The sequence below is a fragment of the Gossypium hirsutum genome, chromosome D05 (genome assembly GCF_007990345.1).
Source record: "Gossypium hirsutum isolate 1008001.06 chromosome D05, Gossypium_hirsutum_v2.1, whole genome shotgun sequence".
Classification (NCBI taxonomy): Eukaryota; Viridiplantae; Streptophyta; class Magnoliopsida; order Malvales; family Malvaceae; genus Gossypium; species Gossypium hirsutum.
The window spans coordinates 22,860,169-22,932,257 of record NC_053441.1 but is presented as its reverse complement, the minus strand read 5'-3'; the positions used below and the strand labels follow the sequence as shown (position 1 = coordinate 22,932,257).

General features: G+C 30.8%; 6 protein-coding genes and 1 long non-coding RNA gene across 19 annotated transcripts; 5 read left to right on the top strand and 2 right to left on the bottom strand.

The window, feature by feature from the left end:
• The first annotated feature begins 4,181 nt into the window (after positions 1-4,181).
• Positions 4,182-6,102, top strand: LOC107944599 (dof zinc finger protein DOF1.2). The gene has a single exon (XM_016878411.2). It carries the CDS (start codon positions 4,787-4,789, stop codon positions 5,684-5,686), a length of 900 nt encoding a protein of 299 aa, XP_016733900.1. The 5' UTR covers positions 4,182-4,786; the 3' UTR covers positions 5,687-6,102.
• A 6,892-nt stretch (positions 6,103-12,994) lies between these two features.
• On the bottom strand, positions 12,995-15,754 carry LOC107914120 (uncharacterized). Its single transcript, XM_016842884.2, has 9 exons — positions 15,440-15,754; positions 15,284-15,349; positions 14,473-14,553; positions 14,300-14,353; positions 14,150-14,218; positions 13,905-13,967; positions 13,554-13,636; positions 13,390-13,455; positions 12,995-13,288 (listed from the first exon to the last, which is right to left on the bottom strand). Exons 1-9 carry the CDS (start codon positions 15,674-15,676, stop codon positions 13,246-13,248), a joined length of 762 nt encoding a protein of 253 aa, XP_016698373.2. The 5' UTR covers positions 15,677-15,754; the 3' UTR covers positions 12,995-13,245.
• A 19,017-nt stretch (positions 15,755-34,771) lies between these two features.
• On the top strand, positions 34,772-37,034 carry LOC107914992 (glycolipid transfer protein 3). Its single transcript, XM_016844075.2, has 6 exons — positions 34,772-35,091; positions 35,181-35,236; positions 35,441-35,571; positions 36,176-36,311; positions 36,578-36,721; positions 36,798-37,034. Exons 1-6 carry the CDS (start codon positions 34,920-34,922, stop codon positions 36,831-36,833), a joined length of 675 nt encoding a protein of 224 aa, XP_016699564.2. The 5' UTR covers positions 34,772-34,919; the 3' UTR covers positions 36,834-37,034.
• Positions 37,035-38,939: 1,905 nt separating this feature from the next.
• Positions 38,940-39,997, top strand: LOC107916124 (uncharacterized). The gene is made up of 2 exons (XR_001689389.2): positions 38,940-38,998; positions 39,621-39,997. It is a non-coding gene; the product is annotated as an uncharacterized lncRNA (long non-coding RNA).
• A 3,615-nt stretch (positions 39,998-43,612) lies between these two features.
• Positions 43,613-51,091, bottom strand: LOC107914122 (protein LAZ1 homolog 1). Of its 12 annotated transcripts, none has more exons than XM_041094354.1 (11): positions 50,657-51,091; positions 50,280-50,370; positions 49,296-49,407; positions 48,840-49,211; positions 48,668-48,724; positions 47,198-47,306; positions 45,942-46,126; positions 45,751-45,839; positions 45,331-45,586; positions 44,414-44,659; positions 43,613-44,236 (listed from the first exon to the last, which is right to left on the bottom strand). In XM_041094354.1, exons 4-11 carry the CDS (start codon positions 49,053-49,055, stop codon positions 43,946-43,948), a joined length of 1,449 nt encoding a protein of 482 aa, XP_040950288.1. In that variant the 5' UTR covers positions 49,056-49,211; positions 49,296-49,407; positions 50,280-50,370; positions 50,657-51,091; the 3' UTR covers positions 43,613-43,945. The 12 variants fall into 12 exon arrangements, with proteins under 12 accessions (XP_040950288.1, XP_040950286.1, XP_040950287.1 ...); XM_041094352.1 differs by having other exon boundaries at positions 48,840-49,200; positions 50,657-51,089; XM_041094353.1 differs by lacking the exon at positions 50,280-50,370.
• A 6,043-nt stretch (positions 51,092-57,134) lies between these two features.
• On the top strand, positions 57,135-60,196 carry LOC107914123 (uncharacterized). Its single transcript, XM_016842894.2, has 5 exons — positions 57,135-57,628; positions 58,268-58,344; positions 58,448-58,623; positions 59,299-59,407; positions 59,706-60,196. The coding sequence occupies exons 1-5, from the start codon at positions 57,298-57,300 to the stop codon at positions 60,012-60,014; spliced, it is 1,002 nt and encodes a 333-aa protein (XP_016698383.1). The 5' UTR covers positions 57,135-57,297; the 3' UTR covers positions 60,015-60,196.
• A 6,926-nt stretch (positions 60,197-67,122) lies between these two features.
• Positions 67,123-71,025, top strand: LOC107914124 (serine carboxypeptidase-like 42). Of its 2 annotated transcripts, none has more exons than XM_041094351.1 (11): positions 67,123-67,335; positions 67,514-67,813; positions 68,463-68,525; positions 68,681-68,773; positions 68,896-68,988; positions 69,241-69,326; positions 69,469-69,747; positions 69,871-70,004; positions 70,181-70,273; positions 70,373-70,490; positions 70,580-71,025. In XM_041094351.1, exons 2-11 carry the CDS (start codon positions 67,534-67,536, stop codon positions 70,745-70,747), a joined length of 1,407 nt encoding a protein of 468 aa, XP_040950285.1. In that variant the 5' UTR covers positions 67,123-67,335; positions 67,514-67,533; the 3' UTR covers positions 70,748-71,025. The 2 variants fall into 2 exon arrangements, with proteins under 2 accessions (XP_040950285.1, XP_040950284.1); XM_041094350.1 differs by having other exon boundaries at positions 68,463-68,570.
• Positions 71,026-72,089: the final 1,064 nt, after the last annotated feature.

Here is a 72,089-nt window from a genome sequence, read left to right as displayed (position 1 = left end):
TGGAGGTGAGCTTAAAAGAAAGAACTTGGCAAAGCTTTGAGGGATTTGTGGATATTCAAGGAGGACAGTTTTGGTTTGTGTCTCATGATGTGAATTAGGGCTCTGCTCGATAGTAAAATTAAAGAAAGTTCAAAATAAAATCTTAAAACTTTGTATATCTATTTAGTAATTTCAAAATTTTAAAAATTTAAAGTGTCCTGAAAGTTCTAAAGCAAGGTAGTCAATATCGCACCGGTGGCGCATCATTTTCCTATTGGAATTAATGTATTTCAATATCGATCTGTTTTGTTATACCGTTTCAGATTTATCAAATTTTTTGAAAAATATTCAATATATAAAAAATTCAATATATCAAGTGAATTAGATTAAATAATTTCAAATAAAATAATATTAATTGATTATATAAAATATTCATCAATAAACTTCAAAGATAAAATTTTATCATTTAACAAATCTAAAGTAAATAAAGAAAAAAAATCTTACACATTAAACAACAAAAGTATCCACAACATTATTTTTAAAAAAATCTACAATAAGATCATCCCTGCTAAATATATAAAATGAAAGTTTAATAAAAGCATACATAAAATGTTGTGTTCGTGAAGCATTTAAAAACTGTCTTTTTTTTTCGTTAGTTTGTTTGTTACATAAATTCTTTATTTTTTTATTTATTAATTTTCTACTTAAAATTTTAAATTTGCTCTTTTACCTTGGTTAAATTTTAATTTTTATTAATAAAAAATTTCAAAGTTGGTAAAAACAATAATTTTATTTATTTTTTAACATTATTCATGCAATGACCGATACACAATATCCCGACTGGTGCAACCGGAATGAGCTGGTGCAACTGGTACGGATCAAAATTTACACTGATGCAGAAAAGAAAAATGGTTGTTTTGATTTGTTACTAAAATGGTGCGCATCGACTAATGCAACCAAAATCGATACAAAACTGACTACATTGTTCTAAAGTATTGCACTAATCTAAAACGTTACACCATGGGCTTCTTGCATTCATCAGTAAAGTTTGAACTTATCCATAGTATATACAAGCACGAGTTTAGAAAAAAATTTAAATAGGTGAAAATACCTTTTATTTTCTAACATAACTTTAAAAATAATTATAATTTAATTTAGGATTATTAGTTAAAATTGTGCTAAAAAATAGAGTTGTTACTTGAATAAAGATCTAAAAATAAAATATAAAAAAATTTGTGATAATTAAAATTAAATTTTAATTTATAATTATTAGTTAAAAATTTTTAACATAAAAAATTGTGTTAATTTTATCTCTCTTAAAAAAAAGAGTTGTCTTAATTTCATTAATGTAATATAGATATATTATTTGAATAAAATTCCAATCATTTCAATTAATATAAGAGTTATATATCAATTAAAATTTAAGTTTAACTTTATAAATAACATTTAGTAGTTAGACATATTCAATCAAGTAATATCTATGAAAAAATACGGGTAAAAATTGGAGATTTTTAGAATTATATGAAAAATAACGGAGAATTAAAGCAATAGCTCCTCGAAAAGTAATGTCAAATCATATTTGAACAACAATGGTTCCGGAGAGTGATTGAAGATTATTTTTAATAGATGATTAGGCAACAAAATATTATGATATTTTTTTAAAATTTTTTTTCTATAAGTTTATATTATGTGAAGCAAACATTTAAAGTTGTTTCTTTTTCTTTTTTATCCATCTGTTATTTGTTTGGTCTATGTGAAAAGTATTTTAAGGGTTTGGTTTGAAAAGAAAGTCAAATATGTGTTTATTAATTTAGTTTCATATTTATCATGAACTATTATTATAATTGTGTATGTTGTTTTACTTTTTTTTAAAAAAAAATTAACATTATAGTTTGCTTTCTTATATAATTCGTATATTATTTAAATATTAATTAAAAATTAAATAAATAAAATCACACACTAACTCATATAATATTAGAAACTAATAAATACTAAGAAAAGAGGTGAATACAACTAGCAAGTAGCAACCAATATTTTGTTAGTTGGATTAAGCATACTACAAAATAGTTACGCAAAAATAGCAATAACTATTAAAAAAACGGAATTGTGTAATATAATATTTAATAAACAGATTTAGTCACATTCAAATAACAAAACTATACAAAATATCATAAATCAAGGTTTTATTTAGTTTATTGCAACATACTGTTTGATAATTCATTGAAAAAAATTAAATTAAATGAAAATTATTTTTTTTAGTGATTTAAATTTTTAAGCACATTTAGTAAATGATAAAAAATAATTTTAACGAAAAAGTGTGAAAAAAGACAAGTAAAGAGCGGTGACAACTATAGTAAGAACTTTTAAAATGAGAATCATGAGAACTAAAATGATCTTAGCCATTAAAATTACCTTAATTGAAAATTTGAGATTTTTTTAGGATAACATGATTGACCATTTTTTTCAATCCAATCTTAATAACCCAAATATCTTAGTTTTCATTCCAATTTTTTCTAAAAAAATACAAAGTAAAGATTATCTAATTTTTTTCACCTAAGACTTCAATTACACATGAAAAAAAGAAGAAGAAGAAGAGAAAGATTGGGTGTTGCTCGTTTTATTTTAATAAGGTAAGATAAATATAAAATCTAAGACTTAGAACCATTTATTTTGATCTAATGGCTAAGATCATTTTAATTTTCATTTTAAAAAATCTCACTACAGTTGTCACCGTAAATAGCTACTTAGAACTTATCAATTTTCTGAATTTTGTAATGGCTTAGAGATATGTACGGATTAAAGTCAAACAAAAATTTAAGGTAACAAAACTCGTTCACCATTATATCATTAACTTAGTTGATATGATGGGTAATTATCTTAAAACTAAAAAGAATATTGAAAACAATGGATATATTTTAAAATAATAAAAAAATATATATGAAATGTAAAAATAAATACTTTTAATGTGTTGATATTTAATTTATTGGACTCAAAGAAATACAATTTTAATGGAAGGAAAGGAGGACACGTAGCTAATGATGCCCCTCCACTCGACGGTCCGCTCCTTTCATCAAAGGATCACGAGTGAAGAACAGTGTATTATTTATGTTCAGATTTGATGACTTTGTTGACCCTGCCCTGCCCACATTCTCCTCCTCTATAAATGCTATTATATGTTTCCCATGTGGGATGGTTAGACTTTAATTTTTCATTTTCCAAGAAAATATTGTCATTCTATTCAAATCAATCTTGATTTAACCAAATATTTTTTTTCTTATTCGAATCGCAAAACTTCTGAAAAACTACAAAATCCTGCATGGACATAATTTTCTATTAGGCTTGCGGCGTTTATATTTGAGGCAAAGAGTTGAAATGCATATAAGTTCTTGAATAAATGTAGTTTCTTTTTGGTATATTTCTTGAAATCATGAGTTGGATTATAGTATTTATACTGCATCACATATATATTTATATTATATATAATGTGATTGGTTGAGTTGATATTAAAAGTCAATTTAACACTAATTTAATCTAAAAAATGTTTTTAAATTTTTTTTAATAAAGTGGTATTTTTGTTTTTTACATCCAAAAAATGTCTTTAATTTTTTTTAATAAAGTGATATTTTTGTAAATGTTTAAATAAATCAACTAAACTTGGGAGTAATGAGATTTATTCATAAGTATTTTACCACTTTACTTATTGTTGAAATGTTAAATATTTTTTAATATTAAAATTTTCTTCCTCCAACGTCATGAGTATGAGTCTGAATCTAATATTTTTTTAGGAAAATCATATATATTTTTAAAACCCAAAAAACAGAACAATAGAACAACTAATGGAGAGGATTACTAAACCCGAATCAGCAAACTCTCTCTATACATCCATAACCTATTATCCTACATCCTCATTAGATGTGTCTACCGGATCATTAACATTCAAAAGTACTTCTAAGAAAGAAAGAGGTAAAACATTCAAAGTTTAATATTTTTAAAAATTTTATAGTTCAGTTGAGGAATTCAAAGATAATTTATACAAAATTAGAATAGAGGATAAACTGAAATGAAAAAAAAATCTAAATTAATTATTACTGCATTCAAACTCTGGTTTTGAACCTACAGAAGAGTGCAAGATACACCATACTAGACTCTTGCCTTTGAAATTTCAGAGTTAGAGTTATAAAAATGGTAAAATGAGATTTATATATATCATCAACCAAAACAACTCACCCCACAAATAATATATACATGTTTAAGCTGAGTTACTCCTCTAATCTGCTCAAATTGGATTAAACTAATATATACATATGATTATCATTTTCCATTTTCACTACGATCTAATCAACCATGCTTGTATAATGTAACCATTTCAAATAAATGTTGATATAGTATAATAGAAGCACAACTAGAATTGTTTTGACTTATACTTCAATCACAATCTATATTGGGGGGGCAATGAAGAAAATGGCACATGACTGGAAATTATGAAAATAAAGAGTCACACACGATCCATCTACCTTTGTAATTAAAGCAGTTGGAGTGTACTACAATACAACCCTTACTCCATCACCATCACTCCCCGTTGCCTATTCCCCTTCCATCTCCTTTGATCTCTCTTCCATTTCTTGGTCCTGACGGCTCGCCAACCGCCCACGTTTCCCCCATTTGCATCCTCCACAAAATACATATATGCACACTCTATCTTAATCCCACATACCCTTTTTGACTACCATCCCCCTTTACAATTTTATTACAAAGTGATTCATCTTTGGTGGTGCTAGCTTTCGAGTGTTTTTCTGTATCTGCAAATATGTTCGCAATTAGTGAGAGTATGTTGCAGTGTGCTCCTAGGCCGATGTTGGCCATTGACAGAAACTGGAAATCCAACGCTGAACTTGCTCCCAATTGTCCACGTTGTGCCTCTGCTAACACCAAGTTCTGTTATTACAACAACTACAGCTTGTCCCAGCCGCGGTACTTTTGCAAAGGTTGCCGAAGGTATTGGACCAAAGGTGGTTCCCTTAGGAATGTGCCTGTTGGTGGTGGTTGTCGCAAGAGTCGACGAGGTAAGTCCAACAGGGTGGACAAAAACGGTGCTCAGGTTTCCACGAATTATAGCAAGAATTTAACTAGTTTCGGGACTCACCAGGAGCATATGATGGGTGCCACTACTTCCCATGGAGACACAGGGAACCAACCAGGACCTGCTACTACTACTGGGTCGGATATTGATCTAGCTGTTATCTTTGCTCAATTCTTGAACCAGAGTACAAGTTCAGATCAGCCTGAGATAATTCTTACTCAAGAATGGCCTAATGAAGGGATGGATCCTTGGAGTTGTTTAGAACAAGATACCAACAGCCAAAACGATTCATCCATGGAGTTACCAGTAGTTCATACAATTCCAGAATCTTATAATATGCTCCAAGAAATGCCTCAAGTTGAGCAACATCGAAAACATAACAGTGTTGAGGAATTGTTGGAAAGTGATGAAATCAATGCGTTCGGGTTGCAAAACTTGTTAGCTGATGAAATGGTGCAAGATGTTTTCTGGTCAAATTATGCAGCAAACACCCCAAGCTTTGAATGTCAACTGCAACAGTTGGAGTCGTTTCCAGTTGATGACCAGCTTAAGATTTCTGCAAATTTAATGGCTGAAACTTGGACTTCCTTTGATCTTTCTGGGTCTGAACTTTTTTCAAAACCTTGAAATCAATTTATAATTTCATATAGTAATTCTTATACATACTATTTTTTTATAAATGAATATTTTTATAAACCAAGTAAGCCTTGTATATTTATTATTTTTAAATAACTTTTTATCATTTGATTTATATCCAAATAAAGCCTTATTAATTTCAAATGAAAGTTTGATTTATCTCAAGGATTTATTTAGGTATAAATTAAAAGTACGATTTATTTAAATGTAATAAAAATTCAGGAGTTTTTTTTTTATAAATATCTTTCCTTTTTCGTTTACTTCATTATAAGGTAGCTTAGGTTGTCCCAATTATATATATTTTTAGAAGTATGAATAATTTCCTGAAATCTGGAAATTAAGTAATTTATTTGTATGACTCGTTTCGTTCAAAATTTTTGTAATATAATTCATTGTCTTCTTCTTTATCTCATACTTGTAGTGTATATATAGATTTTACTTAATTGGGTTGGATGGAAAGAATTTTGAAATAAAAAATAAAAAAAATAGAAGAGGAAAAAAACAGAGAGAAAGGGATAGAAAATTTATAGGTTTTTTAGTCACAATATTTGATATATCGATACTAATAAGTAGTTGGGTGTAATGGTAAAACATATTATATTATCAAGGATCTAAAAGGATATGCAAAGTACCAAAAAAATATTTGATGCATCAGTGTATAAGTCTCATTCACCATCAATAAATAATTAACGTACATTATCATTAAATTAAACAAAAAATATGGAGGACTTATAAATAAATTCTAATAATTTCATTTAAACATAATTAAATATTAAATGTTACTATAATAAATAAATATTAATAAATCTTAGATTTAAGATTTTGGATGGGCTTAGGGCATCGAATTTAGAGTCTAGGATCTCAAGTTTAAAGTTTAAGGTTTTAGTAATTATTTCTAATTGATTATTATTTAAATAAAAGTTATTAGTATTTATTTACAAGCCCTCCAATATTTTTTATTCTATTTAATGATGAGATGTCGTATTATTATTTGTTGATGGTGCATCCATATTTTTTTGAACAAAATTCTCCCATATGCTTAAAAGATAAAAATAAAATAAAAAGTTAAAATATTGTTCATTTTTCCCACCAAACGCTTTCTAAATTAATTTTCCTTCCAAGATTTTTCTTAATTAAAAAATATTTTGAAACCCAATTGTTTGAATATGGAAAATGAAAGGAAAAAGCTTATTATTGAACCAAATGCTGGAAGTCTTTTATTCCATAACTTTTTTGCTCCATTTAAACTTTCATTCTCATAAAATTGTCATTTTTTTATGCGAAAGGCTTTAATTAAAGAGAAAATTAAATGAACATGTGGTAGGGGGCCTGGTTTATAATTAACACAGAGGACCACTGATAATATCACATGCATTTATGAATTGCATGACTCCAAATTTAAAATTGCTATAACAATAATTTGGAGGACGAAAATAATCAATAACAGGTACTATGATATGAAAATGCAGGGTGGGACAGTAAGACATGAAAGTAACGTAGGAAATGAAAATGGATGGGAGGATGATGGATAGGTTGGGGGGATTACTGTTGGTAGTGAGTCCACCACCTCCTCAAATCAAGAGTGGGAATGGAATATAATTGGAAGTAGGAACCAATCTACCTGTCTGACGTCGACCCATCACATGATGTTGTCGATTGTATATCCTAAATATGATGCTGTTGAGATGGATCTACAACTTCCCTTTACTAATTTTAGGAGAATTACATTTAAAGCTTTTTCGCATTTCCAACCCTAATATTTAGGCTCTCAAAAATTATATAAAATTTAATTCTTTATTCTTTCTTTCCTCTCTCTCCTTTTCTTTTTCTCATCCTCTTCCTTCACTGTCCCACTTTGACAGCGCCACTAGTAAAAAAAGGACACCAAATAATCCACTTTTCTTTTATCTTTTAATCTAACGGTTTAGATGTTAAAACCACCAGAAAACCAAGTCAAATTTAAACATCTTCTCTCAATCTATCACCTCCATTGCTTCATCACCTTAGATATGAGATATGTGACTCTTTTTTATGTAACGACTCGAAAGTTGGTAATGTCAGAAAATTTTAATTTTGGGATTTTATTTCCTTGTATCGAGATCTTAAATATTTTTATTAAATATTTAAGGAGTTATATTGTAGATACTTGAAGTTTGAATAGTCAGTTTTATCGAATTAGTGATTAATTAAGGTATAGGGATTAAATTATAAAAATAGCAAAAGTTCAATTGTTATAGACTTTTAATTAGGAAATGAACCAAAGGACTGAAACGACAATTAGACCATGTATTGATTAATAAAAAAATATGGTTTAAATTAAGTAAAAGAAAAGAAAAGAAAAGAAACTTAAAATTTTACATTATTATTAAGTTAGTGGGGGAAGGAATGAACGTATCATCTTCTTCCCCATTCACCCAAAGCAAATAGAAAGAAAAGAAACTTAACGCCATTTAGGGTTTTGAAAGCTTTAACCTTAAAATTCAAGTAACTCCTTAGTTTTTTTTTTATAATTTTTATATTTTTGAAATCCCGAGAGCTTAATCTAGCTACTCCGTATGTTATTTTTCAAAACTGTTAAAGTTTTCAAAAGTTCTCAATGTTGATTTCTTGAAGTTTTTTGTGTTAAATTATTAGATTTTGAGCTTAGATATGAAAAATGATCAGTTTGTAAAGTTTAAATGTTAATTTTGTAACATAAGGACTAAATTGAATTATTTGTAACGTTGCGAGATTTAAAAAAATAGATAGTAGAGAATTTATAAAAGATGAGATTGAAATCAGATTAGAAAACGAAGCTCAAATTTGAAAGATATGGTTATTTCGTTTTTAGGGACTAAATTGAATCAATTGAAAAAAAATTAGAGATATCAAAAAATAAAATTGAATTGACATATGTTTATAATATGTCGATATAAGATGTGTGGAATTGATCAAATGAATAGAATAATTGTATAGATCAGAAATTGGTCCAAATTGGAAATAATCGGGGAAATGACAAAATTGTTAAATAGTTCTTAAAGTTTCAATTTGTTTGATAGTTTAACCAAGTAAATTCATATGGTATGATTATATGTGTTTGCAATATATTCTTGAATTATTAATTTTTTTGTGTGATTGTAATTTGAATTGTTTATAATTTGGTACAAAAATGTGTGATATGGATTAAATCGTAATGAGATGATAAATTGACTGATAAATTGAATATGATGAATTGCATTTTGAAATATTTAATGAATTTATATTTTATATTATACCATTACTAAATTATTATTCGTAGCAAAAAACGACGCAAGATCGTCGAAAGGGAAATGAAATGCTAAAGTTGACGACGAATGACACAAGCTTCCGGTTTGTATTTTTATGACCCGAAACCAAGTTAGTTATTATTTATTCGTGATATAATGTATTGTACAATATTGAGGTATGTTATGAATAATTATTGAGTGAAATGCTATGGTTAAAATTGATTACAGAAAGTTGTATAATTTAATTGTATTTTGCTATTAAATACGAATCTCGATGGTATATAATAGAGTATGTACTTGGTGAAGTCCTTTGTATTTTGATGGACTCTTGTAGTCCTAATTGGTGTGATGGGTTGAACAGAGATAGTGTGTAGCGAATGGGGTTAAGATATGTCTGATATGTTGTATGATATATGATATGACTCTAATATGTTAAATAATATGATTTCGATATGTTATATGTTATGAAAAATTCTGAATTGATTATTCCTCTTTGCAAACTCAAGTAAACTCTGATGTGGTCAAGTCACACACTGGGCTTCTAGTTCACTCGTTTATTTGGTTTCATTTCAAGTGATCTTCAAGCTTAGGATTGGACGACGACTCTGGAGCTCGATTTACCCATTTTGATTAAGCATGTTTTAGACTTATTTATGAACCCTGCGAACTTTTGAAACTGTTAATTCTTGTTTGGAGCTTTAACATTAACTTTGATTTTTATTTTTTAAAATTTCTATTTTCAATTGATATTCTAATTGAGATGACGTAACTAATAATAAACTATAATTTCCTAAGACCAAAATTGCTAAATGTTTTTTGCTGCAAAGTTTTTGAAACTCGATACTATGTTTTTACTATGCAAGTGATAAAGCGAGTTTGATTTGTTTTAATAGAGTTAATATTTCGTGGTTGTCGAAACCATTTTTTTTGAAAACAAAAAATTTGGTTATGGACTTTAAAAACAAACAAAAATTGGAGTCGCCACCAATCCTTTATTGAGGTGTGATCGGCTCACCTTAAAAAAATGATTTTGGTCTACGAAATTTGAGAAAACGGGTTCGGGAGTCAGTTACGCACGAGGAAAGGTTAGCACCCTCGTAACGCCCAAAAACCGGTACCAAATTGATTATATAATGTTTTGGTGTCGAAAATTAAAAAGATTTTGTTAAATTCAAATGTTGAAATCTAAAAATGATAATCAACTATTTAAGTCATGCGAAGAAATTAAGACTCAATACGTTAGAGTATAATTTCTCAAAATCCCCGAATTTTGAATATCACTTTTCAAAAAATAAATAAATAAATAAATAAAAATAAAGAAAATCTTCATTTCGAGAAAACAATATGTCATGCCCAATGCGTTAGGACATAACATATTGAATTCCCGAAAATGATTGTTGTTTATATTTTAAATAACGAGTATTCTCGGTTATTTGAAATTAACAAAGAAAATCGGAACCCAATACGTTAGGGCTCAATTTCCTCGGAAATCCCTAACTTTGAATATCGTTTTATTTGAAAAAAAAAACCTTTGAATAAAAAAAAATTTAATGCTTTAACGAAATCAAAACATATATTTTCTAAAAGGTAAGTCAAAAAATAGTTAAGGTGCAATATGAAATAAATATTTTAATTTAAATTATATGCATACAAAAGTTATGAAAATAAAATATAAAATATATATAGGTATCTAAAAAAATAAATGGAAATAAATAAAGGTAAATAAAAAAAGTAAATATATATTAATAAATTATGAAAATATGTATATATATAGGAAAAATGCAGAAAATATATTTATTATGATTTTAAATAGTGTACGTATATATATATTATAAAGAATGTATATATATTTGGACTATAAAATATACATAAAATAAACTATACAAATATTATAAAACGGAAATATATGTACGTATATATATGTATATAAAACTAAGAAAAATAATAATAAAATATGTAAGATATGTATATGAATTTAAAACACTTAAAATATATGCACATATAATATATAATATCTATGCGTATATATATATTGAAATAATAATAATAACAATAATAAAAATAGAAAGTACTTATAATAATACAGTGATAATGATACAAATAAACAATACTAATAATATATTTAAAAAAACTTAACATAACAAATTAAGGATTAAGTTGAAAATAAATAGAATTTAAAGGCTGAATTCGAAAATGGAAAATGAGAAAAGGAGCAAATTAAATCACGCGTAACAGAAGGAGGATCAAAAGAGCAAATTATCCAAATCGCTCAAGCACCGCGCAGCAACATGGATTGGACTAAAACAGCATTAAAATATATTGCCTAATTTAAAAATATAAAAAAAACTGATTTAATCACCCAAAAAAAACAAAGGACCAATAGTGCAAATGGCCCATTTTGAACCCTATAAAATCCCATTTTAGAACCCTAAAATCAATTCCCTTCTGCCATTTGAAGATTTGCGCCGCAGCCTCCTTTCTCTTCCGCTCCAAATCCTTTCCATTTCCGATCAGAAGTCGCTGAATCAGGGACTCCCTCCGACGATTCAGAACGGTAAGTCTTCCTTTTTTTATTTTTTTTAGAAATAAAAGGAAAACAAAAGAAAACCAAGACAGTAGAAGAACCGAAAGAAAAAGAACAAAATCTGTACCTTTAAAATCCTTGCTTTTTTTCTCTTGTATATTTCTTCTTTCAGTTTTTTTAGTACAAAATTTTCTAACTCCTATTACATAAATCAATTGGCTTTTTATAGCCAAATATCTTTACAAATTGCTATATTTTTGGTTTTTTCTCTTGCTTGCTGCTCGTGGTTCTTTTTGTTGCAGGTACAGGCATTGTGCGCGGCGTGGAAGGAGAACGTGCGACGGTTATTGCGACGTGTGTGGGGTGTGGCTGCTGATTTTGCTGCTAGCTGCTAGGGTTTCTTTCTGCCTCTGTTTTGTATTTTGGACTAGCAGAATAGGGTTAGCAATTTGGGCTTGTAACATTTGTAATTGGGCCACGTAAATTAAGATTTTAAATGGACTGGGGACCTTTGTTTATTTAAGCCCGGGCTAAAATTGGGTATTACAGCGGTTTTCATCAAAGTACTTACGAGTTTGTCAGAATGTAAGCGTTTTAATGTATTAATCAATTCTGTTTTTTTTTTCCTTTTAAGTTAAAATGAACTTTTCACCAAAGCTAAACATTAGCATTTTCACATATGATGTAACCCTCATAATCCGACCGTAACGTCTAGGCCAAGTTTAGAGTATTACAGTAATTATAAATGCATGCGCCAAATAAGTAATTCATTCATGGCGGTATGCGCCTATCATGTGATTCAGTAATCATGCTTAAATTATTTCAATCTAATTTCTTCTTTTATTATTGTAGGAGTCTTTTATAGAAAAAATTAGGATGAAAACGCTGATGTGACATTAAACTATTAAAAAAAATACACATGACGTGGCGTCACTATTTCATACACTCCTTTCTCTTTTTTTCTATCTGGATTTTAGACTTATTTTCATCATTATTTTCTACCAATTTAAAAGTCATTTGTAAACTACTATAATGGTTGAAATTCAAGAATTGAATAAGATTGTCTTTGTGCATTTCTTTGCAAGGATTGAAGATTTTCTTTTTCGTTATATATAAAAAATTGTGCATTCCAATCTTGATTATTAATTGTCTAAGGTTTTATTTAGATGAGATTTTGTTTTACCAAAAGTTAAATAGAGATTTTATACACCTTGAATTTCTACTTGCATGTTAAATTAAAAGTTCAGGTTTTGACATTCTTGTTTGTTTTATTTAGATTTATTATTTCATGTTTCGAATTTACTAATTATTCCACATCTTATATATAATTTGTCATGCTTTGATGACATCCAAATGAGTTGCGATGCAAAAGATAATGACTTGAAGTTACCTCTTTTGGCCCAGGCAGGCAACATCGTGTTCTTGAAAGGGTGCATTGCTCCTAGTCATGTGTACTCAATCTTAGGCCTATTGATAGCTTAGGCTACCATTTCAGTCTTCTAATGTTTCTCAGAGTCAGAACCCAAGTAATTAATAACAGATGATTATTGCATGCCGACATTGGTAACAGCTTTTTTATCTGTATGCCAAAGAATTTTATATATACAAAATTACATGTTAAACCTTTCTGCTTCCAGGAATCCAAAGCACGTACTATGAAAGCCTTTATTTCAGGAAAATAAGTAGGTTCCAATGTCATCTATTTCCACCAAAAACATAGAAATGCGGATGCCACTTTGATTATATATATTCATCAGATAACTGGAAAAGGTTTTTGCAGATTACCAACTCTTCTGTGGGTGCCACTTTATGCTGCATCCAACACTGTTCCAAAGGGAAATAATCACTTTTAGTTGGAAATCCATCGACTCAAAACTTGAAATGTTTAAAAAAAATAATAACAAACTACTTAAGGAAGAATGCACCTTGGTTTCTGAACTAATGGCACTGGTTGGCCACTTAGAACACTGTCTATAGCAAGGCTTAAGTCCCTACAAATGATTAAACCAAGCAGATTTGTTTACCACTGCAACAGGAACAAGTCCTCATATTATTAAAGCATATTAAGCTGAAATTCATAAAACCAAACCTTCCAGTAACAGGAACACTATTACTTGGCCGGGAATCATCAAATTGGCCGTGATATACCAGCTCAAATGGCCTCCTACCGTCCTGTTTCAAAGGGATAGCTTAACTAAGTCAATACAGTTATTATTTTAAAGACTCTTCAAAATGATCCCCAAGACTCATCCCACAATCTTCTAAGTGGATTACAATGTGATAAATCACAAATTTGTAACATTCAACCCTTGATATATGGCCTCCAAGGCAGACTACTACTTATCACTGCCGACCTGGTTCAAGGATGGTTGTCATCTACTAAGGTAATTCAAGAGCAAAACCAACAATTTGATGTTAAGTTAAAGCAGATCCTGATCACCTTTTTAAATAGAAAAAACTCTGGTGTACAGACTGCCCCAAAGTCTCTTGCAACATCTTGTGTCTGAGGTTAAAACATATTCAACTTAATCAATAAGAATCATGGAAGGAGAAAATCAATTACAAAGCAAACTTATTCTATTCACATGTATGAAATGTCAAAAGACAGAAAAGATATACTGGAAGAAATGTGCCAGATTTCTAAATCTCAAAAATGGAAGTAAAAATAAATTAAGATAATTATACCTCATCATATAGATAAGGGAAAGGATAATTATATAGCTTAGCATCTTCGGCCATGAATTGGGGTCCATCCTGTGAACAAAAGTTCATCTGGAGAAATCATACAAACAGCTTCAAAGCATCTCTATTCTCAAATTAGGGGATCAGTGGAACCTGTGGGTGAGTGGCTACAGAATTCGAAGATATTGCAACAACAGCCAGCCCTTTCTGCAATTGAGTGCAATAAATTTTGGATTGTTGTACAGTCATTTATCTTTCCAAGTTCCATTAATAACACGAAATAAAGCAAGCTGAAAAACTCAGAAAGTGGAAGGGCACTTAGTTACCTTCATATAGAAATTGGAAAGCTTCGCAATATCCTTCTTCAGGTGCTTAACAAATGGGCAGTGGTTGCATATAAACATAACCTGCAAAAGAACATATTACTACAAATCTTATGATTATATATACTTCAGTAAGGAGAAGAAATGTCACAATAGTCAAGAATCCAAAAAGAAAAAGGAAAGATGATCATAATTTATGCTAATAACTGCTTACATCTTCTAATCTGAACAAATTATCTCTTCTAATATGTAATTCTGAACCCCAGGTTAGTTTCAACTGTTATATTGTATCTTTGCCTGCCATTGTTAAAAGGCTCGGTTCTAATTATTCATTTTGTCAAATCTCTTGACAAGAAAACCATCCTCCTCCAAATACTGAGGCATTGCTCTATATAAATAAAGAACAATGAGACCAAAAGTACATATTCCAACCTGACAGTGATCCCCATTTGCAATCATTTCACCTCTTGCTCAGTTCATGAAATTCCAATCAATAAATTAAGAAAACAAGCAGGGATTTCACATCTCTTCCTAATTGAAACACTTGAAAAGTGTTAACATTCCTTCAACTATGTACAATAAATCAACTTGAAAATCCCAAAACCTAAAAATACCTTTAATTTACAAATTCCACAAAAGAAACCTACGTTAACTATATTTAATGTAATCCCAGTCAATAGCAAGTAACACCATATAATAGATAATTAAAGGATAAAACTCATAAACCTTTTAACCCAAAGAAGCATAACCACAATAAACCAGAACAAAGGACCGAAACAGAATAAATATTGCAAGAAAATAAATGGGCCATTACCAACAAAGCAGGGTATGATTCAAAATCTTCCAAAGTCCAAGTCTTCCCAGTCAGAGGCTCTGGCAACTACCCTCCAAAGGAAACAAAATATTTGTAAAAGAAAATACAAGTGTTCGACATGTAAAAAAGTTTTTAATGTATTGGTAATGGAGAAACCTGGAAATTAGGAGCCCTGAAACCAAGAGAAACGCCTTGAGACTCAGTTCTTGCAGCTCGGATAACTAAAAGCTTCTTCCTTGCGGGTTCATTGCTTCTTACCCGCCCTGGAAAAGAACCCAACTTCGAGAAAGACAACGTTGTCACGAATGATGAAGTCCTGATAGCCGGTAAAGTGCGAGGAACTGAAAATAAACGTACGCCTGCTGTGGTTGCTCCACCAGCGGCAACCGCCATTTTAATCTAAACTGATATAACTGCCACTGAAATTGTATAAATAAGATAAACTTGGAACAATTTTTTTTTAGCTATCTTTTGTCAGGACTGGAAAAAATGGGCTAAGCATGAAAATGTTTCGAGCTGATGAAAGCCCATTCCATATGGGCTTCAAAAGGCTGACAGTCCTTTCCCACCATTGTTGTAAAATAGTTTTTTCTCTAGAATTATTTATCTATGGGTCTAAATGATTGAGTGGAAAAATGGAAGGAAAGAGAATGAAAAAATGAAAAAAGAAATTATGAGGAAAGAAAATAGAAGAGATTATCATTTTTCATTTTAATGTATAAAAATAAATCGTTCCAAATTAAAATGATAAGAGAAAAGAAAATAAGAGAACAACCTATATTAGCTCAAACTTATACATTTAAAAAAATCATTTTCTTTCCTATTTTTTAATTTTACCAAGTAACTAGTGAAGAGAAAATTACCTTTTCTTTCAATTTTTTCATCTTTCTTGTCAAGCAACCCTATGTAAAGAAAAGTTATATTTTCTATCCTATTTTATCAATTCATTGTGGATCATTGCATTGAGAAATGTGAGTTTATCTTCTAACTAATTCAACCACTTTCAGCACCAAAGAAGGAGAGAAATTGATTTCTAGATAAAAACAGCATATTCGATAACGGGTTTAATAAGTTTTAGGTCACCAACACAATTTTCTAATTTAGTACATGGCTTAATTAAATAGTTATAGTGTCTTCATTTCTATCTTTTAACCACAATGGTTGATTTAAAACTTTGATAATGGCTGAAAAGTTTTTTTTTATTCTTTGATGTTCGGATGTGTGAATGGATAGATGAGAAAAAATATCAAAAATAATGAAAGGTGAAAAATGAAAACAGGAATCTCTTTCAGTTTTTCTAGAATAAGAATTTTGGAGAATACGAGGAATTTTGGGGTGGAAAAAAATTGAAGAAACGAGAATTGCTGGACCATTATTGATTTATATTATTAGCATTTAAATAGGTTATTAAATATGATTTTTATGAAAAATATTATTAATCATAATTATATTTTTATAATGTGATTAAATATTATATTAAAAAATATTAAGGGTAACTTTGTTATTTTCACTATTACAAATTTCTATTTTATTTTCACTTTAATCTATTAAGTGATTTATTCCATTCCCACATTATTTCGTTGAGTGACCCAAATATGATGTAAGTGATAGATTGAGTTAGGTATTAAATTAGTTGTGAAATTAAAAATCTATTTTTTTACCAAGTAATTAATATTATTTTGAAGATATTTTAATTATTTTATATTTTTATATAAAATTTAAGAAAATACTAAGATTTTATTCTTTTTACAAAGTCATTGATATTATTATATGAGTGTTTTTATACTTTATGAAATCTATAAAAAAGAAGATGCACACACGATAATTTTTGAAAATTTCAACTTGACTAATTCAATGAAAGCCTTCTTTGAATTTTACATAAAAAGGAATTAAAAATATAATTTTTATGCAAATTCTTTTTCACTTGGAAATGGTAAAATGTAGTTGATTGAGGAAATTGGAATGTAAGCTAAAAACATTACAACTTATATTCCAAAGTAATGTTGTGAAACTTGAGAAGAAAAACGTATTGGCAAGCTCTATTCATGGTTGATGGGTAACGAGAATTAAGCACAAATGATAATTAAAAGAGACAGGATTAGGTAGGAGTTAAAATAAAAGAACTGCATGCAGGGTTATGATTTTATTTTTCCTAAAAATACCAATGACTTTGTTTTTATTCTTTTCATGTATTTTAATTGGTAATACCAAAATCAATAAAAATAAAAATGATATGGTTGGAAGAAATAAATTAATGCTGTCAGCATGTTAGCACCACAGTTCAATGGTTAATAATAATTAATTTACATCATCAAGTGGATCATTGTTTTTAAGTGTTTTTATTACAATAACTATTCATGTCTTGATGTTATCTAAACCATTAGGGTTGCTCTCAAAGAATCTTCTTACATTCACACTTTGAATTTTTATGGTATTTATCTTCAAAAGTTGGCAAATCACATCATTTGCTATTTTTAATTAATGCAAGTTTCAAAAGTCGAATGAGTTTGAGGTTACTTTTTTTTTTTAATTTCTAATCTAAATTGATTCCAAATTAAATTGGGATGATTAATTATGTATTATTTGTACTGCAATTTATGGTTGTAATAATTTTTTAGTAGCATAGAAGGAACAAGAAACAGTAGTCAGAATTTGTCTCCTCAAATAATAGCACCGTATATGATTTTAAATTAGTTTTAATTCTTGCAGATTTTAAAATCGAGGAACCTATAAGCTTTGATTTGCATGATGTAAGACCAAATTAATATAGAAAGGTTGAACCATATCCACTTTTTGAATTATTACTAACCTGTTGTTAATTTATAGGCACCAACGGTTTAATTAAAGTTTTAGAAATATAATTTTATCTACCCATTATTGAGTTAGTTGCCTACCCAACAGAAATTTTATAAGTCAAATAAGTATCTTTAATAAAATAGTTTTTTGCCAAAAATTATGAATAAATATCATCTTCAATATGATTTTAATATTATTTTAAATAATTATACGAATATGGTTTAATACATTATTAATCCAAATTTCTAACCTCACTTAAAAAGGAAAATTATTTCATACATGTTTTTTAGACTCTACAAATAGGTTGAGATTTGACAAGTGTAGTAAAAAAATAAATTAAATAAATGTGACACCATCAACCCATTTGTGGAGTCTAAAAAACTCAACCGGCCTGTTTTCAGTGAAATCGGAACAGTGGTTTCAGGACCACAAATCCGAAGTCGGAAAAACTTATTATTATTATTATTATTATTATTATTATGTGGTCTACAGTATGATAGAAATGCCGTATAAAAATTTCGTTAAGAAATTTTGCCGTTTACATACCTAATTTGATGAAGAGAACTAAATTGCATTAAGTGCAAAAGTTGAGTTCTAATAGCTAAAGGTATTAAATAGCCATCAAATTTGAAATTGGAGGTCCTTATATAATAAATAGACCATGAATTTTTTAATGAAAATTTGAGTACTTCATTTATTGCCTTTGTATTTTTTTCAAAATGGGTTTTTTTTTATATAAAATTCTTTTAATATAGTGTATTTTGAACAAAAAAATATATATTAAATTTAATTTAAACTGGTTTAGAGTTTGTATCAATATTAAAATGAATCTATACTAATATTCTAAATACTTTGTAATTAAATTTGCATAAAAATATTTTTGACATATAATTAATCTGATCGATAATAATAAAAAAATGTGTTCAAATTTGATTTAATATGGACCAAACGAATAGCTCAAAGTTTTAAGAGACATTACTATCATTCAGGAAGTAAATTAATAGATATGTTCATGGCCCAAACAATTCGCCTGGCCCGACTTGGGCCGAGCTTGGACAAAGTTCTTAATGTCCTAGGCCTAGTCAAGCCGGTCCAGTTTGAATTCAATTTAAATAGTAAAAATATTTCTAAAATTAAAAGTAATTATAATATATAATTATATTAATATAAAAAACATATTTTTAATATTTTATGAATTTTTGAGAAGTGAAATTAGCTTTTTGGTGCATTGGGGCGGGTCGAAAACAAGATTGGGCTTGAACAATTTTTGGGTCCTGGGTCACAACTTGACTCGGCTCCATTAATGGACAATTCTAAGTAAATAACACTTTTTTTTGAATTTTTGGAAAATTTTATATTTTTATATATTTTTAAATTATTTAAAATTATGTTTATTTTTTAAAATTTAAAGGCTTTTTTTTAATTTTTCACAATTTTTATATATTTTTGAAAATACAATTTTTTTTTTTGTAATTGGTTAAGTACTTTTAAAGAATAAAGACCAAATTGATACAAAACTGTAAATAATGAGGGCTAAAAGAGTTATTTTATTTTTTTTATAACAGCCAAATCAACCATTCTAATTGCAAAACTAACGAAAACACCAATATTTTCAAACCATAAAAAGTATAGGGACTCAATGTCACAAAATTAAAGTACGGGGCTAAATTTAACCTAAATAATTTTAACAGTGTTAGGAAATAGAGTTAAAATTTAAAATCTAAAAAATAAAGAGACTAATTTCCAATAACAAAAGTATAACAACTAAATTCAAAAATTACAAAAAGTACAAGTAGTTAAAGAAGATTTCAACCTTAAAGAAATGTTACTGCTATGGTTTTTTTATTTTTTATTTTTATAAAGTAGGTTTCTTCCTCCAGGCGCGGAACGACCAACAGGAATTGCAACTGTAAAGCTACCAAAGAATATACATTTTCAAATGTAAATTTGCTTATTTTCTTATTGAAGAGTCAACCCCTACTATTCATTAAAACATCAACAACATTACCCAAAGATTATCTAAATATAGATTAGATTACCCATATTCCCACCTTCTTACACTGCTTTAATATATTTCCCAACTTACTGGCTTTTTTCTATAAATTAATTCTTCTATTTTAATTATATGATTTGATTATACGGGGGTTTATTATTATTATTATTACATTTTAACTTATTCCTAATCAATTTCACCCAATGACACTATATACATAAAAAAAGTTTTGAGCTAAGCAATTCTTAATTTTATATAAAATTTTAATAAATATATTTGTTATATATATATTAATAATGTTGTTGATTTAGTGTCACAAAAAACTTGGCACCAATTTAGAATTGATGACAATACCATGATAAATAATTGTATTCATTTAGTATTCTTAACCTGATGTATTTTCCTGTTTAAATTTCGTTTTACTCACAATTTAATCTATTTTTGTTCCATTTTAATATTGTGTGTATTTCATGTGCTATTATTAATTAGTTCCAAACCATATGTTCCATTATTTATTATATGTTATTTTTAAACACAATTCTGTATTGTAAATACATAATTTTCATATGTATATGCGTGTGATAAAATTTTTAGTAATAATAAACACGATACATTATTCATGAAACTCAAATAACATTGTCGGAACATCGTATTGATAACGTGAAGGTATTGTTTTCTTTAACAACATATTTGGTTTGTTGAAATGGAATAAAGTTGGAATTGATATTTGGTGAGAATGGCATAGAGATACAATAGATATTACTTGATTTGGTTCATTGAATAGAATATGTACATATTAGTATTATTGTGTTTGGTTGAATAATAAAGTTTTGGAATAAGTAAAGAATAAACTCAAAAAGATAATTTATCCTTTGACTAAAAACTCAAGCATTATATTACTTTGTTTTGATATAAGTTATCAAACTTATTATTAATGATCCCTATTAACCTAACTCGAATTCGGACAAATATACGAATTATCCAACCAAGACACCAAACTGGCACTGAAGTGCATTAATAGAAAAACCAAGCAAGGGAAACTGACATGTAAAGTGCATACTGGCGCTCGAAGCGCATCCTGGCACACCAAGTGCATCCTAGAGCGTAAGCACATAAACCCGTACATAATCTAATCCTATGGCAAGCTAACTATATCCGACTCAACCTGACTAGTTAATAGGGTATTAATGTTCAATTTACATTACATTATTCACAATTCATCATCAATCTATCATATACATAGCATATTTCAACTCAATTTCATACCAATTATCGTTTATCAGCTAAATCATACTACTTTCTATTCTATTCAATTAAGTTCATGTTTCGACATTCAGTCTTAACCATAGCAAATAAATCAAAACATCTTATATTATCACAAAAGATTCATCATAAGGACTCATCAATCAATAAGTATGCATACACAATAAAAATATTTATATCTCGAATCATAAAAGTACAACCAAGGTTTTGCGTGTCACTCATCGACAATTATTGCTTTTCTTTTCCCTCTCGACTCTTCAGTGTTGTCATTAGTTGTAATTAAAGACCAAATGTCAAAATAGGTTTGAAGCTTACGTCTTTTCCTTTGCTATGGTGGACGGTTATGAAATGGAGAAGATGATGGCTTTCTTCACTTATTTTCACTTAAATACCATGGTTAATTTGTAATTAATCATGATTAATTAGTTTAATCTTACTTACTTATGTCTTAATCCTTAATTAATCAATGTTAATGACATTCACCATCTATTTAAAATAGGTTTATTTTAATCATTTGAAAATGTTATTTAAGCCCCAAGGTCTTAATCTTATTAAAAATTTATAATGATTAAACTTTTACTATTTTGTCCCTAAGCCAAAATTACTCACAATTTCAACTAAATCACTTAGACATTTTTCAATTCAGCAATATATTAACTCTGTAAATACCCCCATTTAATATTTATGGACTTTGTTTACGAAAATGAGGTTCTAAAATCATATTTACTAACACCACTAAAAATCGAGTCGTTGCACTTCATGTGAACCACTTCATACTTCTGACAGCTCATCATGCATGAAAATTTTGGTGTTATCTATGGAAATCAGAAAAATAAGCCATGTCATTGCCAAATAAAATGTTCCCAACATGCAAAACCAAGAAATTTTAGAAGACTTCCAATAGTAAAATGATCCAACTGTTTCTTAAGTGTCATTTTCTATAAGTTTTCGAGTATTTCTTAAGTTGAATGAAACTGCATTTTATTGACAAAATCGCATAAAATTTGCCTTCGCAAGACATTTCTTTTTCAAGCATTTTGTGCTTACATTAACCTTTACTTTTTAATAGGTGAAGGCTAGTCAACCTTTGCTTTTTTTAAGACTCTCATTTTAAGGGTCACCTTTTCAGGCCTCGCCTTGCCTAAAAAGGGGTTAACTGTAACAGCCCGATTTTGACCCTAATCAAAATAGTAGTTTCGGGACTATAAATTCGAGTTTGAAAAATATTTTAATATTATTTTTTGTGTTAATTATGTGTGAATTTACATTTGTGAAAGTTTCGTGAATTTATTTTATTGTTTGTGTGCTTAATTTGAGAAAAGGGTTTAATCGCATAAAATAAAAATTTAATGGTTAAATATGAAAGTGCCTGATTGTAGTTGTCTTTATAATTTAGAGGTTTTATGATGCAATTAGCCCACTATGTAAGTTAGTGGGTGGAAAAAGACTAATGTAACCTTAATATATATATATATGTGTTCTGTTTATTAATATAAATGTTAATTTAGTAAACTAATAATAATGATAATATATGTTAAAATAAAACAAAAAAAATGAAAGCCATTATCATCTTTTCTCACTTGCCGAAACTAAAGATATAAAAAGGGAGAAACCTAGCTTGGTTCGGCCATTGTTGAAAGCTTGATTAAGATCAAGAACCGAAGAACAAAATTAGATCGGGGGAATTCGAAAGTAATCAATTAGTCGATTTCGTCCATCGATATCTGAGGTAAGTCGATAAGCATTTAAATATTGTTAAATTCGAGAATATACAAATGATATGTTATAAACTGAATTATTTGAATTGATATATGCCTTGGCCGAATGTGAATATTGAGATAGGGATTATGTTTCAAGTTCGATTCGATTGATATTCAATATCTGAAAGCCCCGTACGAACCCTAGGAATAGATATGATACATATGTCATGACATAGGATTTCCGATATGTGTTTTTGTGTAAGACCACGTCTAGGACATTGGCATCGATTTGTGTTTTCGTGTAAGACCCTGTCTAGGACAGTGGCATCGATCTGTGATTACATGTAATACCACATCTGGGACGTTGGCATTGTACGAGCCTTCCGACTATCTGCGTATCTTTTTTAATTTCAAACGGTTCAACGGGCAATGTTAAGCAAAAACCGGATGTGAAATTGAATTACATGTTCGGGTATGTGTTAGTTAAATGTATATATGGAAACAAGGTAGGTTGTTTCCTTGGAATTATTTAAGGTATATGAATATAAATTTTGAATTAACATGTTTGGACATATATATATGATTTGGCCTATGGTGTTAATTATGATGTCAAAGGTGAAAGATTTATATGTATTTATGAAAGGTTACATTCGACTATATAACTTGTATATGTGATCAAAGTATGACCTTGTAATAAATGATATCTTTATATTGTAAATTATGTGAATTTAACCTTAATAGTTAAATGTTACTTACCATAATTAATATGCATGCTTATGCTTATGACTTACTAAGCTTTAAATAGCTTACTCTGTGTGTGTGTACTTGTTTACCTTTGTTTTATAGATTTTGAAGCCGTTACGACCTCGGGGATCGTCAGCAAAGCCTATCACACTATCGACAGTTTCTTTCGGTATTTTACTAAGTAAATTTTGAATATATGGCATGTATAGCATAGCTAGAATGTTGATTTTGGAACAATTATATGTATATGTAATTAATAGCCATGCGAAAATGGCTTATCTTCTTTTGATGGAGTTTATGCTTATGCATATTTGATTACGGTATAAGCTTGTGATAGGTAAATAAATGTGATGCATATGGATTTAGACTGGTTGATTTGGCTATGAGATTTGTTATATGTTCGAATGTGCATGGATTAGATGTTATTAAATTGAATGTGTATAGGTTTGCTTATGTTTTTGATTAGTTTTGAAACATGTACATATAAATAGCCATGTGAATATGGCCTAATCCCCATGCTTGTGTTTGGTTTGTTTAGTAATGGTTTATTCATTTTAGTTAAGTTTGGTCTTTATGCTTTTAATAAATTTGGTTGAAATGATGTTTGGGATTATGCATATTCGGCTATAATATGAGTTCAGGTTAGGCATCATGTTTCATAGTTTAAGTGCATAATTTGCTTGTTATATATGTTTATTTATGATATGTTTAGTATGTTTTGCTATGGTGATTTGATATGATATAACTTAAGTAAATTAGGTATGAGTAATGAATGTATTAATTTGGTGTGTATTCGGCTTTGTACTTAACTCATTTTGGATGGTAGGATACATGGTTTAAGATGTAATAAAACTTATGAATTTGTATGCCCTGGGCTGAAATTTATGTGTTAAGTGATACCTTGTATATTCATAAATATGTGTTATCAAATTTAGTATGTTTAGTCTCATAATTTGTTATTCAAGTTATATATATGTTTTGGTGAATTTCATGAAGACATAAATAGGCTATGGTTTGAGAGTTATACAATGACCGAATATGTTTTAATTAGTTTTGTAGTGATAATGAAACATGGATATTCGGAAATGGTTAATGGTATATATTTAAATATGTGTGCAAGTTGGTAAATGGATAAAATACATGTTTTTGGTTCTTTGAAATGTTCAATGTTGTATATGTTATTTTTTATCTTAGTCTTTAAGTTTTAAATTATGATTTCTTTAAAATGATAAGAGTAAGTATATTCTTAAGTATCAAGGTATTTAGTAAATTATCATTATATGTTTGAATAAACATAGTGTACTTTCATTTAGTTGTAATAGCAAAATGTGCACTTTTATTATGCTTGAATGGTTAGTATATGTACTTTGGATTGATTTTTAAGCATGCAAATTTGGTATACTTGATTTGTTTCATTTAGTATATGTTTATTTTTAAATAATAATAATAATAATATATATAGTGCATTATTCAGTTTTGTATTATTATAAAGGTTTCATATGTTATGCTAAACTTGAAATATGCGTTGTGTCCGGTAATGCCTCGTAACCCCAATCTGGCGACAGACACGGGTTAGGGGTGTTACATTTAATTGGTATCAGAGCTACGGTTTAGTCGATTCTAAGACTAACGTGGCGCGTGTGGGTGTAGCTATACATGTCATATTTTTTTATATACTGCGATAGTGTAATGACTTCTGACATTTGAAAATGTGTTTTCGTATAGTAATGGATCCCGATAGAGCCATAGCTGATGATGTTGAGAGTATAGCGTCTGCTCTCGCGAAAGGGACAAAGCTAGTAGATTCTAGACCGACCTCGAGTAAGCATGAGGGAGAGGTTAAACAAGCCTTTTACCAAATGATAAATGACTGGTTTACTCATTATATCCGGACTAATCCGGTTGCACAACAACCTCCACCCCCGACTAATCTATCTTCGATACCTGCTATACCTCAAGCGAGTGATCCGTTGAGATTGCTTAAGCCTCATGTTGATAAAATCTGAAAATACGGGGTTGAAGAGTTCAGAGCCACTGATGATGATGATGCTGAGCGAGCTGAATTCTGGCTCGATAATACTATTCGAGTGTTTGATTTGTTGTCTTACACCCCTAACGAGTGCTTAAAATGTGTTATATCTTTGCTACAGGACACTGCATATCACTGGTGGAATACACTAGTATCAGTAGTTCCAAAATAGCGAGTAACCTGGGAATTCTTTTAGACTGAGTTCTGTAAGAAATACATCAGCCAGAGGTTCATTGATCAGAAACGTATGGAATTTCTTGAATTGAAATAGGGTCGGATGACAGTGATAGAGTATAAGCGAAAATTTGCGAGACTCAGTTGGTATGCCTGAGAGTGTGTTTCGACCGAAGCTATAATGTGCAAAAGATTTGAAGATGGGCTGAACGAAGATATTAAATTGTTAGTTGGCATACTTGAGATAAAAGAGTTCGTGGTACTTGTTGAGCGAGTTTGCAAAGTCGAAGAGCTCGGGAAAAAGAAAAGAAAAACTGACTCTGAAGCTAGAGATTCACGTAAAAGACCATTCAATAAGTCATTCCAGCTGACATCAAAGAAGTTCCCAGATGATACTAACCGTTCAAAGGTACTGCAGGGTATTCACGACGGGATCGTAATAGACCACCTATGAGCTCGAGAGCTACCTCAGTAGCTAGTGTGGGTAATGTCAGATCAAATCAACCCGAGTGTGAACATTGTGGTAAAAAATATCCCGGTAGTTGCAGATTGCATGATCGAGCCTGTTTTAAATGTGGATTGAGGGATCATTTCATTCGTGAGTGCCCAGAGTTAACGGGTCAAAATCTGGTGTAAAATACGAAATCGGGTAACACTGCAGCTAGAGGTAGACCACCCAAAAACACTGGTAATATGAGTGGCAGTCAAAGAGGTACCAAAGATACAGCTATTAGATCTGAGGCTCGCGCACCTGCTAGAGCCTATGCATCTCCAAACGTTATCACTGGTACTTTCACTCTCTATGATACTAATGTTATTGCATTGATTGATCCTGGTTCGACTCATTCATATGTATGTGATACTTTAGTATCCAGTTAGGCTTTGTCTGTTGAGTCTACTAATTTTGTAATTAAAATATCGAACCTCCTGGGTCGGTATGTTTTGGTTAACAAAGTTTGCAAGAATTTCCGTTGATGATTTGAGATTCATGTTTTTCGGCTGACTTGATGATATTACCATTCGACGAGTTTGATATAATTTTGGGTATGAACTGGTTAACCGTGCATGATGCTGTTGTAAACTGTAAACGAAATACTATTGATTTGCGGTGTCAGAATAATGAGATTATTTGGATTGAATCTAATAATCTGAATGGGTTACCGGCAGTGATATCCTCGATGTTAGCTCAGAAGTATGTGAGAAAAGGTTGCGAAGCTTACTTTGCATATGTACTTGATAGTAAAGTGACGGACAAGAAGATTGAATCAATACTAGTTGTGTGTGAATATCCGGATGTGTTTTCTGAAGAATTATCGGGTTTGTCGCCGATACGAGAGGTAAAGTTTAGGATTGAGTTAGTGGCGGGGATGAATCTGATTTTGATAGCTCCGTACAGAATGACACCGACAAAATTAAAAGAATTGAAAGCTCAGTTGCAAGAGTTGACAGATAAGGGTTTCGTACGACTGAGTTTTTTACTTTGGGGAGCACTAGTTCTATTTGTGAAAAAGAAAGATGAAACTATGAGAATGTGTATCGACTACCGACAACTCAATAAGGTGACAATAAAGAATAAATATCCGTTACCACGGATTGATGATTTATTTGATCAGTTGAAAAGGGCTTCAGTATTCTCGAAGATAGATTTGAGATTTGATTACTATTAGTTATGAGTTAAAGATTCTGATGTACAAAAGATTGCTTTCCGAACAAGATATGAACACTATGAGTTTTTGGTTATGCCTTTCAGACTTACTAATGCACCTGTTGTTTTCATGGATTTGATGAATCGGATCTTCAGGCGGTATCTGGATCGATTTGTGGTAGTATTCATAGATGACATTTTGATCTATTCCCGTGATGAAACCGAGCATGTCGAACATCTGAGACTTGTGCTACAGATTTTACGAGATAAACAGTTGTATACAAATTTTAGTAAATGTGAGTTCTGGTTACGCGAAGTCAGTTTTCTGGGTCATGTTGTATCAGCATCAGGTATTCGGGTTGATTCGAGTAAAATTTCAGCTACACTTGATTGGAAACCTCCAAGAAATGTCTCTAAAGTTTGGAGTTTTCTGAGACTTGCTGGTTACTATAGACGATTCGTGAAAGGTTTCTCTATTATAGCAACACCGATGACAAAGTTGTTATAGAAAGATGTTAAGTTCGAGTGGTCAGAAAAGTGTCAAAAAAGCTTCGATCAGTTGAAAGCTCTTTTGATCGAAGCTCTAGTGTTAGTTCAGCCAGAATCGGGTAAAGAATTTATCATTTACAGTGATGCATCTTTGAGTGGTCTGGGTTGTGTTTTAATGCAGGAAGGCAAGGTCATAGCTTATGCCTCGAGACAGCTAAAGCCGCACGAAAAAAACTATCTGACACACGATCTGGAATTGACAGCTATTGTGTTTGCATTGAAGATATGGAGCCACTACCTGTTTGGTGAGAGATGTCATGTTTATTCTGATCACAAAAGCCTGAAATATTTGATGACTCAGAAAGATCTGAATTTGAGACAACGTCGATGGTTAGAGTTGTTAAAAGACTACGAGCTTGTAATTAACTATTGTCCGGGAAAGGCTAATGTTGTTGCTGATGCTTTAAGTCGAAAATCATTGTTTGCTTTGCGAGCAATGAATGCTCATATGGCTATGTCTGATGATGATTCGATAATAGTTGAATTAAAAGCAAGACCGTTATTTGTTCAACAAATTTGTGATGCTCAAAAAGTTGATAATGATTTGTTAGCAAAGCAAGCTCTATGTGAATCGAGCGATGAAACAGAGTTGAGAATTGATGCTAATGATTGTTTGAGGTTCAGAAACTAAATATGTGTTCCAAGAAATCCAGAATTGATTCAAATGATTTTGAACGAAGCTCATAGCAGTCGGTTATCTGTTCATCCGGGTAGTACAAAAATGTATAATGATCTGAAACAGCTTTACTGGTGGCATGGTATGAAACGAAATATTTCTGAATTTGTTTCGAAATGTTTAGTCTGCCAGCAAGTAAAAGCTGAGTATCAGGTACCTTCTGGATTACTTTAGCCGATCATGATACCGGAATAGAAATAGGACAGAGTCACGATGAATTTTGTATCCGATTTACCGTTGACTCCGAGCAAGAAAGATGCAATCTGGGTTATTGTGGATAGATTGACTAAATCGGTACACTTTCTTCTGGTTCGTATAGATTATTCGCTTAATAAGTTGGCTGAATTGTATGTTTCTCATATTGTGAGGTTGCATGGAGTACCTATTTCTATTGTTTCAGACAGAGACCCAAGGTTCACATCGCGGTTTTGGAAGAAACTGCAAGATGTTTTAGGTACGAAACTATACTGTAGCACAACTTTCCATCCTCAAACAGATGGTCAATCCGAACGAATCATTCAAATACTTGAGGATATGTTGAGATGTTGCATTCTCGAGTTTGAAGGACGTGGGAACGATACTTACCTTTGATTGAATTTGCATATAATAATAGCTTTCAATCTAGCATCAAAATGGCACCTTACGAGGCTTTGTACAGTCGTAAATATCGTACACCATTTTATTGGACTGAGCTCAGTAAAAATAAGATACGTGGGGTCGATTTGATTAAAGAGACTGAACAGAAAGTAAAAGTGATACGTGATAGTCTGAAAACAACATCGGATCATCAGAAATCGTATGCAGACTTGAAAGTAAAGATATTGTGTTTTAGATGGGGGACAAAGTGTTTTTGAAAGTCTCGCCGTGGAAGAAAATACTCAAATTCGGTCGTAAAGACAAATTGAGTCCGAGATTTATTGGACCGTATGAGATTATAGAGTGTATTGGGCCGGTTGCTTATAGACTACTGTTGCCACCTGAACTAGAAAAGATTCACAATGTGTTCCATGTTGCAATGCTCCATAGATACCAATTCGATCCTTCACATGTGATTAGTCCGACAGAGATTGAGATTAAGTTCGATATGACATATGAAGAAGAACCGATTCGCATTCTGGCTCGCGAGATTAAAGAATTGTGAAATAAGAAAATTCCTTTAGTTAAGGTATTGTGGCATAAGCACGGAGTTGAGGAAGCAACTTGAGAGCCAGAGGATGCAATGAAAGAGCGTTATTCAAACCTATTCACCAGTAAGATTTTTGGGGACAAAGATCCCTAAAGAGGGGAGTTGTAACAGCCCGATTTTGACCCTAATCGGAACAGTGGTTTCGGGACCAAAAATTTGAGTCTAAAAAATAATTTAATATTATTTTCTGTGTTAATTATGTGTGCATTTACATGTGTGAAAGTTTCGTGAATTTATTTTATTGTTTGTGTGCTTAATTTGAGAAAAGGGCTTAATCGCGTAAAATGAAAATTTAATGGTTAAATATGAAAGTGTCTAATTGTTGTTGTCTTTATAATTTAGAGGTTTTATGATGCAATTAGCCCACTATGTAAGTTAGTGGGTGGCAAAAGACTAATGTAACCTTAATATATATATGTGTTTCGTTTATTAATATAAATGTTAATTTAGTAAACTAATAATAATGATAATATATGTTAAAATAAAACAAAAAAAAATGAAAGCCATTATCATCTTTTCTCACTTGCCGAAACTAAAGAAATAAAAAGGGAGAAACATAGCTTGATTCGGCCATTGTTGAAAGCTTGATTAAGATCAAGAACTGAAGAAAACGAAATTAGATCGGGAGAAGTCGAAAGTAGTCAATTAGTCAATTTCATCCGTCGATATCCGAGGTAAGTCGATAAGCATTTAAATGTTGTTAAATTCAAGAATATACGAATGATATGTGATAAACTGAATTATTTGAATTGATATATGCCTTGGCCGAATGTGAATATTGAGATAGGGATTATGTTTCAAGTTCGGTTCGATCGATATTCAATATTTGAAATCCCCGTACGAACCCTAAGAATAGATAGGATACATATGTCATAACATAGGATCTCCGATATCTATTTTGTGTAAGACCACGTCTGGGACGTTGGCATCGATTTGTGTTTTCGTGTAAGACCCTGTCTAGGACGGTGGCATCGATCTGTGATTACATGTAATACCACATCTGGGACGTTGGCATTGTACGAGCCTTCCGATTATCCGCGTATCTTTTTTAATTTCGAACGGTTCAACGGGCAATGTTAAGCGAAAACCGGATGTGAAATTGAATTACATGTTCAGGTATGTGTTAGTTAAATGTATATATGGAAACAAGGTAGGTTGTTTCCTTGGAATTATTTAAGGTATATGAATATAAATTTTGAATTAACATGTTTGGACATATATATATATATATATGATTTGGCCTATGGTGTTACTTATGATGTCAAAGGTGAAAGATTTATATGTATTTATGAAAGGTTACATTCGGCTATATAACTTGTATATGTGATCAAAGTATGACCTTGTAGTAAATGATATCTTTATATTGTAAAATATGTGAATTTAACCTTAATAGTTAAATGTTATTTGCCATAATTAATATGCATGCTTATGCTTATGATTTACTAAGCTTTAAATAGCATACTTTGTGTGTGTGTACTTGTTTACCTTTGTTTTATAGATTTTGAAGCCGTTACGAGCTTGAAGATCATCAGCAAAGCCTATCACACTATCGACAGTTTCTTTCGGTATTTTACTAAGTAAATTTTGAATATATGGCATGTATAGCATAGCTAGAATGTTGATTTTGGAACAATTATATGTATATGTAATTAATAGCCATGTGAAAATGGCTTGTCTTCTTTTGATGGAGTTTATGCTTATGCATATTTGATTACGGTATAAGCTTGTGTTAGGTAAATAAATGTGATGCATATGGATTTGGACTTGTTGATTTGGCTATGAGATTAGTTATACGTTCCAATATGCATGGATTAGATGTTATTAAATTGAATGTGTATAGGTTTGCTTATGTTTTTAATTAGTTTTGAAACATGTACATATAAATAGCAATGTGAATATGGCCTAATCCCCATGCTTGTGTTTGGTTTGTTTAGTAATGGTTTATTCATTTTAGTTAAGTTTGGTCTTTATGCTTTTGATAAATTTAGTTGAAATGATGTTTGGGATTATGCATATTCGGCTATAATATGAGTTCAGGTTAGGCATCATGTTTCATAGTTTAAGTGCATAATTTTCTTGTTATATATGTATATTTATGATATGTTTAATATGTTTTGCTATGGTGATTTGATATGATATAAATTAAGTAAATTAGGTATGAGTAATGAATGTATTAATTTGGTGTGTATTCGGCTTTGTACTTAACTCATTTTGGATGGTAGGATACATGGTTTAAGATGTAACAAAATTTATGAATTTGTATGCCTTGGGCTGAAATTTATGTGTTAAGTGATACCTTGTATATTCATAAATATATGCTATCAAATTTAGTATGTTTAGTCTCATAATTTGTTATTCAAGTTATATATATATGTTTTGGTGAATTTCATGAAGACATAAATAGACTATGGTTTGAGAGTTATACAATGACGAAATATGTTTTAATTAGTTTTGTAGTGATAATGAAACATGGATATTCGAAAATGGTTAATGGTATATATATATGTGCAAGTTTGTAAATGGATAAAATGCATGTTTTTGGTTCTTTGAAATGTTCAATATTGTATATGTTATTTTTTATCTTAGTCTTTAAGTTTTAAGTTATGATTTCTTTAAAATGATAAGAGTAAGTATATTCTTAAGTATCAAGGTATTTATTAAATTATCATTTTATGTTTGAATAAACATAGTGTACTTTCATTTAGTTGTAATAGCAAAATGTGCACTTTTATTATGCTTGAATGGTTAGTATATGTACTTTGGATTGATTTTTAAGCATGCAAATTTGGTATACTTGGATTGTTTCATTTAGTATATGTTTATTTTTAAATAATCATAATAAATATATATAGTGCATTATTCAGTTTTGTATTATTATAAAGGTTTCATATGTTATGTTAAACTTGAAATATGCGTTATGTCCGGTAATGCCTCGTAACCCCAATTTGGCGACGGACACGGGTTAGGGGTGTTACATTAACCAAAAGAACAACCCCAGCCAAAAAGAAAAGCCAGCTAAAAGAGCAACTTTACTCAAATAGCGGCTAACCAAAAGAGCATTCTCATCCAAGGAGGGGCTACTAAAATAGCAGTCTTGCCCAAAAATAAAGGTTTGCTAAAAAAGCAACCTTGTCCAAAGATGAGCTAACTTAAAGAGCAACCTCACCCAAAAAAGGGCTAGCTAAAAGACCAACCTCATCCAAAAAGAGTTGCCTCGCCCAAAGAGTAGCCTTACCCAAAGAGGTACCTAGCCTAATCTGTGTCTAAAGAGCTACCATATGATTTTTATGCCTATAAGGTCTAAACCATTTCCTTCACCAAAACCTATCTATTATATGTATAACACATAGCCAAGTGCCTATTCACATTAGCCTTATATGCAAACCTTTCGTTAGGACAAAAAGTACCCTAATCACATCCAAGTGCACACATTGGAGTACCACCATAACTCAACTAATTATTTCTTCTAAATGAGACACTTGCCGCAGAGAACCTACTCTAAGACATATAAGCCCTTTTAAAAAGGAAAGCATTTCCATAATAAAAACTCTTCCTAGATCACATAGAAACCTCTTGAATCTCATGAACCACTTTGAATGGCTCTCGACACCACCATGTGAATTGTTACCAACTTTCATTGACCACATTTTATATCGCATTGGACGTAATTTACATATGCCTTATGCAAGTCTTTAGTATCCACTTTCAAAAGAGGAAATTATTTTTTTGTATTTATCAAAAACTTCAATAATAAGGTATCCCACTCATCGAAAACATAAATCACCTTGCTGGGATATATTCCCTCAAAGAATGTCACTTTATAACTTGCCCATTGACTAGAAGAAGGGGGCTCGAGTCTTGTTAAGATGTCCATTCCATCACATGCACGGCCCTTTATAATTTTACTACCAAATTCTACACGTTATTATCAAGTTTACCATCAAATCACTTCATACCAGGGTTTTGCATAACCCCCTACTAGCAACACTCTATGGCCCTACAAAGTAAGGCACCTATCGAAGGGGCCCATGCTAAGCTCTTTCTCAGCATAAACTCTCCAAGAAGGCTCCAACCAGCTTCCATATATACTTCTAAAACTTTGACCAAATACCCTAGAACACTTTAAATATCACCACTAACTGCTTTCAATCCTCCGTATGAAACACATCCAACCTCCCGCACCTCATTGTATGTATAATTGAAAAAAGAATGCCATCATCTCAAAACAAGTGGGAAAAAAACCCGATGGGACAAGTCAACCCGTAATTTGAATGAAACACGAATTATAATTTTAATTTTGTAAGAAATCATACATTTGTAATGATATATAGATGGTTAAGACCTCAAAATCATAAAAGTGTTGTTTTAAATGCAAAGGGCAAGCCTGTTGACAAGCATCGGCTGTTTTAGATCAATATTAGATATCCTAATCTGTTTTACTCCCTCAGTGTGGCCAAGTTGACGATAAATATTCTGTCAAATCAACAATCAACAAATATAAATGCAAACGATTGTATATTAAAATTATTAGTACGAGGGCCCACAACAGTTTCATGCGGTCATGGATGAGATCAAAACTCAGGCTAAATAAAACAGTGGATCGAGATCTTAAAAAACAGTAATTAAGATGGATAGTTCATAGATAACTTCAAGGTCAAATACAAAGTCACTATCAACGGCTTACAGAAGAAACACATATTCAATATTAAACAATTATTAAACAGTACAATCTAAGCAAATTAAAATAAGGAAGGGGTTTGGGGATAGAGATTTGTCCATGATTGTTCATGCCAGCAAGCTTTTCTCAAGTAAAAAAAAAACTTATATAAGGTTAGCTAGAATCAATCAACAAAATAGCATGCGGATGTTGTCGAGACTGAAATGAAGAGAAAAAGGGAAATGGAGGGAAAATCGGAGATAAGGTCCGCCATTGAAGAACTGTCCATGTTAGTCAAAGCTCAGCCTGCAATTGTAGGCGATATTAATCTCGATGCCGCTCCTATCCCAACCAAGCCTTTTCTTCATGTCTGTACTTTGATTCTTCAAGTTCTTGGTCAGTTTTTCTCCACTTGTTATCTCTCTTCAAACGTGTGGTTTTCAATATGTCTACTGAACCTCCTTTTCTTTTCTTTTTTTTTTCAGACAAGATAGGCCCAACTATGGCTGTCCTTAGACAAGACATTCACCAAAATATCCAGGTTAAAAATAAACCACAACATAATGGAATTTATTCTTAAAGAACACCACCCTTGTGACATTGCAACAAACCTTGCACTTCTTTGTCTTCATTTCCGTTGTTTTACCTGTTTTTACAAGGGCAGTTATGTGCATGTAGGGACATGTTTTTTTGGTCATTTTATTGATTTCTGAACATTGACGGAACTCTTTCTCTCCGTTTTTAGAGATTGGAGAATCTTTGCGAATCTGATCCCACAAAGTATTTAAATTTGATTGAGATATTGAAAAAGGAAGAGAGTGAAGGCAATGCAAGAAAGGGTAGCAGTTGCAGTAAAGCCCTTCTCTGGCTTACCAGGTAAACTCTCCTCCATGCCGAGTGTTATATAGTATCAAAATTTTGTAAGTTTTATATATTTAGACCAACATTTGTGTCACTACGTAATGCCGAATATATATGAGACACAGTGTTTTTTAAAAAGAAAATAAATTAAGAATCGGAGTAACATTGATCCCAGTTTAGTCTCAGCTAGTAAAATGGTTAACAGATCTGAATAACTTTTTCCTAATAATCAAACTTTGAGATTGTCTGCCATGGCTGACATATCGAAGTTTAATGAAAATTTGGTGTATTCTTCTATCTTCGAACTTCTCTTTTATGGGTCTTCACGAAGTTTATGATTTGTCTTTTAGTACAAGAAACAGAGACAAGCTGTTACTGTTTCTTTATTCTTTTGCAAATTTTCATTGTCCTAGTTGAAGTTTGAAACAAGGTTCTGTCTGCCATGTCTGCTGTCCCATCCATGCTTTAGCAAATGTTAGAAAAGAAACAGATTGTTCATGCCATTAACAAATTCGTTAACATGCCTCATTAGCACTTGCAAAAGTTCTGGATGGAACCAGCTTTTTGCTCTGGGTGAAAGGCATTTAACCCAAAGAAAATAAACTTGTGTCGGTTTCAGGTCAATGGATTTTATGGTAGCTTTGTTTCAAAAACTGGTGAAGGATCCTGGGCAGAACATGGAACAAGCAGTTGAAGAATCCTATAATATTACTTTGAAGCCTAGGCATGGATGGATTTCGTCGGCTGCTTTTAAGGTATTTAGGCACCTGCGCCAATTACAACAAATCTTATTTTAACCTAAAAGACCTTGATTAACCGAGTGCTTAGCCGATTGGTTCATGTACTCATAGACCAGATTTAGGCTGAAATTCTAGCATAGGCATATAGTATTTCAAGAACAGCCTAGAAATGTTTCATTTCCACATTATATGTAAGTCATGGATTGGCATGTTACTTTAAGCACTGTTCTAAGCATTGTCATTAACTTAACATGATGAACTAAGAGATTTGAAGCATGCAGGTGGCACTAAAACTGGTACCAGATAACAAAACATTCATTAGTCTCCTCATGGCAAAAGATCAAAATTGCGACAACCTTAAAGAGGAAATGCAGACATTGATTACGTTACTTGTGCCTTTTCTAGAACAGATCCATTCCGTCATGGTGAGAATGTTTGTAAACTTATCATCATCGGGCTTCGAGTTTATCGGCTAATGCTTTTGTTTCTTAATTTATGCAGAGGCTTTACCGGTTGGATAGGTTGAAATCTAGCTGAGGAGAAGAAAAATGGCAAGTGAGGCATATGGAATTTGGTTTTATTTTGCTGGGGAAAATATTATTAATCTGTAAATAGCCTTGTAAATTGTAAGCAAAAATTCTGCTTTTAACAGCTACTTTAGTTTTCTAACGTGTTTAGACATGTAATATAATATACAGAGGATCATATGATATAAATATATATAATATTGTTGTTTAATTTGAATTGAATGGTAGTTTGAACCATGTAGAAAGTAGAAACTAACTGGGGAAACCTATACCAAAACTGTTAAAAGAAAGACAAAATGGATACTATCTATGTTAATTCAATCCAAGGTTAAGTAACCGGAAATATGGATTTGTGTTTAAAAATAACATACAATAAATAAATAAATAAACCCACATCAGCTTAGAGTGACTAAATTTGTTGAATTTTTTATATTTAAGATCAAATTGATAGAATGTGTAAACATTAGAAGGCTAATTTTGTTACTAGACCAATAAAAAAACTCACATCAACTTAGAGTGACTAAAATATTCGATTTCAAAAAAAATTAGTGACTAAATTGAAAAAATTAATAGTTGGGTGACCAAAATAGAATGAAAGACATAGTTGGATGACCATTTTTATAGTTTGCCCGTAAAAAATTTTAACATGTGCCACGTCATTATTTAATAGAAAATTTTAACGGAGGGGTTAATTTGCACGTTTCATAATGTGTAATGGCTAATTTGCTCATTTTTTTCAATAAAGGGGCCAAAATGCAATCCACCCAAGAATAGGGGCTTCCTTGGTACTTTTTACCAAAAAAATTAGATTAAATTGTAATTAAAATGAAATTTAAACACATAAATACATCATATTAAGAATATTAAATGAATACAATTGTTTATAAACAACATTATCAATATCAACTACATTATTGGTTTATACAATTGATGGAGGTAATAAAGTGTTCATAATAAAATTAAAATGTATAAATTGTAACACCCCACACTCGACTCGGTCGTCATATCCAAATGTGTGATATCACATTACATCGCCGAAGCAACTCAAGTTCCTATAACACAATAAATTCAATTCAATCGTCAAAATAATTCTTATACATGCATTTATACATTCATTGCTTTTATTTCATCAATTTACGGGGTTATAAAGGTTATGTAACAACCCAATTTTAGCTAAATCGGAACAGTAGTTTCGGAACCACAAATCCGAGGTCGTAAAATTATGCTAATATTATTTTTGGTATTTATAGTATGTTATTTGATATGTATGAAAATTTCGTGATTTAATTTTACCGATTGGTTAATTAATTTGATAAAAGGACTTAATCGCGTAAAATACAAAAGTTGCATACTATTTGTTTAAAGTGATCAATTGCTATGATTAATTAAATTAAAAGTCCTTATGATGATATTAGACCATTGGTAGTGTTAATGGACATGCATTATAAATTTCTATGTTTATTCATTAAGGGTAAATAAGTAAATGGCATATTAATATGTAATAAATAAAACAAAACATAAAAATTCATGCATGTTCATCTTTTTTAGACGAAAATAACAAAGAAGAGAAACCATTTTGGAGCTTTAGGGTTCGGCACTTTGAAGTATTGATTGAGGTATGTTTTGAGTTCGGTTTTTTATTATTTTTATGTTTTTGAGATCGTTGCTTTGTATTCTAGCTAGCCCATGCTTTAATTTTCAAATTTGATGATGATTTTGTGAAATGTCATTGATGAATATTCAAGCTTTTTTTTGTTTGATGATGAAAAATAAATATTTGATGTTAGATTATCATGTTTTACTAAGTGATTTTTGATAAAAAGACTTATTAAGGATTAAATTCTGAAATTTGTAAATTGAGGGGTTAAAATGTAAAATAAATTTAATTAATGGGCTGCTAGGGACCTAGGGAAGATTCGGCCAAGCATGAGTTTAATGAAATTATGTGTATTTTGTGTTGTTTTGAAATAGGGACTAAATTGAGAAAATGTGAAATTTTAGGGGCTAAACTACAAAATTCCCATTTATATGTTTTTGGATGAAATTAAATGGATTTGTGATTAAATAAATTAAATTTTAATTGATTTAGATCAAGAAAGAAAGAAATCGGAGTTAGATCGGGGAAAGTCGAAAGTTATCGAGTAGTCGATCCGACCCATTCGTTCCGTATCCGAGGTAAGTTCATATGCAAATAAATACGTTTAAATTGTTTTAATTATGTTTTATTATCATTGAATTGTATCAAATGTTGAAAAGATGAGTCAAAATTGACAGAGTTACAACGTCCGAAAGTCCCGTACGAACCTTAGGAATAGTATAAGATACAAATGTCATGACATTAGGACTTCCGAGGTGTGATTTCGTGTAAGACCATGTCTGGAACATTGGCATCGATATGAGATTGCGTGTAAGATTCTGTCCGGGACAGTGGCATAGATATGTGATAACCTATAAGACCATATTTGGGATATGGCATTGTATGTGATATATGTGTTTTCGAGTATCCTTAACAATTCTGAATGGTTCAACGGGCAAAGCTAATACGATACGGAATGGGTATAAGAGATAAACGATTCAGGTATGTGTGAAATTGATATGTACTTTGAAATAAAAAGGTAAGTGATGTTGTTAATGAGACAAAGTGAAATACATTAGAAAAGTGTTTCTATATGTGTTTGAGACTAGTTATATTCGGCTTAGTTGAAAGAGATTATGTATGTTTTTATGACTATTTATTTGCTTATGACTTGCTAAACTTTCAAAGCTTACTTTGTCCGTTTTTATTTCTGTTTTATAGATATATAAAGCTAGCTCGAGTTTGGGGATCGTCTAGGAACATCGTCACACTATCGATCGCTATTTCGGTGCTTTAAAAGTTTGTACTTTCGACATATGGCATGTATAGGCTAGTTTCGATATGGTTCGTTTTGATCTGTATATTTGTAGCCATGCGAAAATGGCTTGATAATGATGCTAATGTTTGTATATATTCGGTTATGGTAAAAGTTCATTTTGGGAAGTATGTTTCATGGTTATATGTTTTGGTTTTAGCAATGAGGTAAATGATGAATATATATTGATTGAGTATTGGTTATTTTGGTACGATTCTATATGGTGAATAATGACTATGTTTTAAGTTTGTTTCGTTGGTTATATATATATAGTTATAAGTGACATGTTGATGTTTGTATTAGGTTATGAAATATTATGTTTAGCTTAATTTTGAATGGTGGAATTGGTATGTATTTTGAGGCTAATTTGCTAGCCAAATAATTGAGAAATGAATTGGTTGTGAATATGAAATTTTGGCATGATGCTTAGCATATGAAAATGGTATGTTTAGTATTTAGTTGAAGGCATGAAATTGTACTAAAGGGTGTCTTAATGTATGCTCGGTATATGAGGTGAATTATGTTATTTAGGTATTCAAATGCCATGTAATTGATGGTCACATAGCTCGAACTTTGTATTTCTGAAGCACGTGTACTATGATTTTGATGATTGTTGGTTGGTTAGTAATTTTATTGAATAGAGGATATTGATATGATTGAATTTGAAGCATGGTTCGTATTTGTAATATAATTAATAATGCATGCTTTAATTAATTGGTTATGGGCTTTATATATATGATTTGACTTTTTATAAATAAGTGAATGGTTCCTATTTGAATTTGATAACTATTGTAAGAAGTCATTATAATTTCGTGCATGAATTGTAATAAATGATCGTGATGAACTATGTTTTGTTCGGTAATACCTCGTAACCCTAATTCGGCGATGGATATGGGTTTGGGGTGTTAAAGGTTAATTTCAAAGTTAGGACTCGAATCCAAAATCAAAAGTCAAATTTCAAATTTATGTCTCGAGACAAGGGTTTTCGTGTCTCGAGACAGGTCATAAATTATTATGGGATTTTTAGCTTCGAAGTTAACATGTCTCAAGACACTACATGTGTCTCGAGGCAAGGTCCTTTATGTCCCGAGACTAGGTCTCAAGACCAACCTCCCCTATTTTCTTATTTTTGCTTTGATGTTTGAATCTCTCAAGACAAGGGATTCTTGTCTCGAGACCTGGAGCAAGGCAAAATCTATTATCTTTGATATTCTTTTGTCTCGAGATAAAGACCACTTATCTCGAGCTTAGGAACAATTGTTTCGAGACCTCAAACACTTAAATGTAAAATTTAAATGAAATTTATTTTAGCGATCTCGAGACAAGTTCTTTCTGTCTCAAGACTCAATGACCAAATGGTCGAAATCCTGCACTTTTAAGTATTTTAAGCCTTAACCAAATAAACCTAAACATACCTAAAATGTACCACAAAACATATTCCTCCAATTAACCTATCAAACTTGTTCAAACATTTTCAGATCATAACCTCCAATACAACCTTAGTAAACCAACCAATTTGTTCATTCAAATTAATATTATTAAGCTTAATTAACTAGCAAGCACAAGATAAATTTCAACCATTATAATATTATAGGTCACTTACCAAAAGTGTCAAAATTAACTTAGGCAACAAGCCAACCAACTTAATATTGGATGCTTGACTGTGGAATTTCTTTAGCTTTATTCGAAACCCTGCGCACGAAAACACATAAATTCATACATTGAGTAAAGTATACTTAGTGGTGCTAACATAATTCGATTCAAATTTAATCCATAACTAAATTTATATAAATTTTCATTAGCACGTATATACCATAAAACCAAATACCCCTTTATTATTCAATCATGTTCATTTCATTTAGATGCTTGTTAACATTATAAGATTTTCTATGCACCCTCAAGGTATTTGCATCTGACCAAATTATATTTAAATCATATTTCATACTAACATTAATATCTCTTTCCAATTACATATATGTTTAACATGCTATTTTTACATTTTAATCCCTATTAACTCAATTGGATACAAAAACGGATACACGAATCAATCCACCATCACACCAAATACACTGAAGTGTTAATCAAGTATAAATGCACTGATCCCACCAACCACACCAGAATACGCTCGTACCCTCTAAGGTATTTGAGTTGTTCTTGACCCCCAGGGTATTAGAGAACTATCACAATATATACGCGCATAGTGCTAAATCTCCCACTTATCAATATGAACCCTATGACATGCCAGTTATATCTGTGACTCTATTCGACAACGATAATAGGACAATATATCATTATTAAGTATTGAATATTATCAAGTAATCATATACAACTGCAATCATTTCAATAAATTATCACAATTCAGGTATTCAAGTATATATATACCTTTCAAGCACAGACATAGTTTGGTTTGGTACATTACTCTTCATAAAATTCCTCCATTTTTGTCTCACATCTTAAGTTAAATTTGATCCATGTTGATTCAATGTTTTATGTTTATTAACAGCTTCAAATTTAAGTCCAGTTTCAGTTTATTTACAATTATTATGTTCAGGTTGTTTCGCTTAAATAGATAGACATACAATTAAACATGTTTGTGAATGATTAAGATTATGCTCCTCATCCATAAATAAATAATTTTATATAATAATTTAGACAAACAACGAATAAGCATTTTTCTTTAATTTCAAATCAACAATTTAGTATTCCTATTTTGATCATTCCTATTTTTTTTTAATGTTGTCACCTCATTAGGTCAATTTCAAATTATAGCCATTCTACTATTAAAGATCTTTTAGATTGACTTAACAATAAATTTAATTCTTAATTTTACATATTATTTCAATTGAATTCTAAATTTGAAAATTCAACTAAATTAATCTTTAACATTTACACATTGTAAAAACACAAGGTATAATAACTTCAAAAACCAAGCATTGAAAAAAGTTGAGAAAGTAAAATTATTTTTGCATTTGATTATGCAACCCTAGAAAATCTTCATATAATAGCATACCTCAAAAATATTATAGATTTTTATTTAATATTTTAAAGCTTAACCATTTTAAGCAATTTTTATATATTTTTTAATATTTTAATTTATTTTGAATTTTTTTTTATAAATTTCAACAACTTTTTGTTTATATATATATTTTTTTGTTTTTTGAAAATATTAAATTTTTTATAATTACATTTTTAGATTTTTAGAATAATAATCAAATTGATCAAATATGTAGAACATTAACAGTTAAATTTGTCAACTTTTAAAGTTAAGATTAAATTAAAATAGTATATAAAATATTAGAGGCTAGAATTCTTTTAGGTAGATAAAAACAGACTAAGCGAATACAATAACAATCAATCCGTTGTACTTCCAATCCTATCAGCATGCAAAGAAGCTACTTGTAATGAAATAGGCGATTTCATGAATAACTAAGAGACTAGATTTGTTATTACACTAATTGAAGTAACGAGGCAACAAAATTATAAGAAAAAGAAATTTCAATTACCAAAACAAGAACCCCCTCCCTTGAACCATGATTGTATCAGTATAGTCTACCCTTTTACTAATCAGTTGCTGAGAACTAAAAAATAAAATTATTATTAATTATATTATAATCCGAACAAGTAACAAATTTATTCTCGGGGAAAAAACTAGAATGGGCCATCGTTGACAGAACCCTCAAAATCTAACTCGTAACTCCGTATATCCCCGCGTTTCGGTTCGCATAGTAACGCAAGAAATAGCTTCTACAAAACATAAAAGCCTTAATAAGCTACTACCACTCTCAGGCTCAGCAGTGATCTTTGCTTCCAAACGTTTCTGTAGTTGAATATAAATTTGACAAAGGCAAAAGATCCAAACCAAAAAAGAAAAAGTAAATATTACTTGTACAACGGGGTGTATATAGTAACATCATGATTTTCACCTGTTCATAAAAGTGTATTCTATACAATTTACCAAACTGCAGCAAAATTTTGCAGTTAAGTCGGGGGGCCTCTGCTCTATACATTTCTCAATGTTAGAAAAGTATGGAGGTTTTGTTCCCTCCCAACCCCTTTCCAATGGGACCATCATTCCAACCAAGCATTTAAAAGGGGGGGGGGGGCAAGTGGGAGAAAACAACATCTGACAATATTCGAATTTCCAAAGCATCTTTGATATTGTCCACTAAAATTACCATGTTCAAATACTTTTTTGTTAACTCCAATTGCAATGAACAGCTACCCGCACATACTATCTAGCACTTCTGTTCCGAGCTTGGATATTATTAGTTCTCTTCCCGGTGGCTGCCAAACCGCTGTCGCTAACACTGCCTTCTACAACATTCTCACGAGCTTCAGAAAATTCCCTATTCCATGAACTTAATGGGACAAGGTAACTGTCATCCTTAGAGTTCCTCCGCCGCTCCTCTTCATGGCGTTTCACATTCTCTGATATCTGATGGAAGGTCTTATTTATTTTTGCAATTCCCCTTTCAACTGGTTCAACAACATGTGACACTGTATACTTCATGTCATCAACAATCTAGAAATACGATACAAGGATGACAAAGTCAGAACATATATATATATACAGCCATACATACATATATAACTATTTTTCCTGCTCTTTAGTAACTTTCATCTCAAGGCAACAAAAACTAAGAAAACAAGAAAACAGAAAAAGTATCCTGCCAGACAAGCAAATACTTAAGTGTCTTACAATTTCACCACTTCCCAAGACCACATCACGAACACTCTGGGGAAAGTTCAAACGCTTCTCCCTTTCATAATGTCGATCCAAGCGCATCCTAGTAGTTCTTTCACAATCTTGGACCTCCTCGGGATCTGGGGGTGTTCCCAGAGATGCATAGTCAGTCATAACAGCTACATTTCGGACACATCTTTCTCCACGCTTGTAAGGTACCGCAGGGAAGACATAAAGATGCACAACAGCAGCAACACCCATCTATTTTGCAAAAATTACTTTAAACCTTCCGCATGAATATAACTTTACATTTGGAAATAAATTATAATTTTAGCAAAAGAAACAACAGTTTTTCAGCAAATGAGAATAACTACACATCATCAGGAAACCTAATGACAGAACTCATCCATAGTATGCAGACTCTCACAAACATCACACCTCAAAAAATACGAATCTAAATGCTAAAGGTACCATTTCAGGCATTTCCAACCTACGTTGCTCAAAATCAGGAATGTCAGACCTGGATCAAGACAAGTGTGTTTAACTATCTCTAGCTTTCTCTCACATTTGGAGTATCAAAAGACCCTATCACCATGCCTGCTTTGATGTGTTAGATATGCAAGCAACATAGTTTTAAAAGAGGTTTCAGTCTCGAGAACAAATTCATGTAATAATGCCTAAGAGGACAGGACAAATAACACCCTACCAGGACCCAAAAAAGAACAAAACAAGGAGAACAAGATCAGGAACATATCATCTTGTAGAGACCAGCAACAGGAAATTTTCGATACCTCAAAACATCATTGCTTAGTTGCTCAGATACTAGACTAGTTTGTTTCCAGAATAACCAATTCGTTGCCACTAAGATGTGGGGAAAACATCGTAACAGTTGCAGCGAATTGTTAACATAGATATATTATTTAAAAGCATACCTCAATACAGATAATATAATCTTGAATTCGTGTTTTCAGTTCCTGAGCCAATGACCCCTTAAAAGCTCCCATGGAAAAGAGAAATGCAACGGCTACACCTTGCCACCATGTCAGGAATACAATTGACTTGAATGTCAAAAACTTAGCCAAAGGTCTAATTGGTTCCAACTTCTCTTTAGTAACAGCATAGAACTGTAAAAGACAATATAGGGCCCAGGTCTGACTGAAATTAAGTACAACAGCCAAGTATGGATAACTGCCAGAGAATAGGAGTCGTAAGGTCAGCATGTGATGACGTACACCCCAACAAAAAAAAAAACTACTAAAACAAAATATACAAGAAATCCATAGCCATCTATGATGATTATTTACGTGCAATGAAGTTTTCAGATTCTTAAATGTGGAAAGCATATATCTCACCCATATCTCCATTCGAACTTTCCTTCTCCATAAACTCCAAAGGATTGCAAAATCATTGCCAATAATGCGCAGATCATCTTCAGTATCATCTGAAAGACAGATACTTTGATAAGCACCGGAAGGCTGTAAAATTTACAAAAAAAAAAAAGAAGGTAATCTAATGGAAGCTTCTTAGAAATATAAACACATACATACTGAACAATTCCAATCTTTACAGCATGATAGAACTTGGGACCAAGATACCAATCCTTCAAGAACCAATTTAATGGAAAAGGATGTTCCACAACACCATATGAATATGCATCTTCCAAAAGAGGGGTGCTGGCAGTGATTACCGTCTGACTTTCCATAAATTGAATTGTACGCTCCTCCCCACCTACAGACACCATCTTTTTCAGGTCACAGCATAATTAGGGGGGGGGTGCAAACACTAATGTATTTTCACTAGCCAAAAATGGTATTAGTAAGAAAAGTAAATGGAGGTTACAACACTTCTCTATGACCCTGTCAAGCAAAGCCATGGTAGGAATCCAAGCAGTCTGTTGCTTGCTTGTCAGTATACGTCCCTAAGCACACATCCAGACTAGTGCATATTACAAAGAAAAGTTCTACACATAAGAGCAAAATTATTCCACACATGATAATTCTTTACGTCAGATCACCTGTCTAGTACACATAATATTACTTACAAGATGAAATCATGGAACTGTCTAGTTTCATCTAATTTGTATTACAAATAGGCTACCATCTAGGCAACAGATTTCCTTTTATGATGTAGCAAACTAGGCGAGCTACAGCATTAAATACTATAGGATAGGCTAGAAAAGAGTCAGATTTCTTGCTAACTGATAAAACAAATGCGAAACCTCAAATGCTTAGATAAGAACCCAACAGCTTCAAATAAAGCAAGAGAAGTCACTTAGCTCATTAAACCTCTATTGTAGTGGTTACCTACATAAGTTAAAGAGCCTACATAGGAACGCAAAGATTTCCATGTCTAACTTGTGATAAAAACCTCTTATATGCAGTGTCCACCAATTCAAGGTTTGTAAGGGGCAGGGATTATATGTTTTCCATAACAATGTCGCTAGATAAAAAATGACTTAAAACATATCCATATAACACAGAAATTTCCTATTTCAATCAGACTCCTGTTGAGCCCTCTGAACACAGATCAACGCACATATCATCTGTTCAGATACACAGTCCTCATATATTTCTTTGCACAGTTTATTCATACTCAAAATGTAAAAACAGATGAAGGCAAACAGAAGAAAGAAATAAAAAACGCATCTCCTAAAGGGGGGGGGGAAAGAAATTGAAGATCTAAAAGGTACTTTATGAGAATGTAATCTATTATTAATCAGTCTATTATAAATAACAATTCAAGACATAAAGAACGTTAGTTGGTCAATGCACAAAGAAAAATTCGGTCATCTTAGCATACCTAAACAAGCTATCAAATATCTCTCAAAGCAGTACAACGCAAAAGCTTCATAACAGTCCCGAATTACTTCACAATTGAAAGCAGCACCTGAGTCCAACAGTGATAAAAACTGCACCAAAAGATATATATCCAGAATACACAAGGAATTAGATGCCATTTTATAATAGGAGCCCAAGTACTGCTTCTTGAACGGACAAACTTTTAAAGCTAACAGCAGCAGAAGTTGAAGCGGTAGAACTGTATACTTATTAAATAAAAAAAAAGTACTACATAATTAACAAATGAGCATCAGGACTGTTCCAATGTTAAATTACAATAAAAAGCCAAAGGCCTTAGTGATGTCAAGGCAAGCGCCTAGGCACTAAGGCGCAGTGCTAATGGCCACTACTGCCTCACCCACCTCAAGGCGAGGAGACTTTAATCAGGCAAGCGCCTGGTGCGCTTTTCAGGCACCTTTATTGCAAAACCAGGCTCAATAAAAAGCACGCCTCACTAAAGAGCCATTCCATTCTCCTGTTTTTTTTTCTTTTTAACTTTTAAAAGAAAAATATAATAAAATATAAAAAACAGTTTCTTAAATTAATTATTGACCTAATTTAATTATATAAAAACCTAGTTAACTCTTAAAAGCTAAAACTTTTCAAGAGAAGATGAAGGAAATTTAAAGCGAGTTTCTGATGATGAGATTTAATTTCATTCCTATGGTGTTTTATTTTACAATACATTAAGTAAATTATTAAACTATTGAACAATTTTTTGAATTTATAAATTGAACTATAGTAAAATCTTTCTTTTACTATTCAATTAATACTTATTAATTATATGCATCAGTTACATATGATTTTATATACATTTTACATATATATTTAAATTTATATGCTTGCGCCTCAGTTTACCCTGGCAAGTGCTTTTTTGCGCCTTGCGCTTCAGGCTATATAGAGGTCCTAGCACCTCGAGTGCGCCTGGTGCCCTTGACAACATTGGGCGTTAGAGACAGAGGCCCTCCACTTTTAGGGGGCTGTGAAATTATCCATTAGTCAGATTAATAACAATATGATATCTACTTCCCTGCCCCACTGCACTCTCCCAATGACTAAGTAGTTAAGACAATTAACAATCAACATACTACACTTCACAATTTGCCCCTCCAAAGATAATAAAAAATCTCAGTATGACATAAGTCCACCAAAATTGCTAGTAGTTCATCGTAACTTCAACATCACCAAATATTAGGAATATAAGCAATGACACTATCCAACAAGGTGCTGCCATCACACATTAAATCATGTAGTTCAGTTTAACTGAACCACCAATGCACACTTATGTAAATAAGTGATTGTCTGATAATGAGCAAGGAATATCCACCATTCTGCTAAACAGGATGCATTGAACTCATAATCTATTAACCATCAAATAAACAAGTGAAGCCAAAAGGGGTAGGGAAGAAAAATTGGTAGTTAATACTCATACCGATTCCAATGCATAAACCGGAACCATAAGAATGAGTCCTATTAAAAACTTCTGCTCCTGAAGTTGAGAAGAAAAGCCACGTCATATAAACATACAACACAATAATAACAATAAAATACAACAAAAAAGGAAAAGAAAAGATCCAGAAAAGGAAAGGAAGATGATAACAAACCTCTGGTTGATTATAAGAAGCTAAATGCTCAAAGATGAGGTACATAGAGAGGACAAGAGCGACAAAGACAAATATGCTAGCACTGAAGACTGGCCAGCTGAATTCTACAGCTTTTTGGGCACCCAAGCTTGAGAACAATATTTTCTCTGATCTACTTGAAGATTCGACTAGAGTGAGAAGAAAAAGTGAAGAATAGAAGACACCTCTCCATCCCATGGAATCGTAGCAGGCAAATCTTATTCAATGGTCCAACAGGAGTGTGCTTGTCACAATTTTAACTTGCTGAAGAATCTAAAACTCGAAAAATATATTCACCACTCCTTGTTCTTTGGTCACCCAATATATGTTTCCCTTCTGCAAACTGCGAGAAAACTGCTATAAAACTCCAAATTACAAAGAAAACCACCCTTAATTTGTTGCCACAAAAATGCCCCAAACTGAACAAAATAATCATACCAAACTACAATTCCATTATCCTTCTCCGCTCATATCCTTTGTATGGTATTACCATGAAAACTTGCTTCCAAAAGAAAAAGAAATAAGCTAGGTAGACCAGGACCAAAATTACCTGTAGAGAGCATGGACACCATAAATCAACAAGAAATACCATAAGAACCAACAGAACATTGATAACCAATATTTTAATGAAGAGAAAATGGCATTTAGGTTGAAAGGAAGTATTGCATAAATGCAGTTCCAAAGTTCCATTAATACAAAGAAAAAGATTGGAGATTAAATATTGAACCATACTAACCTATAAAGAGGTAATAAATTACACGTCTATACAAAAAATAAGCTCAGTCAAATAACAAGAAGCACTGATTAATGACAATTCCAGTTTGAAAATATGGGAAGTAAGTTACAACCCATCTTAATTTCAAAAAATCAACTGAACGCATGAAAAGCAAAAACAGATGAGCTTAGGAGTGACTCTATGAGAATGGTATAATCTTCCCACTTTCAGTAACTATAAACTGATGCTAAAAGGTGATTATTCCAATAGAGATATCCAACAATTTTTCTGTATGCATAGATCCTTTTATCTTTTAATGTTCACTCATCTACCAATCTTCTTAGCAATCCAAAGGTTATGAGTCATTACATTATCAACTAGAACATGCTAAAGCGTACAGTATACATTAAATAGGAATAAATACATAATCAGCAAGAATAATACAAAGCTCTTAGCCGCTCTGTTAAGAAGCATAGTTTCAAAAAGAACAAGGAGACCCCAATATCAAATTCATTTAGAGGAACAAAAACAACATAAAGAGAATAAATATTCCGAGGTTCGTTGCTTAGCTAGAAAGGTTCCTGCACTAAGAGACAAACATTTGTTTTGTATATGCCCAAATTTATCAACATTCAAGAAAAACATTGTAATATTCACAAAATATATATCTAATGTTCAATGAAAGTAACCGAATTAGCAGTACTTACTTCAATTACATTATCTCAAGCACACCAAAGCAAAGCAAAGAAAGGAACTGTACTTGAGTCAATTTTCGCCTAAATCAACGATTAATCAAAACTGCATTTTTTTGAGTTTTCTCAGCAAACAAACAAGAAAATTACTTAGCCCTAATTGCCATCGATAAACAAAAGCAATTAATAATTGACTGGAAGGAAAACAAAAGGCAACATTGAAAGAAACCCTAGAATGTCGATCGTACTGAAGAAAAATAAAGCCTAATCTAGTGTTACTAAAGCCACTTAGAAAGAAGATAAAATAAAAATAACATAAATATTGCAGAAAACGAGGGAGTTATTATAATTTTTTTTAAATGAAAAGGGAAAAAAACAGTGAAGGCTCAAACCTGTCGTCGAAATTTCACCCCACTAAATGCAGGGAACAACAATTAGCCTTATCAATTCTAAGAAAAAGGAAAAATGATCGAGAAATGAATGAAAAGAATAGTGTGTCTGGATGAAAGGTAAACAAAAAAACCGAATGTTTTTGGTTAAAGCGGTCGGGAAAATATTTCTTTTCCCTTATAAATGCTAAAAGAGAAAATGTGACGACAAGGCTTTTTCTACTTTCTATACCGAGGCAAGGAAGAATTTCAAACCCTCTTGTTTTGGATCCACGTGGCTTTGATCGTTGGAGGTAGTGGCTGAGGTGCGGGATCCAAGTGAGGCTGTGACGGTGGGAGTTGGTAACAGGCGGTCGTTTAAGAGGCTGGGATTAAAGAAGATTACTTTTTAACGAAGCACCAACACTCGGCCAAAAAGATAATGAAGGGGAGAGATGAATGCCACGTCAGCCGATGAATGGTAGTTCGTTGACTAAAAGTTTGACGTCTTAACCACGAATGCTTGTTGGCAGATGCGGTGGTCCCCCATTTGGATATGTTCTGCACACCCGATTACTTAATCCCCTCAGCTAAAACTAATTTAAAAGAGCCTGCCCCTGCCCCTGCCCCCAACAACGTATACATTTATATCTACTTTTGTACGCATTTTCCCTCAATATCTCCACAAAAAATATTTAATACATTAATTGTTGAATTTAGTAATTTAATCACACATGTTGAAGGATAATGCTATCTTTTCATACCTAATATAAAAAAATTAAAAATTATTGATTGAATTTTAATTTAATTGATATTGTTATTATCATAAATTTTAAATAAATATTATCTATGTTATCACTAAAGAGCAATGTTATAAAACTTTAATATAACATGAATTTTAGTTTGAAATGTAATTTATATGTTTAGAATGGTAATTATTTATTATAATGAAAATTATGTGCATTGAATTAACGTAAGTTATATGAAGTTATAAATTTAGGGGTTTTATAAAATAGAAAGTCGACAATAATACTATTTTTTACATTAGGAAGGGGTAAGATATTTTATTGTAGCTTACTTTCTAAATTTTATTTATTTATTTTACTTTGAAAGCAAATCAAACTAATTTAAAATTAAAAGTAACAATTCTATAAAAATAAATAAAAATACATGAATTTCATAAGATATATTTAATTAAATTTATAAAAATATACATTTAAAACCATTACACCCATCTTTTACAAAGAAAAAGAAAAGCTTATTACGTTCAAAAATGAATTATCGATGAGGCGGTTTACTTTTAAATTATTTCTGTTTTAAAATTTTAGATTTTTATATATATATAAATTGATTCGAAATTAAATATAAAATAATTTGTAAATATATAATTTTAACTAGTTTTAAAATAAAAAATATAATATTAAAAAATTTAAAACTAAAATAAAATTACCACGCGTAGAGCAACAAAAGTAGACATTTATTGAGCATATTTAATTTCTAAGAAATTAATATTTGTATTTGTTAATAATTATCAATTTTATTAGAAATTCGTTCTAATTTGAGACTATATTTGATAAATTAAAAAATTAAGTGTTGGAAAAAATAAGTGTCCGAAATTTAAGTTATAAAATATGTTTGGTATATTATTTAAAATCAAATATTGAATATGATTAGATTGCTTGATAAATATAATATAATTTTATATAAAATAAAATAAAATAAACAATTAAATTTATTCACAATTAAGTGATAAGTAGGTCTTTATCTATTTATCATTTTTTATCTAATTGTTTTCATTTTGAGTTATCAAACATGTTTAAAAAATGAAGTTGTTGAAAATATTAATTTTCAATTAATTAAATTTTTTTCAATAGTTTATCACATATTTAAATTTTTAAAATTATTACGTTTAAATTTAAATTGCTTCAAATATTTGCTTTCAAAGCTAAAGGAAAAATTTAAAAAGCAAAATTACAAAAACTTTATTCACCCTTTTTTAATGTTAAGAATGTAATTATACACATAAAAATTTAATTTAATTTGTTACTTAACGTGTGCAGTAATATATTATTTTATATACAAACAATTCTCTACACCCAATATGAAAATGACTTGATTTATATGTTTTTCTTGATCGTCTGAGTGTCTTTGTGACCTAAAAATAATGGCTTTTATTTTGACTTAATAAATGATTTCTTATTCGAGCTTTACAATTTTTATGTCATGCTTACGACTTTTTTTAACAATATTAATATTTTAATATTTTATTTTATTTTATTTTTAAGATTAAATTAATAAATAATATTAACAATTAATTTTTAATAAATCAATTTTACAATTTCAATTATTATATTTAACAAATTAAACAAGTAAAAAAATTAATTCATAATTAACATTAAATTTAATTTTTTTAAAATCGTGAAAGTTCATATTTAATTCTGAATTGAGCACTAAAAGATTATATCATTACCTTTTATTGTACCAAAATCTATAATTCTTGCCAAAATATAAATATTATATTCAACAAGAAAAGAACGCAAGTATTATTTTGGTGAAAATATACATATTAACGTTCTTTAACCAATTAATGTTACGTTTGTTAGGAGTATTATTTTTTTACGCATATAAGTGAGTAATAAACTAATTCAATTGGTAATATTTAGACATTCTCATGAATGTTTTTTTAGTAAAGAAAATGAAAAATTTTGATTTATTTTGAAGAGGTCTTATTTTTTAAAAGAGTATTTACTCTTCAAGTTTAAAATTGTACTGATTATTCTTTATTTTATGTCTAATTATTGTAATACATATGTAATAAATAAGTATTTTCATCATGTTCTTGCACTAGATTCAACCATCCGTCCAGTTTAAAATGCATATGTCCTAAGTTTAAATCCTATTGTAGTATTATTTGACTAAAAATGAAAAGGCAATAACACCCTTCTATAAAATATTTGTTACTTCTCAAAAGTAAGGGTATTTTAGTAATTTTTAACTAAATTGATGTCTGATTGACTTGTGACATCAACTTAATCATTAGCTTAAAATATATATGTATAGATAAATAATAATAAAATTTCATTAGAACTACCTATTTAATTAAGATAATATATATATATATAAAATCTTTAAATTTTATCACTTTATTCAAGGATGAAGTCAGAATTTTTTTTGGACTGGGATTAAGTTGCAAATATTTACGATAATAAAAATATAATTTCACCATTTTAATAGCTTATATATTTATATCTTTTAAAAGATAAAATAAAAAATTTATCATTTTAGGGGCAAGAATATAATTTTATCATTATAAATTTAAAATTTTATAAATTATTAAAGGCTTATGTTTGTATTTTAAGAGGTCGGGACCCATATTTCATGGAAAATAGCTGTCTAAAAATAAATGCATGCTCCAAATTTGGTCTTCTTGCAGATAAAGGTCTAGATTCTGTATTGATACTCAATGAACATGCCCACTCTTGTCTCGTACATTACTCCCATGCAGTATAAAGAGATCATTCCAAGAATTTTTCAAGTATGTTGTATGAATATTTAAGTTAAATCATAACAAAATCTTAAAAGGAAAATTGCGGAAATCAGCATCTCAAAACCTATCCAAAGAGTGAAGAAATTAAATGAAACTCCAACATCATGCACATGACATCAAACAGATCTCAAGCAAGACCATAACATGCTATGCTAGAAGACGTTAAGGTTGTAGGTGACAATCAAATCCCACCAACTTTTAACATCACAAGGAATAAGAAATTAATTAATCCATACCATACACAATGTCTACTAGTACAAACAATCATCAGGTTCAGGTGTTCTAACGCCTTGGCTGCCTTGTCTCCATAATTTGCATTGCAACAACGATGATGACAGCGTCTCGACTGAGATCGGAAGCAATTTATTTGTTTATTGAAGAACCCAAATTTGCATGAACTAGTTTTGTCAAAATAAAATCCAGCTGAAGGTAAATAAACCATGGAACAAAAAAGTTAGAATGTCAATGGAACTATTGAAGATTGAAATGAAATAAGAAGAAATGTATCGATGAAGAAGTTGATTCGGCAGAGGTGGCCAGCTCCCCTCAATATTTTAAAAGATGTTGGTTTTTTCTTTCAATTTTTTAGAAAATTTTAATTAAGCACTCCAATTTTTTTTTTAAATTGTCATTATATCTTTTATTTTTTTGAAAATTACTTTTAAAAATTCTCATTGATCTCACAACAATTTTAATTAGACTCCAAAATTTATTTTAAATATTCTTATTAAACTCTTGAAATTTCTCAAACTTTTACAAACCTCTTAAAATTTCTCAAAAAACTTTTTGTCTATACACCTTGATTTGCAAAGAAATAATTTAGGAAAAACACTAACTTTTTAACTTTCTTAGAGTAAGTATACAAAGCATGAAATTAAATCGCTCTATAACAATAAAAGAGAATGTCACTCGAATTGAGACCAACAATAATTAAGGGTTTTTGTTTCTCAAAAAAAATCGAAGAAGATAAAAGAATAAAGAAGCGAGTTTAGCAAAAGAAGCAAAGAGAGCCTAAAACACAAGAGTTAAAAATTGTGTAAAATGTTCTACGGATTTTACACTCACAAGTTATTTTACAAGAAAAAAATGCATTCTCCCTCCATTCATCCGGAAATTATTTTACTTTAACCTAATTGGTTCTACACAACTAAACACTAGAAAATAAAGAAATCATTTTATATAAAATATTTTACTTCAAACAAACACACCTTATGAGACACTCACAATGTGAAATAATTATGTAATAAATATATTTATAAAAGCTTGATATAAATAACAAATGTATCTTTTATTGAATGGTAAAGTATAACTATTGAAATTTATAGAGGCTTGAGTTAAAATTTTATCATGTGTATTTTTATTTTTATTTTCTCTATATAAAAGATATAAAATGATAAAAATACCTATAAAATAAATACAATTTACTTTGTAAAATAAAATTATTTTTATTATTACTCAATTGAATTTATGTTTATAAAGAATTTAATATTAATAGAGATATAAATAATAATATTAGTAGAGATTGTGTCTTTGAATAAAACAATTTAAAATTATAAATCTAAAGACCAAACATGTGTTCAATAGCATTAAAAATACAATTTCATTTTCACTTCACCTATATTTAACTTTTTATGGAAACTTAATATTTTTTATTTGTTTTAAACTAAGGCTATGTTTGATCAATTGAAAATTTAAGTACTGAAAAAATAAGTACCGAAAGATTAAGATTAAGGTGTGTTTGGTAAACTAAAATTTAAATGTTGAAAAGTTAAGTACTAAATTTTTACTACTAAATTTTATAAGTGTTGAATTTATATTAGAAAATTATTTTTAAATTATTATATATAATTATGCTATTTGATAAAAGTAAATATTGATTTTTAAAAGACTATCTATTTTTATTTTTAATATTATTAATATAATGTTTTATATTATTTTAGATAATTTTGGATAAAAGATAAATATGGTAATTTGAATATCTCGTTTTTTTAAAAAAAAGAGATAATTTATTTAAAATTTTAATAAAATAAAATCCAATTAATATTTTCTACCTCAAGTGATAAGTGTTGAATATAAGTTATAATATCTATTTGGTGTATTATTTAAAATTAAATACTAATTATAATTAGATTGTTTGATAAAGGATAATATAATTTTAGACGAGAGTGTGTTCGATACCCTTATTAACTTTTTACTTAATGTAAACTTTTCAACAAAAAAATGTTAATATGATAAATAGAGCTACTTATCACTTAATGTTGAAAACATTTTCAAAATTTATTTTTAAAATAAACTATTTCTTCAATTTATTAAAATTAAAATATTCAAATTATTATCTTTAACTTTTATACAAAATTATTCAAAATAAAATAAATAATACCATATTAATATGGTTAAAATTATGAAATAATGAATTTTCAAAAATTAAATGCTTAATTTTTACTAAGATTGTTTTGATAAATCATTGAAAATTTTCAACATTTAATTTTTTAAATGTGTTTGATAATCATTTTAAACTTTTTTATTTAATATAAAAATTTCAACAAAAAGTGTTGAATAAAATTTCCAAATTAACATATTTATCTTTCATCTAAAACCATCCAAAATTATTAATTTTCAGTTTATCAACCACATATATCAAACAATTTTATAGTATAAATTCAATACTTAATTTTTCAATATTTAAACCCTAAAATAGACTAAAATAAAAAAATTGTTGAATTTATTCTCTATTAGATAAATAAGTCCCTATCTACTTATCATTTTTCACAGTTTTTTGTAAAAAAAATTATTTAATAAATTTCATTGTAAATTATCAAATGTATTTTAAAAATGTTATTTTTTAGTTAATTGAATTTATTTTAATACTTTATCAAATAAGGCCTAAATCAATTATCAAAAAATTAGGTATCAAATAAAATAAATACTTGATAACAAAGCCGAAAACACGAAACTAACCATTATCCGACACCGTTTAGTAAACTCTTTCCATAGGAGTTGCGTTTTTGTTTCGCTTCGTTCTATATCCTCAGACACATTTGCCTTGACAGCACTGTTGTTCATAGCATTCAGGAAAAAAGAAAATCAACACTCTTTCAAATTATTGGTGATTTCAAGAATGGATTTATTAGTTTCGGGTTGGAATTTTAAGCAGTTTGCAATTCCAGTATCTCCTCAGCCTCCACTTCCACCACCGGTATCACCGCCATCCACCGCCACTACTTGTAGCTTTTACAAGCCTCCAAGCTCAGCACACAAGGTTTCGTCCCCGTTTCGGACATACCGTTTGGCTAGAATCTCATACAAGTCGTCTTCTCCGTTTGCAATTCACGCCAGGAAGAAGAACTCCAAGTCTGAGCCGCTTTTGGAGCCAACCCTTGTTGAAGAAGTTTCAATCGACGACGATGACGAGGAAGATGAGCTGCTTCTTTTTGATGACTTCGAAGATGGTAATTTTATGAATACTACATACCCATTTGCTCTATGGGTGCGTGATTGTTGGTTTCTTTTTAGCTACAGTATTTCTGCTCAATGTGGTTGCTAATGAAAGGTAAACAGAAGTTAGGAATTTCAAGAAAAAAATTTACTGGTTTTTTTAGCCTTGGGGGGGGGATGAGTTGAGAGCTGACTCAACTCGGGAAATGCTCGGGACTAGTCGAATCGAGCTTGAGCTGGTTTAACTCGAGTAGTCCTGTACAAGCATCTTAGCAGCTCCTTTTTTTTTTTCTCTGAAAGCTATATATATAAATATCAATTATAGGTAAGTATACATACGCTCTATTAACTAGGTAAGTATACATACGCTCTATTAACTTGAATTCTCTCCTTAGTTGAGCTCAAGTTTGAAAAGTAAAACTCGGTTGAGCATGTTGCCATGTTGAATTTACAGTCAGACTGGAGCTTAAGAGACGAGATTTATACTGTATTGAGAATTGACTTGACTAAGCTTTGTTCTACCCCTGCTTATGTTAATTGCTTAAAGTTTCTACCGAATAATGTTGACCTATTTCTTTCTTTACAATTTTAATAGAGTTCTTACATGTTGAATGAACTTCTCATGTCTAAATGAATGTTTCTTGACTGCATAGATGAATTGATGATAGACAATGATGATGATGATGATTTCTTTGAAGAAGAGTACACAGAAGACGAAACTGAACTTTATGTAAGTTCTAGTGTTCTACAACAATAGTTATTGGCAACATTTCCTATATTCTTTTTGGTCAAAGCTTACCCAATTTGCTAAAACATGAGTGTACATTTTTTAGGTTGGTGATGGAGCTGGAGGAGGAGGAATTTCTCTCGCTGGAACATGGTGGGATAAAGAAGCTTTATTGTTAGCTGAGGATGTATGTCAATCCTTTGGTGGTGATTTGGGTATATATGCCTTCAAAACGTTGTCGAATTCTTCCATTCAAGTCCGCATTGAAAGGCTTACAAATAAGTAAGCATTTATTGGCACTTCTTTCTTTCAATTGAGAAATGCTGGTAAACCTGCTTTCTTAATTAATAATGTGGTGATATTTTTTCCTGACAATCCTGTTATACTGTTACACCTGAGTGTATGGAGTTCTGTTTGCAGGAATCATCTAATGAATAATCAAAGTTTTAATGTTGAATGATACACATAAATTTAATGGGGTATTCTTGAACATTTCCCATCTTAATGCTTAGCATCTTATTGAAAGTGGAGCCTTTAAGTTACTGGTTAATCATTCAACTATTGCAAATTTCTTATGGTAAGATTTGAGGTTGTACGAGCAATTGAGCTTCAAGCAGTTGAATTTCCATATTGATGGTATCTTTTTACTTCTGATATGGTTTCCTTTATGCTGCTGATGCTAAAAATTCATGGAGTGGTGTCGTCCCTTTAGCCTTCCAAAGTGTCATGTTAGCATGTGAAATCAAAGAATTTGTGATGGCCTTTTGTTTATTAATATAGCTTCCAGTGTCATGATTTCTTTTAAGTTTTGTAAATTAACCAGTGTCATGATTTCTTTAAGTTTTGTATAATTTAGTTGTTCTCAGTCGGCTCTTTACTATTTTTCTTCCCATTATAAACCATCTTCTTAAAAAATAAAAGAATGCCTCTCGAATCTAATTTATAATGATCTGACAGATCTGGTTCCCCCAGTATGGAAGACATTGAAGCTTTTTCTGTAAGCTACAGAGCAAAATTGGATGAAGCTGAACTTGCTCGATCAGTAGCAGAGAATATAACCTTGGAGGTGATGATGTTTCGTAATCACTATTATTTTGCTTTCCATTATTTCTCTGTGATTGTGGTCAAAATAGTGTATTTTCTGAATGGGCAAACCTATTTAGTGACCACTTAAAGCGGGCAACCTTAGGTTAAGTACACTAAATTCCAGACATGGCCAAGTACCATGGCTTTTTTAGGAGCAGAAATTAGTATATCTGCTACACCCTTTGGTGATTCATGCCTTAAAGCTGAAACTTGTATTTGGTTACACATCACACTTAAATCATTTAGCTGTCAGATCTAAAAACCTGTTTTACTTGCAGGTTTCATCTCCTGGTGTTGAAAGAGTAGTTCGAATACCACAGGATCTAGACCGGTTCAAGGACCGCTCTCTTTATGTGAAATATGTGACTGAGGTAGCTGACAGCGGTAAACTTTCGGAAGCTGATGGTGTTTTCAGGCTGGTCTCATTTGATATGGAAACAAAATGTTGCATCTGGGGTTTAGCAGACGTGAGAATAAATCGAGAAAAAGCTGGGAAAGGAAGACCACTTAGCAAAAAGCAGAGGGAATGGCGTCTGGAGACTATCTTCGATTCTTTACGTTTAGTTCGATTGTATTCTGAAATATGAATGTTTTCTCTTTTCTTTTCTCTTTCCCCTCGCACAACATGCATAGTCAAGCAGTTAGTTGGTGATTTTTATTAACATTATCATCCAGCCTTTGAAATTGACTCTCTCAATCTGTCTCCAAGTATGTGTTGTAAAGATATGTTCATCACTGTATTTAATTTGACAAGTCCTGTTTAAGCTCATAATTTGGTTGTTTATGCATTTGTTAAGGGGACAAAACTAATAAAAAATGCATACGTAGTAGTTTAGTTGGGTATTTGACAGGATACTTGGATGCTGTATACTGGAGGTAAGTTATAAATCTCGAGCCTTGAATCTTTAACCTCCTAGGTTAGTACTTACTTCCTGGTACAATTGACCTTTATTTTTGCAATCTTTTTCAATCTATTGATTCGAAAATTTTAACAACTTTTTGGATTTTAGTTGTTCAGAATGTAATATTATTGCCTGGATGATAAACTAATGAATAGGTGAAAGTCTGATAATGGGATGGAGTCGGCCATTGAGCTCTTAGGCTGGAATGGGATATTTCTCTTGGTATGGTATATTCGTTTTGTATATTTGTATTTTTTGAATAAATTGGTTTAAAAATAATATCTATTAATTATATTAATGTCCTTTGTATAGTTTGTTTTTGTTTAAACTACTCATTTGGTAGCTATCTAACAAAAATAAAATTTTAATAAATTTAAATTTAACAGAAGAATTTTAACCATGTTAACAATTTGACTTACTTTTTTAAATTTAAAAAGCAAGGGATTAAATTCTTACAAATAAAAGTAAAAGGACTAAATTCTAAATGTATAAAAATTACCTAAACTTAAAGCATATGTTAACGTAAATATTTTTATTATACTTTCCACCTAAAAATTGAAGAAATAACCATACATAAAATCATAATTATTGACCATTGGAGATTGATTCGGAAGTACAAAATAGTTTTCTGATCTCACAATTAAGCTTTAGCAGAATGACAGTTTTGATTTCTTTTAGGGTAGGAGAAGTTGACTTTTACTGTTGAATAATTAGATGCCTATTTTAGAGTTATGGACAAACTCAAATGTGAAGAATAATGGTTGCTAGAAGGCCAATTTTAGAAATTAAATGTCATCAACTTATAGTCGTTATCATTACAAAGATGGGAATACAATAAGGTTCAGTATAACAAGTTCTGTTTACTAGTTTGTAGTTCTTATGTACGAAAATGATGGGGATTAGACCTTTGTGAGAAGAGAAGTAAAAAGATCCCATGTCCCACTCCTTTTTTTTCCTTCAAAAGGAGGGACATAAAGATAGAAAAATATGACTTAAAATGTATATAATTGAGAATGATGAGGTGGGTTTCTGGTACCTCCACCCAAGTAAGAAAGATAAGAAAGGTTAGAAAAGGTGAAGTTTATTGTTTCAGGTTTTGACATGCATAAGGGGGCAAACTGTTCTGACACTACTTAATGATGGAAAAGAAGAATTGGAAGGGGCGCAAGCTTTTTAATGGGTTACTTTGCTCGTGAAGTCGTGATATCAGAAAGCTCATGCATTCTTTGCTATCACCTTTTTTTCTTTTCCTTTATGAAGAGAAAAGTAGCATTTACCTGCGCCTTGATGATGATGATGATAAAAAAGAAAGCTCCTTTTGCTGTTTCAGTTTTGGAACTTTGGATAATTGGAGCATGCCCAATGTGAGTAAAGACAATGTGATGCAGACGTAAAGGGGATAAATGCAGGAACGGGTTTAGATTTTAGAAGGGATAATTGGAGCATGCCCCTATTGTGAGTAAAGACAATGTGATGCAGACGAAAATGGGGTAAATGCAGTAACGGGTTTAGATTTTAGAAGGATTTGCATGACAAAAAGTTTGAAGAATAAAGGGCTAAAAAGCAGGGGAAAAAGAGATTTGGGAAAGAATTTGGAGGATGAATTTGTGATTTTCTTTTCTTACTGCCAAACACACATTACATTCTTGATAAATGACTTATGTTGATTAAGTTTTTGTTCACATCATGTCCAAATTTAAATTTGGACAACCCCTTTTCCTACATCAATTTACAAGTGAGATAACTACTATTTAAAAAGAATTAATTAATGTAGCGTTTGTGCTTTTTATATTATGATTTTTTAGAATGTAATTGTCGGAAAATTTATTTTATAACGTTTGGTATACATTAAAATGTATTGATTAAAATCACAAGAAAGTTACATTATCATGTTTGGTTCATTAAGTATTTTTCTAATAATATAATAATAATTTATGAATTTAACCTTATTAAATAAAAGGTAATATTCATGTTTTTAAATTTTTATAATAAACTTTATTCTTAACAAATATTTGGATTAAATATTTAATAATCAAATTTAATTGATAATTTTTAAATTGTTTTTTAATTTATAATTTTAATAGAAAGCAAAATTGTTTCAAATTTGTCTTGCACATATTTTCTCAATATAATAATGCATATATAAAATCACATATATATATATATATATAAAACATGTCTTGGAATAAATTTAAGAAAATATTTGAAATCACATTAACCTATAAGAATATATATAAAAAAATTGATTCTAAGTATTGCTATATATAAAGAAAACTACAAATAATTAAATCATAATAATATAAAACCATAAGCGGTCTAACTCACGATTTTGACACAACTTAAATGGAACAATTATACTTATATCCTAAAAAAAAGTATTTATACAAATACAAATGGTAAATCAAATTTATAGCTAGAAAAAATAAAATAAAATAAAATATAGGAATAAAACTTGTGAATTTATTGAAGTAAGAGAGAAAAAAAAAGTTGTAGGAAGGAGGCAATAGCTTATTTTTTCTTTTACCTTTATCATTAGACTAATATCCTAAACCAATATCAAATAGAACTAATTCCGTCTTAATATATTTATTTTAACTTTTCAATCTACATTGGAAAATAATTTTTCCACATTTTATCATAAGAATCACATTATCATAATCATGAGAAAGTAACTCTTAAGGAAAAGTTAGATTTCAATAAATAAATAAATAAAATTTGATATATCTAACATTAGAATTACTATCCAACTGGTTAAATTTTCAAGAAAGTGATTACTTTTTGTCGTATCAAATGTTACCTAAGAAAGAGAAAAGAAATGAGATGGTTTAAAGTTTAAACCCATATCATTTAAATGCTAAATGAAAATTTTAACTATTATTCCAAGTAAATTTTAATATTAAACACGCAGTGAAAGGTGAGTTTGAAAGTGTAGAAGTATCTCTTTCGTTCCGGCATATATTTGACGTTATTTTTTGAACAAGTATCAATACGATGTTAAAATGACACTCCAACCGTATAAAATTCACACCACCCTCGTAGTGAAAGTCGCAACTTTGAATTTAACTTCCAAATTTGAGTCATAATTTCCTGCTATAATGGAGTGCGTATTTGCTACAGCTACTAATCGTTCAAGGTAGTTACTTATTTGGTTGCAATTTTACTACCAACCTAACCTTCTATTTTTAAACTCATTTTTTGAAAGGTAAATTATAAAAATAGTTATTTTTGTTTGTTTTAGATTACATTTTAACTTTTTATGTTTGAATTATTATGTTTCAGTCACTTACGTTATCGTTTTGTTACGAAATAGCCACTCTACCGTTAAGCTCCGTTACCTCCCTTACAATGCTTCTACGTGACACTCCAAATAGGTTTTAAATGCCAACTTGGTTGTCTTACGTGGTAGTTCAAATTAAATTTATTTAATTAAAAACATATTTTTATCCCTGCAACTCGACATCTAAGCTGGTATTTAAAACTCATTTGGACTGTCACGTAGAATTGCCATTAGGAGGTAACGGAGTTTAACAGTAGAGTGACCACTTGTTACAAAACGATAACGTAAGTGACTAAAACGTAACATTTCAAACCTAAGTGATTAAAATGTAATCTGAAACAAACAAAAATAACTATTTTTATAATTTACTTTTTTGAATTACTATTTTTAAACATTTATTTTACTCATATGGGATCTTTCAATTGAGAAAATCGCGACAAGCTACCAGTTCCAGTGTTGTGAACATAACCTGCATGTGACTGCAATGCCAAAAGAGGTGAGAAGCATCCTCAGCATCTTGTCCCACTAGTAGACATAGCTACGTTTGTGCAATTTAACTCTGGTCAGCATCAATAGTGGATTACTATAAAGGCACTAACCAAAGATGATAACTTTACTAGGCATTTTTAACTTCAACAAATGTTTTTGTTGGTTTGTGAGTGATTAGTAAAGGCTTCGGAAAATATAAATATTTTATTTTCTTTAAGATTTTGTTCGCTTCTATCATATGTTGGTATATAAAAAATTTATTGATAAATAAAACTTGATAATACAATGAAGCCTAATAATTATATGTGTTTTGTGCATATGAAAACAATTCATTGAGTAGTGTATAATAAGAATATCAATTTTTATAAAAAAAAATTTGGATAAAAAGACCTCTCCAGTCCCTCTCAATTTTTATATCGAGCAAATTGAACCCTTTCAAAAAAAATCTAAGTAATTTAGTCATTGTCAGTTTTGAGAGTGGGCAATAAAGGATAATTAATCATAATGTTAATGTTTTTCGTCAATTTTACATAAATTTGATTGGGATAATAATAAATTGAGCTATTATAATTTACACATTCTATCAATTTGGTCATGATTTAACAAATTTAGTCTGCAATATTTTTATAAATGTGTAAATGTTTAGCTAAATTTATCGGATTTTTTAGAATTAAGACTGAATTAACAAAATATGTAAACATCAATGGATAAATTTGTCATGATTAATAAAAGACATTAGTGCCATGATTAATTGTCTTTAATTGCTCACTTTCAAAATTAACAGAGATCAATAATTGCTCCAATTTCTTGAGAGTGACTAATTTACTCAATTTCTTGAGAGTGTTTTTTTACCAAAATTTTGTAATAATTCTTTTTAGAATAACCATTGAATATGAGGGAGAATAAAATAAATTGTTCTCCATATTTTTTTCTAGTGTCTTTTAGTGTGTCAATCCAAATAAATTTTAAATCCTATTTATAAAAAACTTCTCATCCATTCATACAAACACAAATTTATTTTAGTAATAAACATTTCTATTCAATTTGGTATTCTTTTAATAATCACAACTCTTAATAAATAATTAAGAGATATGGATACACCTTTTTTTCGTGTGGAAGTGAGGGTCAAGCTTTGATAAACTTAAAAATTCAACATCACAAACTGCAGTGTGCGCAACACTATTAAGATCATCTAATAACAATTTGCAGATATTCATGGGCGGTTGCCTAAATCTATGAAGATAGGGTCATAAGTATTGGTAATTAATCTTTATTATATGATCCACAACCTTATTTATCTCTTTGAAAATATGCTTGAACCTGCCTTGTTAATCTCTATTACATTGCCTTTCAACTTCATCCAATGTATGTCGAGCTTCACGACCATTGTTGTTACACATGAGGAGATCTATAGTAGTAGAATAATCACTCTCCAACTCTACCATGTGAAATCTGGCTTCCCAAGCAATAGTGAGACCATTGACCATAGCCCTTAGTTCCAAATTCAGAACTAGTGGTTGAAGCCAATAATTCAGTTGCCGCCGCTTCCTCGCAGCAAGTGGTCTTGCCTGATGCCTGCAATGTGGCCAAAATTGAGAGAATGTCTAGATCCCTTTGCTAAGGAACAAGTGGGTTATAAATATGGATTACTACATGCCGCGTTCTGATAGGTCAACCCATCACTCTTTGGTTCTTTGTTAAGTTAGCAATGCCATGTGAAATCATTGAATTACATATATAGTATGTAAAAAACAAGTGATAGGTGTTTAATTTTATCATAACTAAAATATCTATTTGATATTTTTAGTCTTTTTTAATGATAAATCCAAACAAATTCAAAAAAAAAATTTTAAAGTATTAAAAGTTGTAAAATTCATAATTTATTTTCAAAAGTTATATAATATTTTAAAATTTTAATTATATGAAAGTTGTCATATTTAAAAAATTCTAGAAAAAATTGGTAAAAAAAATAAAATTCTATTAACGACAGCAATTATGAATGTTGGAAAATTATTTGGAAATATCAGTTACAATCTAAACCATTAACATCAATGGGTCATGAAATCACTTCATTAATAAGCAAGTATAAACTTTAAAGCTGGCATATATAGTATAAATAAACTGAATTTCTTTTTCATTCTCATAATACTTGTGATGATAGTCAACCTTTGAGTCAATTGGTGAAATGGTACATTTTAACATTAAAACATTCTTTTCAATGTCTTAATTGTTTTTAGCATAATAGTAATAATAATAATATGATGTTATGTGATTTATAAAGTAAAAGACATAAATTGTGCTTTTATCATATTCACCATTCTCAACTTACTTTTAAAATTTTATAATTCTAGAAAAATAAATTATGAATTTCATATTTTTTTTTTGAATTTTCTAATAATTTTGGATTTTTTGTTGAAAAGTCTAAACATTTTAAATTAATATTTTAGTTAAATTAAGTAGTAAGGGTACATAAATATTAAATTTATTAAAATTTAAATAATTGAATGATTGAATAATTGAAAGAGAAAGTAAAATGTTAAATCCAAATTGAAGTCACTGGCGCGTGCTATCTAAATGATTTTAGCCTTGATTTTGTAAACAAAAATAGATTCCTTTCAGAACCTATTCAACCATTGGTCCGTGCCTTTCAATCTCCCCAAATCATGTTAAAACCCACTTTGCATGGAGCAGCCGAAATAGCGACTTTTCCTTCCTTTGACTTATTTGACTGCAGAAGTTCTCAGACTTTTTGTCTATCAGAATCTGATCAGTTTAGAAGATGCCAAGGGGTATCTCTTTTTTTCTTCTCCATTATTAAATTACTATCTCAATTGCGGGATTATACTTACACTGTCGAAGGAATAAAATAATAAATTAAATTAAGGATATTTTATTAAAACTAAACAATTATACGTACATTTTTTTTTTTAAAATTACGGATTTTAAATTAAAAATAAGAATAGGTTTTGCATGCTTTTGTTTTGGCCTACAGTTAAAAAAAAAAAAACAAAGGGGTAGTAATAGGTAGGTAGTAAACGGTAACACAGCTTGGCAGCAACTGTAAGGATGAAGCTTCTTTCCTTCCTCAATTCAAACCCCTATATATCTGTTTATAGCAAGTGTTCCTATATTGAGCACAATTCGGATCTCTTCTCGTTCCTAAAAATTTATATATAATAATCGTATTATACTCTACTTTTCTTTTTTGTTACAAGCAAACCCAGAATTCACGTGCTACTTGTAAGTATATGTAACAGAAATTAGATGTTGATTTGTATATATATATTGGTTAAAGATATTGCTTATGTTATCATTATCACCATCGTAGTTATATTTTCTGTTTCTGTTTCTTTCTTTTTTTCCCTTACTTTATTCATTTATGTACTTCTTTTTTGGTGTTTTTCCTGACATTATATAGGGTTCTGAGGTATAATTCATATGTGTCAAGATAAAGGGTATTTTGAGATGGGTAGGTGGAACAGGTTTGGTGGGGTTTTTTTTAGCATTGCATTGGCGGCGGTGGCGGTGGGAGTGGGGGTGAAAGGGTATCCAGCGGAGGATATGGTAGTGAAATTACCTGGTCAGCCGCCAGTTGGGTTTAAGCAGTATGCTGGGTATGTTGATGTAGATGTAAAGGCTGGGAGGAGCTTGTTTTATTACTTCGTTGAAGCTGATAAGAACCCTGAGAAGCAGCCCCTCACTCTCTGGCTCAATGGAGGTTCTGTGCTTTTTTTCTCTTCTATAAAACTTGAATCTTCAGTCCATTATTTTCAAATCTTTTTGTTGTTGTTGTTGTTGTTGCTGCTTTGTGGACTGAATTATTGAGTTTTGATATGAAATATGTTCCCATTGTTGTCTGTGTGGTTGTTGTGTAGTTGTACTTTCATTCTTTCTTCTGTCACATTGTTTTCAATTTAGTACTTAAATTTTTTTTGGGTTTTGTTTTCTGTCTTTCCGGGGTGAAGATTCATTTTCGTTGTGTGAAAGCACCGTTTTCTCCCACATGTTGTACTTTGGCTCCTTTTATCAATGCTTGGTATTATTAACTTATTTCTGAAAGAGTATCTTTTGAGATTCTAAATATATGTAAAATAAAAAATAAAACAAAAACTCTAGAACATTAATGAGTATATTTGTATTCAAAACGCCCTAAATTCGGGGGTAGTAGACCTTGCTCCTGCTATATTTCTCTCATTCATGTTTGGACTTATGAACTTGGTCATGTTTAAAAGTGGAGACCCTGGTTTTAGCTTCAAAACTAGTTCAAATGTATTGATAGAGAGAGAGAGAGTGATGATATGTTGTAGCCATGGGAGTAGAGATGATTCTCTGTTTATATTGATTGTTATCCTCAAATTCCATTTCAGGGCCAGGGTGTTCCTCCGTGGGAGGGGGTGCTTTTACAGAATTGGGTCCATTTTATCCTAGAGGTGACGGCCGAAGCCTTCGAATAAATTCAATGTCATGGAACAAAGGTACAAAATATGTTTATTGCATTAAAATGCAATGAGATTTCAGTATTTGATTGTTAATGAATACAAATAATGTTCTCACTTTCTTCTTTTTTTCATTTTGTTCTCAATAGCATCAAATCTCCTGTTTGTTGAGTCCCCTGTTGGTGTAGGCTGGTCTTACTCAAATACATCTTCAGATTATATCCGTGGGGATGCTTCCACTGGTAATGTGATTTCACCAACTGATCTTAGGATAATTCCTGCAACAAGCTTCATTGATAGATATTGAAATTTATAGTTTTGGAGAAAAAAAATTGTTAAGAACTTGATCTCTTTTTCCTGTCAGCCAAGGATATGTATATTTTCATGATGAAATGGTATGAGAAGTTCCCAGAATTCAAGTCCAGAGAACTGTTTCTTACTGGAGAAAGCTATGCAGGTAAGTTTAGTTTACAGAAACACTTTGGAAAATGCCTGTCTACAACTACATGTTTCTACATGGCAAATCAGATGCAATAGCAAAATTCTATGTCATTTCCTACTCTTTTACAGTATCAAAATAGAATATGATATATTTTAGATTTGGTACCAAGTCTTAGTATTGTTGTTATTTAAGGCAGTAATCAGAAAATTTTCAGTCCACCTTTTACCTTGATTCAGTTTTACAGTTGCATGACCCGTTGTCATACAGGACATTACATACCACAGTTGGCTGAAGTTCTACTGGATCATAATGCACGATCAAAGGGTTTTAAGTTTAACATCAAAGGAGTTGCTGTAAGAAAACTTGCACTACCCTATGTTATTTGATAAGAAATAAAAGAGAAGATGATATTGGGATCTTGTGGTTCTTCCTTTGATTTGTTTAACATTTTTACTTGGCTTGTTTCATTTTATTAATTTTATTTTCTGATTTTAGATTGGGAATCCTCTTCTACGACTTGATCGGGATGTTCCTGCAACATATGAATTCTTCTGGTCACATGGGATGATTTCTGATGAAGTTGGCCTTACCATCATGAATGAATGTGATTTCGATGACTATGTCTTTGAGAGTCCTCATAATGTATCCCGCCCCTGCTCCCAGGCCATAGTTGAAGCAAATAGAATCGTTGGTAATTATGTGAACAATTATGATGTTCTCCTAGATATTTGTTATCCATCTCTCGTCGAACAAGAATTGAGATTGCGGAAAATGGTATGCTTCTCTTTTCCTTTCTTCCTTCTTACAAGTAGTTGCATGAACTAACTGAATTAAACCCCGTATCCGTCATTCTTTTTTTTCACCTCTGCAATGATTAACTTTTCCTGATATACACAGGCAACGAAGATAAGTATTGGTATTGATGTGTGTATGAGCTTTGAAAGGCGTTTCTACTTAAACCTACCTGAGGTTCAGATGGCACTTCATGCTAATCGCACCAAATTACCTTATGATTGGAGTATGTGCAGTGGGTAAGTTCAAATATGGTACTGGGTTTGGGAGTTGTGTCAACATTTATCCTAAGGATAGTATGTAATGGATCTTATGGTATCTTAAATCAGTGACATGCTTTTTATAAAAGTATTGTTTAGAATTTCTAATGATCCTTTACGCCATGATGGTGGTTTTTTGTGTTTGCACTAAACAGTCGTTTAAGCTACAGTGACAGTGATGGTAACATAAACATCCTTCCTATTCTCAAAAAAATTATCCTGAATGGCATTCCTGTCTGGATATTCAGGTAAAATAGAGAATCTCTTTACCTTATTTCACACATGGAGCATGGATGCTATAATTATATGTGTGTGTGTGTGTAATTAGTCAAAACTAATGATTGCAGTGGGGATCAAGACTCGGTAGTGCCATTGCTTGGCTCGAGGACACTGGTTCGTGAACTAGCTCATGACTTGAAGTTCAAGATTACAGTCCCATATGGAGCTTGGTTTCACAAACAGCAGGTTTTTAATGATTGCCAACAAATCTAAAGAGTTATGCTTTTAAGGTTTGCAACTTTCTTCACTTTCTTGGGTCTATGTTTTTTGGTTAGGTTGGAGGATGGGTGACTGAATACGGAAATTTGTTGACCTTTGCCACTGTGAGGGGGGCTGCACATATGGTACCATATTCACAACCATCAAGAGCCTTGCATTTGTTCAGTTCATTCGTCCATGGCCGGAGACTGCCGAACAATATACATCCTCCCATTCAAGAATGAGAACACTGTAAACCATACAGCAAAGTGTGATACAGTTTCAAGTTGTTCCGAGTTTCAGAATATGCTCGTCCAATAGGGTAATAAAGGAATAAGGGGGTGTCTCCAGAAGAAAATGGGGGCAAACCTTGATTTGTAGTGGCAGAGAGAGAGAGAGAGAGAGAGAGAGAGAGAGAGAGAGAGAGAGAGAGAGTTTGATTGTAGGACTAAATTCTTTTATGTGATTGAAATGGATGATCAGGCTCCGATTAATTTGATAAGAGAGAATATGGTTTTGATGATGGGAAAATGTAATTTGATTCATTGGTTTAAGGTTTATAATTGAAGTGTCTGCATCTGACAGCTCAATGAACCAATTCCCTGGAAAATATACACATCTCTAATGCATGATGTGGTTAATTGAACCTTCTTCCATATCCAGTTCCAAGGCCGTCCTGTCATTGTTACAAAATCTATCCTTCCTTGATTAAAAAAGTGTTTTTTTTCCATCAGTCCAAAGCCAACAAATTATTTACTCTCTTAAAGATTGAAGAGTTGCAGCAGTAGTGAGTTGGTGTTCAAGCGTTGGCAGTCTCCATGTATTGTTACCCACCTTAAATATAAAATATGTGAGAAAGCCAACAAAGCTTACATGCCAAGCAGCATTAACTCATCCATTCTCCCACACTATGCTTTTTTACTTAATTATTGTTATGAAGCTACTAAATACCGAAGCCTTGAATGATAAAAACCTTTTTAATAATTTTTACATTCATGGTATGGGATTTTCAACCATTTTCCCATATTATTTTAATCACATTATTTTATATATCCCATCTAGTACTATCCAAGGGTCGGATAGCCTACCCGGCCCCATAAACCTGATCTGAGTTAGATCAAGCCTGGAGAAGAATTTTCACACGTCAGCCTGACCCAATTTCGGTTTAAATAATAAAAATATTATATAAATTTAATTGTAAAAATATATAAAATATCAATTTAAATTAAAAAAATTAAAATTTTATTATTTTTTGAAAAACGAAATGGGGGGAGGCCAACCCAGCCCGATAACAAGCACTGGACTCCTCTAATCCAATCGTATTTAATCTATTATTGGTATAATGAAATGTGACCTCAGTATCCTTAATAGATCCTGAAAGATATTCCATAAAATAAATTCAGGCTTTCTTAAAGATAAAGAAACAACAGCTGCAAAACATGCACAGTCTTGCTTAACATTACTTGATCCCGTGACATTTAATTAAAAGTCCAAATACATGCATGCATAGCCCCTCCATCTCCATTGAATAGGGAAAAGCATAGATATACTCATGGTCGACCTTTTGCCGCTACTTGCACCCACATT

Bases quoted from the DNA above. Each gene is read 5' to 3' on its own strand.
- LOC107944599 (XM_016878411.2), top strand. From the start codon at position 4,787: ATGTTCGCAATTAGTGAGAGTATGTTGCAGTGTGCTCCTAGGCCGATG.
- LOC107914122 (XM_041094354.1), bottom strand. From the start codon at position 49,055: ATGGGATGGAGAGGTGTCTTCTATTCTTCACTTTTTCTTCTCACTCTA. The intron at 48,725-48,839 runs GTTTGTTATCAT...TCTCAACTTCAG, and splicing joins CTTCTTATAATCAACCAGAG to GAGCAGAAGTTTTTAATAGG. The intron at 45,587-45,750 runs GTGAGATATATG...ATTCTCTGGCAG, and splicing joins AAGTTCGAATGGAGATATGG to TTATCCATACTTGGCTGTTG.
- LOC107914992 (XM_016844075.2), top strand. From the start codon at position 34,920: ATGAAGAGAAAAAGGGAAATGGAGGGAAAATCGGAGATAAGGTCCGCC. The intron at 35,572-36,175 runs GTAAACTCTCCT...TGTCGGTTTCAG, and splicing joins GCCCTTCTCTGGCTTACCAG to GTCAATGGATTTTATGGTAG. The intron at 36,312-36,577 runs GTATTTAGGCAC...TGAAGCATGCAG, and splicing joins TTTCGTCGGCTGCTTTTAAG to GTGGCACTAAAACTGGTACC.
- LOC107914124 (XM_041094350.1), top strand. From the start codon at position 67,534: ATGTGTCAAGATAAAGGGTATTTTGAGATGGGTAGGTGGAACAGGTTT. The intron at 70,005-70,180 runs GTAAGTTCAAAT...TGCACTAAACAG, and splicing joins GATTGGAGTATGTGCAGTGG to TCGTTTAAGCTACAGTGACA. The intron at 70,491-70,579 runs GTTTTTAATGAT...TTTTTTGGTTAG, and splicing joins CTTGGTTTCACAAACAGCAG to GTTGGAGGATGGGTGACTGA.
- LOC107914120 (XM_016842884.2), bottom strand. From the start codon at position 15,676: ATGGCGGTTGCCGCTGGTGGAGCAACCACAGCAGGCGTACGTTTATTT. The intron at 14,554-15,283 runs GTAATGGCCCAT...GTTCTTTTGCAG, and splicing joins AATCATACCCTGCTTTGTTG to GTTATGTTTATATGCAACCA. The intron at 13,289-13,389 runs GTGCATTCTTCC...CCTTTGGAACAG, and splicing joins CCATTAGTTCAGAAACCAAG to TGTTGGATGCAGCATAAAGT.
- LOC107914123 (XM_016842894.2), top strand. From the start codon at position 57,298: ATGGATTTATTAGTTTCGGGTTGGAATTTTAAGCAGTTTGCAATTCCA. The intron at 58,345-58,447 runs GTAAGTTCTAGT...TACATTTTTTAG, and splicing joins AAGACGAAACTGAACTTTAT to GTTGGTGATGGAGCTGGAGG. The intron at 59,408-59,705 runs GTGATGATGTTT...TTTTACTTGCAG, and splicing joins CAGAGAATATAACCTTGGAG to GTTTCATCTCCTGGTGTTGA.